Genomic DNA, 72,089 nt, shown 5'->3' with positions numbered 1-72,089 from the left:
TATGGATTCAAATGATTTTTCTTCAGTGATAGATACTTCGGCCGACCACCTGGGCGGGTCAGCCGAATTTTCAACCAGTGACGGACTCGGCAAGAGTTTCTTATATCCAATAGGGAGCCTTAACGGTAAAACCGGACGGTCGTCCAAAACTCTTTTAGCCTCGTCTAAGAAGGGACAACAGTGGACGGCGTGATCGCCTTCACACAGTTTACAGGGAAATTTGCATTTTCCTTTTTGTCCAAGGGCTTCACTTTCACTAGTTGACGGTGTATTTTCAACATGATCATCAGAGGTTGACGACACCGGGTTGTGCAAACGAGGAGACCAGTCCCTTAAGATCCGAGGGATGCAAGGACAATCTCTATGAAAGTGGTCTCCTTTGCAAATGACACATGGTGATTTAGGCCTGGTTGGTGCAGTGTGTGGATTTTCGCTAGACGATGCTTGGTTACCCCTTTTCGCCTTTGGCTCCTTCTTCTTCTTCTCTTTCTTCTTCTTTTCCTTCTTCTTCTCAGGTACTTGATTTTTGGCTTTACCAGCCCCATCAAGCGAAGAGGAAGGAGGAGAGGAAGAATTGGACGAAGTAGAGGGTTGGGGGGTAACTCTGGAATTGTCTAGTTGCTGACTCGATTGTTCAGGAATCGCGGTGTTCTGAACGACGGAGGTTGAGAAAAGCCATATGGGCAAGCCGATTGTCAATCCTGGAAGCGACAATGTGGCCATATGGGGTGCACCAACATCTCCCAAAGAGGAGAAGGGACTAGGATTTCCTCCAAGGGGAACTCCTAAGTGGATGGACTCCATTTTCCTCAACCTAAGACCAACGTAGGAAAGGTGATGATTATTCCGTTTAAAATAAATTTTAGACTCTTTGACACAACTTGTTTTTTCTATTTTAAAGAGTCGAGAAAAAACAAAAGATGACTCTAGTCACCTTCGATTTTTAATGAGCCTGAAGTGACAAGTGCTCAGATGGACCTTTTCCGTTAAGGATTCTAAAAAGGAACGAAAGGGACTGCTATGGAAATATAGGCAGAGGGATTACCAAACCAATCGCAAAACTGCAGAATACTTTTTACGGTACGACAATCAATCTTCCTAAATGCTGTGTTCAGTGCATTGCAATCGATAGGGCGGTAGACATGGATTCCTATGGATAAAGGATTAAGCCTATTGTGGTCTCCCAAAATATACTCGACGGTACGTGGGAGCACAAGTCCGTATTGGCACTTATCATCTCAAAGTGGAGGAATCACCCAACCAACAGTGAGAACAACAGTTACCAGGCTTTACAACGCCGGAATACGTCTCTAGTCTAGACTTCTAGATGTTGTGCGTTAGGTTCCAAAGCGTTGTTAGATTCATTAAATTTATTTTATAGTTGATCTTGCTTAAGAAATTTGCCTTTCAGGTTCACCACGTGATGTAGATGTACAATTCCTAAAATGAAATCTAAGATGATAAACAGTCGTTTTATCTTCTTTGTGCAATGAAAATCCTAGCTACTAAGGAAAGAGAAATGGTGTTCTTTCAGCAAAGAGCATAGAGCACACACTATATGCACTGTCCTAAATCAAACCAATCAAACAGTCTAAATGCAAATGCACATGCATGTATTTGTTTTCAGCCTTCTTAATACGTGAATGATAAAAAGAAAGCTAATGCGCAAATCTGAATTAGTTTTCAAAGCGACAATTACTAACAAGTTTCTTTTCAAAATCAAAATGAAGACAATGACAACACTTTGTGATTTGGAAATGAAAACTTGCTTTCGACACTAGAAAAACTACCAATTCAGATCGAATACAACAGTAACAGGGTAATCGACTATCAAGAACAATCAGATTCTCTTCTATGAATGAAAACGACACTTGCGACACTTTCAAATCAAGAAACGACAGTACAATTACGTTACTTATTTGTAAAGGAGAACTGAAAATGACTCAAAAAATACATAAAAACATTTACAGTTCTTTACACAATGGAGGCGGAATAACAGCAAGGAAAGGGGTTTCAAACAGAGGTGTACTGACTACAGGCAGCAAAACTCTTGAATAGATCTAAAAAGAGTGAACATAGAAATCAAAATTTAGGAACAATGCCTAGTCTGATTAGCGCACCTGTAACACAATGAAACTGAAATGCAACGCACCTACTACACTCGGGAAGTGCCCTGAATTTGAGATTCACAGAACAAACAGTGCGTTGGGCCAGGGACGAGACTTTGATTGGGTTCCGAGTCACAGTTTGCAATTCAGTTCAGGGATTTTGGCCGAGCAAGTGGTAATCTGTAAATCAATCACAGGGGTAGATCTAAGGAGGTTACTAGAGCCACCACGAGGGCAATTAGAAAGCTTGTAAATTAATTGTTTAATTCATAAACAAAACCCGGAGATTGACTGAAGCAGCGTTGATCTACTTTGCACTTGCATAACAAATGCAGTTCGAAGGCTAGTTGGCTTGACTTCAGGCTTCGTCTGTAGGTTTATAAAGTAAACAAATGTAGATAAAAAATCAATCTATTCGTTCCCCAGTGGAGTCGCCATTTTGTTACCGGGAATAGTGTCTATGCAGAACTGTTAATCCCACTAAGGCTGGTAGCTACCTTAGAAACAAACAAAGTAAAACTACTTTCGTTTTCCTTTATGAAAGATAGATGAGAGAAGAATAAAGGAGACCAACCTCTATCTTGCGCTTGGTTCCTTGATCGATTCCTCTCTCTTCTGATAGTCCTTTGCTACTTGCTTTCTCGTATACCCAGCTTCACAGAGTACCTGTAGAATCAAAGCAACATAACACTATATGAGAACATAGATCTATTATCATAAACGATCTAGGATCAGATGTAAATTGACCATACAAATGCATAAAACATAAATCACACAAGAGTATGGAGGAAAACTTGAATAGCTTTATTGATAATCAAGAAAGAGCCAAGAGAGTTACAACCAATCGTTCTAACCCAGCATCATCCTCTCAGCAAGTGAGCCCTTCTTCACCTCATGAAAAGCTTAGATCACCCAACATTATGATGTTGCCTCAAGAAACCAACAGCAATCCCTTACAAGATGCAAAATTCCAGCCTCTGGATCTCTGGGGTGAGGGATCCATATATAGATGTCTGCAAGGGAGATGAGTCAGCTTGTGATTTGATTAGTGTCTTCCCTTTGATATTTCTTGCTTCCACTTGGAGATTGATGATCTCTTACTCATCCCTGGTCGAATTCAGAGAGGCAAGTGTCACAGGAGAAGTTTCTGGAAGATTCCATGCTTCTCCACCTCGCGGATTGACACTGCCATTTGTCCCTTCTCACCCATCGCACCCCATAGAAGGGATTATTGAAATGCAACGCACCTACTGTGTGTATTTAGGTGAGATGCAACGCACTTTGCCTATGGAGCAGGTGAAATGGTCCAATTTTGACTAGTTCTGAGCAGTTTTTCATGGAGAACTTCTGGGAGAAGCTGTAATCAGATGACCTTGTTCTTTTAGGGGTTGGAACAACACTTTTAGGGACTTAGGAACCCTTAGTTTATGGACATTTATGCTTGGGGTTGCAGTGCCCAAAAATTTCTATAACCCCTGTACTAAGATAGTTTAACTACTTTGGTTATTTTAGTACTTACATTGTTGAAGATGTGTTGTATTTCTTATCACCGTTGTCTCATCCCTGTGGACTACTCCGCGGGATACTAGACAGACCACCTTTGTGTATTGGCTATCACCATTGTCACATCCTTATGGACTACTCCATGGGATACTCGAGATACCATATTTGTTTTTTGGTTATAATGATTGTGACATCCGCTGGACTACTCCACTGGGTGGTGTACGTGTTGTCCCCTTCATCTCAGTTTTAACGACTTCCACATCTGTTGTGGACTATTCTGTTGGGTACAGGACAAACCTTTCTAGTTTAAGTGTGTCTCTTTCTGGGTGGTACTACTAACTCTCATTTAGAGGCTCACTTTACTCTTCGCCTTTGTAGTAAGAGAACCTTGACATAGTTACATTACGCACTCACCACACACACGTACCTTGTTGTTTGAAGATACCAGCATAACAGTATCATGTGTTTATAGCTAGATCCAAGGCAGATCTCTAAGTATATGGCAACTAGGCCTTCATACTGGATGGGACTCCGACACCAAACAGTGTGAGGTCTAGTTGGGACTTCACATTGGGGAGATCCCCTTTGTTGGCATGTCTAGCACCATCAACAAAATGGAAGCAGGGTTAGACGACAGGCTATGCCCGTAGAGTCTGGTTTTAATCTCTTATTTAAAAATGGCTCTTCTTGACATCATAATCCCAGGATGTCTTTTTACAAAGTTTGAATTTGCCATCCCCATGGAAGTTATCCATGACTTGTCCAAGTTAAAGTTCAGTGGTGAGGGTAAACCATCTCCTTGTGTGCATGTGCACCAAGTTATAAACTTTTGCCTACGCCACAAGATAGATTATGAAGATGTCTGGATTGTATTAATCACCCTCACATTCAAAGGTCGTGCTCAACTTTGGTGTTACACATTACCCTTTGCCTCTATTGATTAATTTGGTTAGCTTGCAGAAATGATGATTAAAATGTTCAATGAGTATAGCCACTGGGATTTTCTGTGAAAAAATATGTCATTTAATTATGGATCTTGATGAATCAATTGAGGGTTGTGTTGATCACATCCTTCACCTTTGTTACAAAATTCCTGAATAACTTGTGAACTTTGACTTCTTGAGAGAAGAGTTTAAAGGCTTGGTTCATAGTTCTAAATACGATGAACCTCTTGATTTCCCTTCCTCCAAACTCTTCCTCATCATGAGGCACCTCAGATTGTAGAGGAGGAGCCCAACACCCCATTTGTTGCTTGACCTCCTCCTTTTCTTGTCCCAATGTGGGTGCCCTCTTGCGGTGATTGCAAGCTAAGAAAACTGGGCAACATGTCCCCAACTCATCTTCTCATTTGTCTCCCACTACCATGGAGGAAGTTCTAGAATGGCTCAAGAAGCCTATAGTGAAGACTCACTCCTCCATTCTACAAGAGGATGTCACCATTCATAACTCAAGTCTTGAATTTGATCTGCATCTCTGCCATCCTCCATCATCTACAAGCCATGACTCCTTGTACCATGACTCGCTTGATCAATCCACTTCACTAGCCAATTGTTCGCATTCTCTTTATTCTCAAGTTTTTGGCTCAAATTTCGATTAGGCGCAAGGCAGTCACATTACACAGGTAGAGGAGCAGAAAGGTGAGGACATTATCAATATTCCCACTCTGTTTAAAAATTATGTGCATTAAATTAATGAGCTTCCATTCTTGAACGATTCTCAATCTGCTAATCTCGGTGAAACATCCTGTACAATTAATTCTTTCGATCAACCCCCAGTCTTGGGCAGTCATCACTCCCATGCTTCCATATGTCATGATGAACGCCCAAGCACATCATGTGATCTTCTGTTTTCTCATGAAGACTCTAACTTAGATCTAGAATGTTATTCGGTCAAAGAAGACGTTCATATCGAAACTTCCTCTTCACCTCACTTTCCCATGTGTCCTACCATTCACAACGCATCCACATGCATCGAAGATACTCCACGTTCTCTTGTTTCTTCATCCGATGAGTTATCTCCTCGATTGACACAAGGCAGTGAGGTTGTCCATGATAAAGTTGAAAACAATCTAATCATAGAGTGTTCTTCCCATTCCCCTTCATCTCTTCTTTTGCATGAAGACAGGTCTTCAAACCAAATTGCTGAAGCTAAAAAATATGCTAAAGCCTGTGATAGAAATGGATGCCATCCTAAGAGTAATGTTGAAATCAGCAAAGCTATGCATGATCAAGTTCATGCTTCAAAACACGATTCTACAATTCTGGAAGTTTCTGATACCTGCCAAGGATCTGAGGCACTTCAACGTCGCTTGATGGTTATGTCAGGACCTCGCGACTCTGGTAAGTCCTCTGAATCCAATCAAATATGGTTTCTCATGCACAATCCATCTATTTGCATGGTTTCATTCAGTGTGGATCCTTGTGTAAAAATTATTTGGTATTCAAGGTGTGATCTTTCAAATTTTCAAAATTTTACTTCTGACTAAATCCACAAATCTGTTATAGTGCATCCATATTCATGCAAATATCTCACGTCAAACTCAGATTGGGAATGTTCATCTATCATGAAATCATGGGATTGTGAAGTTGATAATCTCAAAGACTCTCTTTGCCCACTGTCATACTTATCGAATTTCCCTCTTCATGTTCAGCTCCTTGACCTTCTTGCGAACCTTGCATTGCAAATTTGTCTGGCATATCTAGCTCACAACGAACTTGATTCAATTGTGCAAAGTGTTCGCAAGATTGTTCAAATTTCAAATTCGGAATCTAACGTCTCAACCAACTCATCTGATCATCTCTCTATCTTGGGTGATTTTCGTTCATCTTTGTTAAGAAATCTACCGTATAACATAAATAATTACCGATAGGAATATATATAAGAAAATAACAAGCAACAACCATAAACACATAAACACAAATGTTTATCCGCGAAAACCCCAAATCTGGGGAAAAACCCAACCATAATGAAATTTCATTATCCTTGGCCAAAACCCTAGCCAACCTGACCAAGTGAGCCTTCACCGCTCACCTCCAGGTCTTGCATTACAATGAAGTCCTTCAAGCCTTTTATAAGCTCCATTACATATAATACCACGGGCAGGATACTATGGGTGCACAATACCATGTGCCCCAAAACCATCACTGTTTAACCTGGTCAAATTTGACTCTATCCTAAGTCAAGTTTACCTAACAATTCCCCCCTTAAACTTGGCTTGGGGTTCCTTGACTTTTTCCAGCCAAACCTGCTAAGTGAGACAATCTCGCTCACTCTAGCCCTTACCCCCGTCAAAGTTTTTACCCGGGTATTGTTAACTCAACATCCCCCTATCACCTAGGTCTAACCCAGACTTTACCGGTGATCACCAAGGGGTACACATGCCTTACCAGGTCTTACAGTAGTATGCCCATTTACATGCAATAATTTTGACTTCATTAATTTTTTTTTTGTTTATTGCTGCTACGATTCTGATCCATCCTCTCTCAATTTGATTTGCTCAAAAGCTTCTATCAAATCGCTCCAACTGCGAGCCCGACGAGAACCTCGTAGATTCCAGCACTGGTGGTCTCATGTAGCAGAAAATGAACAATTTTCGAAGCCGCATGAAAAATTTTCTTCTGCTGACCAAAGGTGTCTCTCAACCTTCTTTAAATAGCCACATGAATCCCGAACAATTCATCAGCATGTTCCAAACCGGTAAATATCGCAAATGCATTGTGATCCCTGATCCTTGGTAGTTACAGCACTATCTTCCGCACATTCTCCTCAAGGTTCTTACATGTACAATTGTTCCACCATTATTTTCCAGACCCAGATCTGCTGCATTGATCTCATCAGGCACTATAAACCCCTGGCATCAAAGAATCCCTTTGAAGCCAATATCTGGCTCTGATTCCAGTTGTTAAGAAATTTACTGTATAGCATAAATAATTACCGAGAGGAATATATATAAGAAAATAACAAGCAACAACCATAAACACATAAACACAAATGTTTATCCGCGAAAACCCCAAATCTGGGGAAAAACCCAACCATAATGAAATTTCATTATCCTTGGCCAAAACCCTGGCCAACCTGACCAAGTGAGCCTTCACCGCTCACCTCCAGGTCTTGCATTACAATGAAGTCCTTCGAGCCTTTATAAGCTCCATTACATATAATACCATGGGCAGAATACTATGGGTGCACAATACCATGTGCCCCAAAACCATCACTGTTTAACCTGGTCAACTTTGACTCTATCCTAAGTCAAGTTTACCTAACAGTCTTATCATTTTACCATCAACACATACGATGATAGTTGCTTCATGATCTCAAGCAGATGAGGCACTTCAGCCTACACTGATGGTTATGGCAAGTCCTCATTGTCTTGGCATGACTGTTGAGAATGATAAGATTTATTTTTCCTTACAATATTCCCATCGTGATCCCATCCGTGAAATCGAGAATTCATCCTCTCAAAGATCATGATGCTTTCAATACAGCCATTTTGAATTTTACGATCCAATCATTGAATGGCTAGAAAAATCTTACTTGGCAAGCTTCATTTCAGGTAACAAGCTTGAATCCCTCCTTGTGCTTGCTAAGAAGCTCAATGCAGACATGGATGCGTCCACAAAATTCTTCTGACGTTTGTTCAAAAGTGATATCCATCAAAGAGGTAAGCATGTGTATTGGGTGGTTGTGACACATCTTTCTGCCTACAGGCAAGACCTTCTTTGTCGTGTGCAACTTGTTCAACTTTTTGTATTTTCTGTTGCACACAAATTTTTATTTGTTTTAATCATCTGTATCTTTGTGGGTGCAGGTCAGGAGTGACTGTGTTGGCTTCATTGGAAATTTCATTTCACGTAACCCTGAACTTTTAGCTATTAGGATACGAGTAGGATTAGTTGCATCTTAGTTTTCCCTTCCTTGCACTTATCTTGCACTCGTAGTTCGTCATGGTTTTCTCATTTTACATATCATTGTTTTAGTCATTTTCCTTTCTTGTCTTTTGGTTTTGTTTCCTTGTTGTGCACACCTTTCCTTTCGTCTTTTTTTTTACTTTCATGTTGAGTTTTCCGTTTGTTTGCACTACATGAATAAGTGTTGTGCTTGCAATGTGTTCTAGTTTCTGAATGGGTATGTGGTTGAAGTTCAAAGAGTCTTGTGACACTGCAGTACTTGGCAAGTCCCGTGTTCGTCTTCTTTTTGCTTGGTTGTAACTTCTGGCCGATGAAGTCTTGATGGAAAATACAATCCTTTTGTAAGGAGAGTTTTGGTCGAACCATGAACCCATGTTCAGTCTGGGAAACTTCATGCCTATACTCAGTTTTCTAATGTCATGTGTTCAAGCTTATCCAACTAGTAGAAACAGAGAAGGGGAAAATCTAAACGAGAAAACCTGAATCAAAGGTATTTATATGCTTCTATGAAGGAACAACCTCTCTTACTCTCAATAGGTCAGGATCCCTCTTCCACTCCACACATATAAAGACACCAAGATTGGTCTAAGACCAGGGAAAAACCCACTATGGGGAAAACCCTTGCAAATCTTCTTCTTCTTAGATCATCATCAAATGATGCAGCAAAAGAGAGTACAATGATCCATAAATTTGTCTATGTAGCAAAACAATAATGATATAAATGAAACAGTTCTAATCATGTTAGGAATTAGAACCCTCATACCGATGGTTGTAATGTGATGTAACAAACTAATGTCAACTGTTGTATACTATTGTCACTGTGTCGAACACTATTGAGCACTGTTATCACTGTTAATGAGCCAAATACATATGTTTGCAACGGAAACTAACAAATCAGATCTATAGATTTGTACAACAGTAGAGAGAAACCCAAATCTATAAGATCATTGAAGTCAACTGAAGCCAAGATTTCAAACCCTAGATCTGAACTCAGGTCACTCTCATCTAAACTATTTGTGTGTGACCGAAACCTTGGGTCTCTCTCTCGGATATTGTATGCAAGTGATTGTGACTATAGAGTCACTCTCAAGAAGCCTTCAGACATGCGACTATGGCATAATACTGCTAAAACCCATAGTCGTTCCCTTGTTGTTGTTGTGCGAGCGACCCTGATGTCCTGCTCCCTCCCAGGACTACTCTGTGCAAGCGATTGGGAACCAGAACCTTATGATCTGCCTCTAAACCCAAAGTCGCTCCCATAAGCCTTTATTCCAACATCCAAGGGTTTATAGTCGTTCTCATAGGCTTATGTTCCCATGATCAGGGACCAAAATTCCATGTTTTGTGCCACCGATTGAGATCCAGAAGACCCTAACCAAGAGTGAACCTTTCGCCTGTGATTTCAGACCCTTGAGCGAACTCCTTCTGTTGAACCTGTGTGAACCAAGACAAAAGAGAAGAGAAGATGTATCCAAATGATCTTGAGGTCTCTTTTATTTATAGGCTTTCCTGAGGGATCACTTGGGGTTAAGACTGACCCAAGTAGTTACTCATGTGGTTAGGGCTGACCCATTCCATAATGTATGTATGAATAAAATCGTTCATAACTCAACTTCTGCTTAACCAAATTGCGTGATATTTAGGTCAATTTTGGTCCTCTTGAAAAAATAAATCCAATGCAATCATTATCTCGGTCATTTGAGCTGTCCAAGGTGGAATTTTACGCAGTTTCCAAAATTAACATAGTATACAACCCTCATATTCCCATGGAAAGAACATCTTTTCTGACGGACATTAAATAATCATATTCTTCCATTAAGACGAGCTTTCGATTGTTGGCAAGTATTTTAATCTTATTAGACCCTTATAGGAGAAGGGGGGGATCAGGTTACTCAACCCATAGGTACAACAACTCTCTATCCTTCTTCAACAACTCCAACTGGTTGATTTGAATACTATCAATGGGGTCTATACTAGGAATAATTGCAAGGGAGGAAGGCACCAAGTAGCTAGTAGAGTAGATCAATTTATAGTATCTAATGCCTTTCTTGGACATGATATTTTACTGAATTCGTTATTCTTCCAAGCATTGGCTCATACTACTGGATAATCTACTTAGACTTAGACTTGAAATTGGCCCCCATAATTGACCCTTCAGATTTGAAGGCTTCTAGTTACTGAATCATGACTTCCTATCCAAAGCCAAAAGCTAGTGGAAAAACTGCAGGTCCAAGGATGAAATTGCGTGCATACCTTACAAATTAAGCTTAAATAATTTATATTCAAACTCAAAGAATGGAATAGAAAGGATTTCAGTCATATTTCCAAAGAAAAGCAGGTCCTAGAGGTTCACATGCAACAGGTGCAACAATAAATTTATTCTATATGGACACACAAGGGATTTGATAATGGAAGAAGGAAAGATGATTAACAAAATAGAGTAGCAACAAAAGTAGGAGGAGACTCTTTGGAAACATAAATCTCACATGCAATGGTTGAAGGAAGGAGAGAGGAAATCAAAAAAATTCCATAAGGCTATGTTAAAACATCGTCACAACCGTAAGATATTCTCACTTTATTCTAACAACAGACAATTCGTAGTAAAACATGTGGAGTTGGAACATGAACTTGTTTCATACTATCATTCCTTGCTTATAAATCCCACACCCAATAGATCAGTAGTTATCCAAAAAATTACATCACATATTCCTAACCTTATTCATCTTGCCAAAATGAGGCCCTCATGAGAGAAGTCTCGTTTACATAAGTAGAAGAAGTGGTGATGACGATGCTAAAACTAAAGCTCCAAGACTCAAAATCTTCATAGTGGAATTCTTTCAGGCTTGTTGGCACTTTATGAGATTTGAAGTGTGTGAAATGGTCAAACAATCTCGTCACTTCCAAAAGGTATGCCCAAGTCTTAATTCCCAATTATGGCATAATAGATATCCTAAGTGGTTTTTGACTAATTTCTCTTTGTAATGTTGTTTATAAGATTATATCATCAATCACTGTGAATGACCTTAAACCTATATGAATAGTATCATTTCTCCATAACATACATGTTGTTTTGAAGGTTTCCAAATCCTTGACAGGATCATGGCAGCTCATGAGGTTATCCACTCTTTAAATAAATCCAAGAGGGTTGGAATGCTTATAAAATTGTACCTCTCCAAATATTATGATTGCTTAAATTGGGATTACCTCCTCCAAACTCTACAAGCATTTGGGTTCTCATCTCAGTGGATCACTTGGATCAAGTCCCTTATCTCTACTCCCTTATTCTCCCTCCTTTTGAATGGTTCTCCAACCACAACCTTTAATCCCTCTAGAGGTTTATGCCAAGGTAACCTCATCTATCCCTTCTTATTTATATTTGCTACAGAAGATTGGGGAAGATATCTTAAAGTGGTTGGGCGTTATGAGATTATCAATGGACTTCATCTTTATGATAATTATTTACCTATCACCCATCAATAATTTGCTGATGATATTATGTTATTTGGCATTCTCACTATGGAAGAGACTAAGGATTTGAAAACCATCCTCAATGACTTCATGGAGGCTTCAAGTACAATGATAATTGTGGACAAATCAACTATATATTTCTTTAACACTAATGTGATTGTCCAACAACATTTATCTCACCTCGTGGATTCCAAATAGGAAAACTTCCTGCTAAATACTTGGAATCTCCAATGGTAGAGAACTATTTGAGATCAACCTGTTGGTAAGGAATAATTCAAAATATCTCTAATAAGCTAGAAAGTTGTGTGTTTTGATCTCTTAATTTGGTGGGTATATTGGTCCTTCTTAAGTCTATTCTCCAAGCTCTTCCAATTCACCAATTGTCTATCTTAGCTACTCCCAAAGTCATCTTCAAATCCATCACTACCTTCTATAGATATTTTCTCTGGAGAGGAGCAAAGAAAGAAAAAAATGGTCATTGTTTGCCTAGGAAAAGCTTTGCATACCCAAGTTGGCCGGAGTTTTGGATCTGAGAAATCTAGAGGTCCTGAATAAGGAATTGGGAGCTAAAATATGGTGGAGATGGATTTAGGGAGGAAATGAACTTTGGAAACAAATTTGGGACAGGAAATATTGCCACACCTCTTCTTAGTTGGAAAAGTTAAGAGTTACAGAGCATCCCTTAGGCTCCTCTATATGGAATTTGGCATACACCAATCGAGTCTAATCCAAAATTACACCTTCTGGAATGGACACACTACCCTCTTCTAGAAATATGCTTGGCAACAAATGCCATGGTTGGGGGACCATGAGTAACTCAAAGGGTTAGAGGCATTTACTTCAGAGTCGGTGATTGGAACACATAATCTCTCACATTCAAATTTTTCATTCTATTTCTTATGTTAGGGCTTCCTATTTCCAATGAATGGGAAACAAAGTAGCTAACTTCTTGGCTAACTTGGAGTGTCAATATCAAGACATTTGTCTATCATAAACATGTTTTGAAGAGGTTTTGTCTAGCTAGAGGGAACCTCTTCAACTCATACTAGATGTAGACAAAAGGCCCCTGATTGGAGTGTTGGAAGAAGGGATGCACAGGGGATTCACTCAGTAAACCTCTGACATATCACGTGCATTCGTGGCATATTAAAAAATACCCTTAATTTGACTACATATTGGAAATTCCCTCTAAAAATCACATTATTTAACCCCCTAAATATGAACCCAATACATCTTACCAATTTTAAAAAACCCTACTTTCATTAGATATTGTAGGTATCCATTTTTTCATTAACATTTTTTATACCCCTTTATATTTTTTCATTAACTTTAAGCTCCATTTTTTACATTTGCCAATATAAAAACCCTTTACCCCCTATATATCGCCCAATATATTAAGTCATTTTTTCCTGAATATATATCCCCCAATATGAACCCACGTGGTATGATATTGCTCCCACAGTGAAGCCCCGTGAAGGGATGTTAGAGTTCGAAGGGGGAGCTCGCCACCCCACCACCTCCCACAACATTTTAAGATATGGGGTGACATGGCAAACCCTCCTCATGCAACACACATGCAAACTGCATGCACTACTCTTCACTCAATTGTTGGTACATACTACACCCAACTATTCTAGGAGGAGACACCTTACTCTATGACTTTTCTTGTATTTCTAGGCTTCTCCCCCACTGAAATTGGGATTATTCACTTGGGTGTATGATAGAGGAATGTCTGCATTCAATGGTAAATTTGCAAAACTATGGTGTAGTTTGTGGGATTTTTACCAAGTTTGAAAGTTGGCTTATTGTTTTTGCTATGAATTATCAAGTGCCTTCCTTTTAGGTGACATGGTTTCTAGGTTCAAATGTCCTCGACATAGGCACTTGTAGCTAAGAAATGGTTATGGGATAGGCTTTGGGCATGTAGGGGTTGCACATCTCAAGACACCATTCACAATATTGGAGCTTGACGTTGTAGGAGACAGTGGCACTAGTCTTTCTTCAGGTTATATGACCTCATCAATTCAAGTTCAAAAGGTTGGTCTTCATGATATGGTGTTGTTTTATTCTTCTTGTTTAGAAACTTCATTCCCTATTTTCAAGTTTAGCTGGTAAATGTTTGTCTATTGTATTTTGAGCTCAAGTGGGTCATGTAAATGTTATGTTCCTATACCAATAGGTGTCATAATTTATGATTGACTTAGTTTATCTCTGTAATATGTACATACCTTTGCTTTCTACAAATGTTTTCCATATTCAAAAATTCAAAAAAAATAAAAAATGTAAAGAGGGTATACCCTAAAAGAAAATCAAAGGATAAAAAGAATAAAAGAAAAGGTCAAAAAAAATGAAAAATGAACCCTTAAAAAAAGAAAAAGACCATGAAAGTGTGCAAGTCAAAATGCCACTACCATTTACTTTGGTGAAAAATAAAAAGATTGTGTGTAGCTTGTCACTTATGCCACAATCCATGGTAGTCAAATAGTTTAAACTTGACTATTTCATGTTTTAAATTTTTATGTCTATAGATAGAGAATAAAATCTGACCAAACTGTATAATCTTGGTAGATAAGTAGATAGGTAGAGTAAATAAAAGGAGCTCAACAGTTTAATCTGAGCCCATGGATGTAATAAGGATAGACTTAGATAGATTTCCATTGTAAAAGAAAAGAAAAGTTTGATAAGGGTTTGCCAGTTTAAGTGCACCCTAATAAAAGAAGTAAAAATGGTAGGATGTGTAGGTGGGTAAGTAGATGATTGGTTGCAGAATTATGTATGATGAATGGTTAAGTTAAAAGCTCAAATCATTTGCTTTCATCATTACATTACTTTGGCAAAGCATGGATGACAAAGGCACATTTACAAGGTTGCATGATTAATTTCCTCATTCATTTTACCCCTTATTATAATTAATTTCCCACAAGTAAAAGTTCCAAAAAACCTTAAGTTAAAGGGGCTCAGAGCATTTCTCTGACTTCTGGAGGGACCAGACCCTCGGCCCAATAACTTATAAGGTCAAAGGTGCTAAAAACCCCTCATCAACATTCACCCCTTCATCATTTATTCACTTCTTCTAAAACCCCTTTTCCCTAAGCAAATTCACTATTTGCTAAGGAAAAGGAATTACCCCACAAAATCCCTTTAGCTTAAGTTATAATGTTTTAATATGAAAAAAAAATTAATGTTAGACACATTATACTTAACGCACTTTTATTTTCCTCTCATATTAACATCTGACTTTACTTATGTATTAAATCCCAAAAATCATCCTTTTCTCGTATATTTTATTGTTAAAAACCCCATATATTAATAATCCCATCCCCGAGGTTTGAAACATAAACCTTAATAATGAAACAATTAAAATAAGGGATTAATTAATCGACTTGCGATTAATTAATAACCTAAGACTCCCGCCAAATAACAGAGATTAATTAACCAATCTGTGGTTAATTAATAATCTATCCTCGCCCAATCACATCACCCCCGATGTTATTAATTTCCCTAAATCTGCAATTAGTTCCCATCGGGCCCCTCCATTAACTCCCGATCAAATCCGCACCCCGATCACCGTACGATCTAACCCTTTCAAATCTGACGGTCAATGCTCATATTGGGCGGCCTCTGATACCAAACTTTACCCGCCCGATGTGAGCGGTTTCACTATTTGCCCACCGCTACATGTCGCCCGATGAATGGCATTGGGCGGACCTCTCCCAATACCGCCTAGCGCTCAAAAGTTGTGCAATGAAAACCATTACCACTTCCACTTACCACCATCGCTAAACGACAAAATGTCCCATCCATTGACTGGCACCATCTGTCCCTTTCACCACACCCGCCAAACATTTTGACTTTGTGAATAAAACGAAAACACTCATTATTTTTGTTTTACCGAAACAATAGAACCTCCTGTTCTCCATGCACACAGAAGCATGTTCATGCTATCACCTTGCGTGCAAACCATCAACTCCAAAAAGCCGCCAAACTCCCAATCGCCACTGCAGACCAGCACGCCCCATCCAGACTACACACCAATGCCATTCTGTTTCCCGTACCACCATAACCAGGTATTTACCCACTTCTACTGGAAAACCCTATGTTTATATCAAACCAAGACTGAATTGCTTTAGAAATTGAGTGTTTTTATCAAAATTTAAATGGTCCAATACTCTGAATACTCCCTAGAACAACCTGGTTCTCCATAAGATCCTTGAATTTCCCTCCCGACGTCCTTGAATACACAAGAACCAAGGATGGAAGCTCTCGTCGCCCTAAATGTCATGCCACTTACTTCTCCCCACAGGGATTTGGACCACCTTCCCTTGGTTGACAGAGATTTTCAAATAAAGGACCTTACTTTTGATGAAACCCCCTTGAAGTTATATTGTAAGTATCGGGACAATTATCTAAACCATGATGATAAAATAGGTCTTTGGGAATCAAACCTACCTAAGTATCAATTCCCCACTGTCCATATTTTCCCAGATATTATCCACCAATGCCATGCAAACTACGACCCTAATATGAGAGCTGTAATGTCCCCAGACCAAAAAATCCTATTCACCATTACAGCCAAATCCATAAATGAGATGTTACAGTTGTAGCCTAGTCAGGACCTCACTCCCCTTTCCATTGTCGATTTACTTAAAAAATCTTCAAATCTATCTAGTTCCGAAATTACCCAAATCTGTCATACTTTCATTGAAGAAAAATACAAGCCAAATGACCCCCCACCTTACATGTCATGCTTCTTTACTAGTCTGGGCAGAGATATCATCACCATGATTGCTTGCATTTTGGGTTTTACTACTAATGAGTATGTAGATGAGATGGCCTTAGCCTACATGTCTATTTTTACCCTTGGTCAACCTCCTGCGGCCAAATTTGACTATGCTACATTCATTACTGATAAGATGCATGACCAATTCATGAGATTAGAGCACGAGAGAGTATTTAAATATTCTTCAGTCTTGTATCATCTTTTTCTCTACTACCAAACTGATAAATTCCCTTTCTATTTCTGAAAGCTTGATACCAAAGGGAATCCTAGGCCTGTTATCTTTTGGACCTCAATTTTCCACTATTCTAGCTCTTCTCCTCATCCTTACACAGATTTCATTGACTTATTTGTACATCCAGTAACTACTATGTTATTGGGAAATCCTCCTCCCAGGATTAGTGCAGACATTAAAAGAGTTCTTCAGTTATCCAAGCAGTACAAGGTTGGGGATTGGTACTTGTACCAGAACCATACTGAGATCAGAATTTATGGGTGTGAGCTGCCTCCCTATAAACTGCCCAAATATCTCCCCATGCGATTATTTGCTCTAGAGTACTACAGGAAAATGATCAATTCTGATGAAATCCACTTTGTAAAGACTAAGAAGAAAGCTCAGCTAAGGATAAAGGATCACCTAGGCCCCTTTATTTACAACAACAAAAGAGCAGGGCAAGAGGCATAGGAAATCCTTGAGAGATTGAGATTAAAAAAGAGCTTCATCTGGTCGTATGACCCTTATAGCTTCATCTATGACAGAAGGCAAAAGCATAAGCTATCCCCCTACATCCACCATAGGATCCCAAAGATTGAGCAATATGCAAATCAATCTGAATGGGTGGAAGGAACTCTAATAGACCGGGATAGCACACAAGTTGAAGTTGACAATGTATGGGTAGATTTGGAAAGAAAGATTGATGAAAATTCCTTTGTATAGGTGCCAGGAGAGACTTCATCACCAAAACAGTCACAAGAACCCAACACTCAACCATCAGAGCATCAAGATACATCAGACCAAGCAGGAACTTCAGGACAACAAGAAGAGTCAGAGCATCCCGAAATTTCAGAGGAGTTAGCTCAACCTCAGCAAATCATGAGCAACCCTCCAGTTTTACAAACTCCTCTCAATGAGGAAAGGAATCCTAAAAGAGACTGGGAAGAGGCCACTCCTTCCAGCAGGCCTACTGATCAAACCTTTGCTAAAAGGCAAAGGTTGAATCCCTATGCAGAAGAAGAGTTCATTGAGGAGACCACAGGCAACACAGTGGTAGAAAGAACAGAGAGCAGGAAAACTATCCCAACAGGTGGGACCCCATCTACTTCACATATGCAAGTATTGGAAAGACAGCAGAGCATTGAGGTGTCATCCTTCAGGGCTTCCTCTGAATAGAGCCTGGATATCAAGGGTAAGTATAAAGAAATAAAAGCGAGGAATGAGACATTGAAAGCACAAACTTATGCCCATTACCTCAAAATGGCCCCAACCAACCATACCAGACTTATGTCAGCTTTTGACATAAAGGAAGGGAAAATGCAGATGAGTTTCCTCAGGTCCACTATACAGCAACCAAAATCCATGGAAGATTATATTCATCCTATTGTCCAAATAGAACTACATAAGCAGACCGGGGAAATGGTTTATTCTACTTTAACTAGCAAATCCATTGCAGCCCATCAACTGCAAAATTCATTGCATAACACTTCTGCACAACTGCAATTAGAAAAAGCTTCCTCTCAAGCTAAGGACACCAGAATAAAAGCTTTAGAAGATCTGACAATAGAATTGGGACATGATCCCAAAGATGTGAAGGCAGTTGAACAGTTAATTGTAAAGAAGAATGATGACCTTACTGCCTTGAAAAAGTAGCTTAAGATCCCTCCACTCCATCATCCCCAAACTGCAGAAATTATAGAAATGAAAAAGGAGGAAGAACTTATGGACCTAGTCCTAAGACTAAATGACCAGCTAAAGGAAACTGAGGACGAACTGGAAAAATCAATACAGTCCAAGCAAAGTGAGTCGACCACTTCTCAGACTGTTATTCCCATAGTTTCTATAGCTGTGCCTTCTACTCTGGCAACTGCCTTGTGTAGAGTCGTTAATATGCCATTATTATTGTCACTTGTGAACGTTTATTCCACCCATTTCTACCATTTTTCATCATGTCATTTATTATAATTTATCATTTAAATCCATTTTATTAATTATTTATGCTCTCATGAATAAATATTATTTATTCTCCTTTATTTCTAATAAATTGATTATTATGCATTATTTTACCAATGATAGTGCTAATAAGTTGGTTATAACATATTCACCATTTCTAGCCTCCAAGGTAACTTCCAGATTGAAGATTTGATTTTTAAATCTGCCAACTCAGAAATTCGTTGGTTTAAGGAGTGACAGTTTTGCGGTTGAGATTCTGAGCAAATGAAGACGAATTTGGAAAATCCGGAACATGGGTTTTGTCCAGAACGGGCCCAATTATCTTCATAATGAACAGTTTGCCCAAATTCGGCTTGTACAGGGAGAAACACAGGGTTCTTTGAGCACGATTTTCTCAGATTTGCAGTTGCGGCCGCCCTCCAAATCTCAACTGTAAACCCAAATTCGTCTTGCTTTTGTTGAAGAGATGAGAGGGAATATATTTTCTTGTTGATCATCTGGTTAGAATCAACCTAAATTTGTAAAACAAATCATGTTGTAATTATCTATGCTCTCTGATCTTTCTCTATTTAAATGAGAGCAAAGATCAGAGAGGGAGAGACTTCGGAGGATTTGAGAGAGACGTGATGATGGATTCGGGGAATGAGAAATGATGGAAAACAATGGTGGATTATTCATGTTGTAATTCTTAAGCTTTGCTATTGTAATGATTCCACAATTGGCTGATTAATAAATGATTTGGGAGTGTTGTTCAATTTTCTCATTCTGAAGTGACCCCGCAGCATCCGCTGGCAGCTAAGGGCCCAGCCTCTGGCGGAGTACGTTGCTGCTGCTGTATATTATCTTTTTGGTTTATGCGTGGTTTGTATTATCAGCTTGAATTGGTAATCTGGTGTGATTTATTATCTTATATTGCAGTTCTGTTATATTTCATATATTGCTCTCTGCAACAAGAAAGTCGTAATGTGTATTCTGATCTTATAACGTATTGCTATCTCTTTAGAGTCGTTAATGTAACATTGATGTTCTCTACAGAATGATTTAATTGCGGAGTAATCAAGCTGCAACCTTCTTAAGCTGGTATTATTGTATTTGTCCATGGTTTATACTTCATACGATTGTTGTTCAATTAACATTGTGGTTCCATTATGAAATGCAATCGCTACCCTTTCTAACCAGGATTAATACTTGCATATCAGACTCAGATTACCATTTCTTAATATCGTTGTACGCTGTGTGCATTATTTATTTTAGCACCGTAGGCTGTTCCATATTTCATTTCCAATTAGTTGCCATTCTATTTCCGTTTGTTGTCTGATTTATTTGATTTGGCTTGGTTGTTGTTTGCTTCCATTAAAATAGAGTTTGCTGTTCAGATTCCTTTAATTCTAGTTTGTTGATTCCATTTACGGCCGTTTCATTTTAGACTTGCTGTTCCATTTATTTTCTGCTGTCCATTTACTTGTATTTATTGCTTTGGTGTGAGAGAAGGTCCAAGGCTGTCGTGAGCCTCAGCAAATGCTACCACGCTCCCTGATCCATGGTCCATGCTCTAATTCCTTTTGCATCAATTTCTAGACGAAAGAGTTATTGCTACTATATCCTCGATTGATGGTCGTTTGAATGAATGATTTAGTTTCGAACATTTCGGTTTCTTGCTGTTTCAATTAGATTTCTTTTTCAAGCATTTATTTACTTTTGGGTTTTAAGCACTATACTGCGAAACATTACTCTTAAGTAAATAGCCGCCTCAGACAAAGTACACTCTTGAAATAAAAAGTCGTCCCTGGGTTGATAATTAATGTGAGGTAATTAGGAGTTCACAAGACACCTTTTTATCGCTCCACATTTTGGCGCCGTTGCCGGGGAGAGTGTAGCCATTTCTAAAGAGTAGTGTGAATTTGATGACTGCCTGCTAGGGAAGAGTTGGATCTTAAAAACGGAAGGTAAGAACCTGCGTACGGAGCATGTAAAAGCCCTGCTCCCCCGTCCGCTTTCCAGCAGGACTGTTAAAGAACCTAGAGTAGAAATAGATGTTTGAATTTTTGTGTGAATTATTAGGAAAAATAGAAATTTTTTTTTTAAAAATGAATCACATGATTTCACTTAAGTGGTGATGTAAGCACCACCCATTCCACTAACCAATTGACAGGAACATTTGAAAAATGAGCCTTGAAGAAACACATGAAGAACATCTTAAACTATGGTAAGAAATGGCTCACATTTCTACTTTTGAATTTCCTATCAAAGATCTAGGAGGAGTGACACAAATGCACATAATTCCCCCATCTTTACCAAACTTTCATGGTTTAGCAGATGAAGATCCACATACATTTTTGTTTGAGTTTGAAATACTTTGTAGAGGATATGATTATTATACAAATGATCAAAGATTGAAAGTGTTTCCTCTTACTCTAAAAAGAGCAGCTCTCCGATGGTTCATGAGCCTAGGTGGGAATTGCATCCAATCATGGGAGGACATGAAGAACATATTCTTGAAAAAGTACCAAAACTATTGCAAAGCCAATGAAGATATTTTCTATATGATACAAGGGGAAGATGAAAGTTTGGAGGACTATGTAGATCGATTTCATTATAACCTTCAAAAATCAAAGCATAAGCATTTGGAAAAAGAGATCTTAAAAACACTCCTTCTTAAAGGAATCAAAGATGAATTTTTAGAACTTTTAAATTTGATAGGAAAAGGTGATGTTTTTCAGTTATCATATGATGATGTTTGTGAGTTGTGCATAAGGTATTCAAGAGGAATCTCCAAGGCTGGTAAGAATCCTAGAGATGTTTTTTCTTTGTTTTCCAAATCTGCTACAAGAACAGGAGACATAAGAGCTGAAATCAATGTGTTATTTGAAAATTTTAAAGTTGATTTTATTAGCTCTCTAAATGAAAAATTGGATGTTTTGCAGGTTCATAAAAATGAAGAATTTGATGAAATGTTTTGTTCTCATGACCGAAAGGAGCATCTCATAGATACTCATTCTTCCTTATCTACGATGGAAGTAGCATATCAAAGAGGTGAGGAAGATGCAACAAAGTCAAAACCATGGAAATCATGGCCTACAGGTATGGTTCAAAACAATTCCTCTTCATTCTCTTACTTGCATAATCCATCATGCAATACTAATGTGTTAGGGCAGCCATGTCAATTTCAATATAACCACCTATCTTGTTTACAAGTTGGGCATGGTTCATCTTATGATGGCATGACTACTCTCCCTCATCTTGTAGCACAAGCACATTCTCCATATTCTCCACCAGCTCTTTCACAACACCTTGCTTGCTCCTCAAAACCATTCACACAACCCAATCAGCCACATCATCAAAATGCTCCATACCATACACATTTTCCTGCTCAACTAATTCCACACCCTCACCATAATAAACCAGTACAACATGCTTACAATGTTGAACTGGCAAATTTACCCACCCTTCCCACCCATTCTATCTCACATGTGTTATTAGAGAAAACCTACAATGAGATTCAGAATGTTTCAAATGCAAAAATTGTAGAAGCTATGGAAGAAAATGAGGTTTCTTTTACTATGCATCAACAAGCTATTTTAAAAGCCCAAGAACTTCATGATATGATGGCTATGCAAGATCAAAAAAGTAAAGGATACATTGAAGATTGGTTTTACTCCATCATTTGTTTGCAACATCACTCCATGCTTCAACAATTTTTGATATCATTTTTTCAAGGGAAGATGGCTTCTTATACCCTAATTTTCATTAATATCCATTTTTCAAATTGGGGTATGTGTATACATGAAGCCTTATTTCGAAAATGGCTTCACTGGAAGTACTCATACACATAGTCATATTCATTTTTCAAATCAAAATAGGTTAGGGTAGAAAATAAAATAAATAAGGGAATAAATAAATGCATTTTGTTTTTCCATGTAAAACTAGGGTTTTTGTTGCAACATGCTATGCAAATCAACATCGGTGATAATTTTTTTTATAATTTGTGTATATAGATGAATCATAATGGAAATAATAAGTTCTACAAACACTCATTTTCATTTTTATCACCAATTTGAAAAAATGCTTCAATTTCATTTTTTTGGCTTGCGGGCTTGATGAACTTTCTGGGAAAACAGTCGGGACAATCATGTTTTAAGGGACCAAAAGTGAATATTTTTAAAACCTGTTTTTATCCTAGGTATCCCTTGATGTCTACTTTCTAACCCAATTTGAATCACTCAATTTGGATTTGAAATGAAAAAGTTAGAACCAAAACATTGACAGGGTGTCTAGCGGGCAGCTCAGGAACAGAGTTGGGACAGTCAGTTTTTGGAGGCCTAAATGACCATATTTTTAAAAACTGTTTCTATCCTAAGTAGCCCTTGATGTCTACTTTCCAATCCAATTTTAATCACTCAATTTGGATTTGAAAAGAAAAAGTTAGAGCCAAAACATTGACCGGATGTCTAGCGGGCAGCTCAGGAATAGAGTTGGGACAGTCAGTTTTTGGAGGCCTAAATGAATGAATTTTTAAAACCTGTTTCTATGGTAGATTCCCCTATGAATATAGTTTACAATGCAATTGGAATCACTCATTTTCGATATCGTATGGGGAAGTTATGATCAAAATACTGACTGCCTATCGTAAATCAGCACTCTTAAAACTATGTCTTTCCAGCTGTTCCTTAAAGTATTTGACCTATCAATTCTTCTTGTCTTCAAAACCTGTTTCTATTGGAGATCAATAAATGAATCTATTTTCATTTCCAATTTGAATCATTCGAATCCGACATCAAACGAAAAAGTTACGCTTGAAATATCAACTGTTGGTCTAAGCCGGGTAATCGAAAATGACTATGTTATGCAGGTTGTTCTAGCTAAAATTGACATATCATATCATTGAATCTTTAAAACCTGTTTCTACTGGAGATAAACCTTTGAATTAGCTCTCATTTGGCTTTGGAATCACTCAATTTCGACGAAAAACAAAGAAGTTGTGATTAAAACACTGCGGGCTAGCATGATTGGCCACTGCTCTCCCGCAAGTGACATATAAATTTTACTTTGTTATTTTCTCAATAAATTTGTTATACATAGTAACTACTTGTTGTTTTTTGCATAATTCTTGGATTAGGGGAGCCCGCGCACCTCTCTTTCTCCATGATTGAATGTTTTATTGCAGGTAGACACTCGTTTTTTTGCAGGTCCTGGGAAAATAAAGAAGGTCAACTTATGGACGAGTGATTTTTCAAAGAAATTTTTATAAAACAAAGGAATTTTATCCAAATCATTACCCAACGGATTCATAATAGAACAAATGAAGAATTGATTTCAATTTCAAGATTCATGTCTTGTTACTACTGCCAAAACATTTTTCAAAAAATCATTTTTTTTACATTATATCATAGCTGTTGTAACTTAATTTACATATTGTTTTTTAAATAAAATATTGTTTCTTTTCTAATTTCTTTTATATTTTGTGTTTCAGGGGTTGTTTCATTCAAACTGTGACCCATCTTCAGCTTCAATACAGTGAACAACTAATTCATTCTTTGCGTGTTTTTGCTATTTTTGTTGTTCCTTTTCGAAATGGAACAACATTTGTGTGATTTTGCTGTTCCTTTTCGAAATGGAATAGCACTTGCGTGTTTTTGGGAACAGCATTTGTGTGTTTTTGTTGTTCCTTTTGGAAAAGGAACAACATTTGCGTGTTTTTGTTGTTCCTTTTCGAATGGAACAGCATTCGTGTGTTTTTGTTGTTCCTTTTCGAAATGGAACAGCATTTGTGTGATTTTGCTGTTCCTTTTCGAAATGGAACAGCACTTGTGTGACTTTGCTGTTCCTTTTCAAAAAGGAACAACACTTGTGTGTTTTTGCCGTTCCTTTTCGAAATGGAACAGCATTTGTGTGATTTTGTTGTTCCTTTTCGAAATGGAACAGCACTTGCGTGTTTTTGCTGTTCCTTTTCGAAATGGAACAGCATTTGTGTGTTTTTGCTGTTCCTTTTCGAAATGGAACAACATTTGTGTGATTTTGCTGTTCATTTTCAAAAGGAACAACACTTGCGTGTTTTTGTTGTTCCTTTGCGAAAAAGGAACAGCACTTGTGTGTTTTTGCTGTTCCTTTTCGAAATGGAACAGCATTCGTGTGTTTTTGTTGTTCCTTTTTGAAATGGAACAGCATTCGTGTGTTTTTGTTGTTCCTTTTCGAAATGGAACAGCATTTGTGTGATTTTGCTGTTCCTTTTCGAAATGGAACAGCACTTGTGTGACTTTGCTGTTCCTTTTCAAAAAGGAACAGCACTTGCGTGTTTTTTGTTGTTCCTTTGCGAAAAGGAACAGCACGTGCATGTTTTTGTTGTTCCTTTGCGAAAAGGAACAACACTTGTGTGTTTTTGTTCATCCTTTGCGAAAAGGAACAACATTTGAGTGTCTTTGTTGTTCCTTTCTCAGAAGAAACAGCATTTGTGATTTTTCGAACGACATTTGCATTTTCACGTTTTTTGTATGTATTTTTGTTTTTTTGCTGTGCATTTTCTTTGATGTTCCTCACACGAAACACCGCTTTGTGAGTGTTTTTGCTGTTCATTCAAAAGAGCAACACTTTGAGAGTATTTTTGAGAGCAACCATTTCCTTTCTCTTGTGGGATTATTCATAGTCAGCTCAACCACATTCTCCTGATTCTCTTTCATGGCATGAAGTACACTATTTTTATGAGGACAAGAATTATGGATTCTTTTGAAGCAAGTATTATCATTTACGTTATGATCTTTAACAGGACAGCTCCTTGATGACAAATTTTTTTTCAAAAGAGACACAATTACTTATATACTACTTTACTGCATTGTTTTCTGTTGAACATGATATTAATTGATCATCTTAATACCATGCTGGTTCCACCCTTCCTCGTTATAATCTTCTCTGTCTGTAATAAATGAGATTATGGGTATATTTTTTTTATATTGACATGTTCAACTTCTTCCGCCATCCCTGCTCTTAAGGAGTACTGAGCCTCCCTCTTTTTATCATAAAAATGTGTAATAATAACAAAATTTTGTTTGCAGATGGAGGATAGGGGGTCTCATTACGAGCCAGCCTACCATGTTCATAAGGCTGTAACAAAGTGACATTCCCATTATGGCCACCACACCAGGGTTATGATCCATTGGATAGCCAAATTATCCTTGGAACAGGAGGTCTCATCACGAGCCGGCCTGATCACTTTTGCTACCTCCTAGTGAATGGCAGTGTGGTTATCTGGTTACCACGCCAGCACACTGATCTCTTCTGTAGAACAACACTAAAACTCTCCATTTATAAATTGAGGATCCTGGCTCATATGGGTTAAAAAGCAACCCTGCCGAGGCTATGGACACCTGCTGGCAGCAGCGACTCTGCTTATGGTATTGAAGTTATATCTTTTCGTCAATTATTATTATAATACCCTTTTCTTATTTTCTTTTTATCAGAGAAGTTATTTCCTTAACTTTTTCCCTGTTTGAACCTTTATGCATGAGAAATTGTTTTATGATCAATCACATCATTTTCAGCTAGAATACCGTGAGCAAAACATCTTTTTAGCATATTGTTGTCCTTTTTCGTTTTGCATAAACTATCATCACTCCAAAGCGTCCTATCTCTTATTCATAACTATCTTTACACACTTTGCTCTCAAAATAACCATAACTTTCACCGTCCTATCATTGATAAGTGTACTCTGCCTCCCTTACTGATATATTGTTCATTCCATTGCCTTGCCGTCAGCACCACCCCTTTCATATGCTTTATGGTTATGGAACCCATTTTCCAATTGGAGGGGGGAATGTATGCATTATGGGATTGCATGCGATATGATTACTGCACTTTGCCATACCTTGTTGATTTGAGTTTTTCTAATTGCAATTTTGCATGCATCTTATCTGTCGATATTCAAAGCTAACACTATGGATTCAAACACATTGTATGCAAAATAGTGCTTTGTTTACAAGAGCACAACAAGTATGGGAAAAATTCTATTCACAGCATGACCGCACTATTGCAACTAACAGACGCGGCTCGAGCAACTTGCGAACATGAACAACTCTTCAAACATTATGTGCTTACCTGGATTCCACCTTTTGCATCACTTTCAGCACCCACTCTGCCTACATCAGCTTCAACAACTGCCAGTATTTATATGTCATTCCACATTTTTTGGAGGTAAAACTTGAGGTAAAATTGCATAGTTTTCTAATTTATTATAAATTTAGGAGAATCTACTGAAAATCTATTTTGAGCATTATTTGTCATCCTTCATTCCACATCTTTACCACTTTCCCTTTTTCAGCAGCATATCATTTCTGAGTATGGGGGAGTGTTCCTTCATTTCTTTCTTATCACCACGCCATTCATATTCTTTATCATCCATTGCTCTTCTTATTCATTCTCAACACCTCCCTTATTTCATGTTGTTTTATACCAAGCGTACAATTCAACAGCTGGTAGCAACCACCTCTCTTTGTTTTCTAGCATCGCATGAGGACATGCTAATTTTTCAGAGAGGGGGAGGAATTGCTATGCATGATGGATATTTTCTACTTTCTTCCTTATTTAAGGCATACAATTTCATTTTTTGATTTCCACATATTTTTAAAACTATGAACCCAATTCTTGTAATTTTTGGAAAACACATACCTATCATTAATACAAACCCACACAATTTCAAGAAATATTGGTTCATAAAATTTCGGAAATCATGCACTCTCACCTACAGCCATTTTGTTTATATCTCATGATCCGTGCATCAAAACAATCTGATTTTTGGATCATAAAGACATTCATATATTATAAATTTACTTGCCAAATTTCAACAAAAGCTGGTTTGTAGTTTTTGAGAAAATGGTTCATGAAGTTTGCTGTTACATATATCATATTTTGTTGCAACTTCATATATACATATAATTGAATGTCAATGTAAAAATTGTTATGCCTTCATCAAGATTACTAAAATTGAATATTCATTAATTAAGGAAGCATTCATTTATTCTCAAATTTTTATTGCTTGGTTAACACATGGTTTTTGTCTTTGGGTTGCATGAGAACATGCAATATATTCAGTTTTCGTTGCATGAGGACATGCAACATATTGAGTGTGGGGGTGTGTAGAGTCGTTCATATGCCATTATTATTGTCACTTGTGAACGTTTATTCCACCCATTTCTACCATTTTTCATGATGCCATTTATTATAATTTATCATTTAAATCCATTTTATTAATTATTTATGCTCTCATGAATAAATATTATTTATTCTCCTTTATTTCTAATAAATTGATTATTATGCATTATTTTACCAATGATAGTGCTAATAAGTTGGTTATAACATTATTCACCATTTTTAGCCTCCAAGGTAACTTCCAGATTGAAGATTTGATTTTTAAATCTGCCAACTCAGAAATTCGCTGGTTTAAGGAGTGACAGTTTTACGGTTGAGATTCTGAGCAAATGAAGACGAATTTGGAAAATCCGGAACATGGGTTTTGTCCAGAACGGGCCCAATTATCTTCAAAAAGAACAGTTTGCCCAAATTCGGCTTGTACAGGGAGAAACGCAGGGTTCTTTGAGCACGATTTTCTCAGATTTGCAGTTGCGGCCGCCCTCCAAATCTCAGCTGTAAACCCAAATTCGTCTTGCTTTTGTTGAAGAGATGAGAGGGAATATATTTTCTTGTTGATCATCTGGTTAGAATCAACCTAAATTTGTAAAACAAATCATGTTGTAATTATCTATGCTCTCTGATCTTTCTCTATTTAAATGAGAGCAAAGATCAGAGAGGGAGAGACTTCGGAGGATTTGAGAGAGACGTGATGATGGATTCGGGGAATGAGAAATGATGGAAAACAATGGTGGATTATTCATGTTGTAATTCTTAAGCTTTGCTATTGTAATGATTCCACAATTGGCTGATTAATAAATGATTTGGGAGTGTTGTTCAATTTTCTCATTCTGAAGTGACCCCGCAGCATCCGCTGGCAGCTAAGGGCCCAGCCTCTGGCGGAGTACGTTGCTGTTGCTGTATATTATCTTTTTGGTTTATGCGTGGTTTGTATTATCAGCTTGAATTGGTAATCTGGTGTGATTTATTATCTTATATTGCAGTTCTGTTATATTTCATATATTGCTCTCTGCAACAAGAAAGTCGTAATGTGCATTCTGATCTTATAACGTATTGCTATCTCTTTAAAGTCGTTAATGTAACATTGATGTTCTCTACAGAATGATTTAATTGCGGAGTAATCAAGCTGCAACCTTCTTAAGCTGGTATTATTGTATTTGTCCATGGTTTATACTTCATACGATTGTTGTTCAATTAACATTGTGGTTCCATTATGAATTGCAATCGCTACCCTTTCTAACCAGGATTAATACTTGCGTATCAGACTCAGATTACCATTTCTTAATATCGTTGTACGCTGTGTGCATTATTTATTTTAGCACCGTAGGCTGTTCCATATTTCATTTCCAATTAGTTGCCATTCTATTTCCGTTTGTTGTCTGATTTATTTGATTTGGCTTGGTTGTTGTTTGCTTCCATTGAAATAGAGTTTGATGTTCAGATTCCTTTAATTCTAGTTTGCTGATTCCATTTACGGCCGTTTCATTTTAGACTTGCTGTTCCATTTATTTTATGCTGTCCATTTACTTGTATTTATTGCTTTGGTGTGAGAGAAGGTCCAAGGCTGTCGTGAGCCTCAGCAAATGCTACCACGCTCCCTGATCCATGGTCCATGCTCTAATTCCTTTTGCATCAATTTCTAGAGGAAAGAGTTATTGCTACTATATCCTCGATTGATGGTCGTTTGAATGAATGATTTAGTTTCGAACATTTCGGTTTCTTGTTGTTTCAATTAGATTTCTTTTTCAAGCATTTATTTACTTTTGGGTTTTAAGCACTATACTGCGAAACATTACTCTTAAGTAAATAGCCGCCTCAGACAGAGTACACTCTTGAAATAAAAAGTCGTCCCTGGGTTGATAATTAATGTGAGGTAATTAGGAGTTCACAAAACACCTTTTTATCGCTCCACACCTTGGCACCAACGCTACCACCAGTCACAGCACTACCAGTAATAGGGACCACTTCGACTATAGATACACCAGTCAGCATCAGAAAAGACAGATGGAATGATTAAAGCCATGGAACAAATGAGTATCCAGGCAACTGAGTTGAAGAGACTTAAAGAACAAATGTCAAGCTTAGAAACCAATTATGAGCTTGCACAAATTCAGAACAAAGAAGAAGAAAGGAAAAACAAAAGGATGGAAGAAAGAATCAAAGTCCTGGAAAAGGACTTAACATTAGAAAAACCTTTGAGAGATATTAAAGATATCTTATGGACCAATATCATTGATTCCATCAATGATATTTGGCCTTCCATCCAAATCATTTTTGAACAGACTGAGCTAGTTAAAATAGTTGTGGAGGCCATATAGAAAACCAGAGAAGAATTGGGAGAGAAACCTGAAGAGGCAACCCAATTGATTAACTTTTTGAATAGCAGAAACAGGCACCAACTGGAGCAATTGGAAATTGAGGATAGAACTGCCACCATCCTAGAAATTAAGAAAGTTCTTATTAAAAAGAACTTGATGCTTAATTTGGAAAAAAGATGTCAAAGTATTCAGGAGGACATAGATGATTTTATGTTAAAATATGGCATTCTAAGAGACAAAGGCCTTCCAAGCCCACTGGTCATAAATGACAAGTTAATGACTCATGACGATTACATTGAGAAACTGCACAAACAAGCCAGAAGTCAAGCCAGCTCTTCTACAACAAAAGCACTACCTACAGGAAAGGTGCTTTATGATGGTTTAGAAAATCTTTTTTATATTGAACATGAAGTGAAACACCTGTTCACGGTCTAGCCAAATTTTTCAAAGTACACTGAAGCTGACGAAGTGTACAGGAAATTGGTCAGAATGAAAATACCAAATGATGAATGGTGGACTAATATGACAGAGATACTATAAGTTACTGTAGTAAATCTGTAAAGTATAAAATATTTACTACGGTAAGGTCTAGTAACACAGGTAAAGAGTATCAGAACACAGGTAAAGAGTGTCATCAGATGAAAGTAAGAAGAAGATCCAGCACACAATTACAAAAGAAACTGCAAGAGGCAAATCCGAGTTCCAACATCCAGCTCGTTCATAAATAAAGGGACAACAACAATCTGTTTTCCATCTGTCTCTATCTTTATGTAAAAGATATTTTGTATTTCCTATAATAAATCTCATATGGTTATGAGATATTTTTGCATAATTTGTATAAATACTTCAGAAATTGAAGTCATTAGGGTGGATTTCGAAAACATTTTTGGTATACATTTCATATCAAGCTAGTGAGTTGTTGTAATCAAGTCTGGATTGGCTGCTGGATCATGAAATAAAGTTAAAGACATTTCACAGGATTCTTGTGCATGATGGAAACCAAATAAGTATTATCTCTTCATGTTATTATTGTTTTCTCATCATGTTATAAATATTCACATGTTTTCTTTATAAAATCTGAAATGTAAACAAAGAAAAATATTTCAAAATTAGCTTTAAGCTCTCTGTTTTGACATGTTTACATTCTCACTGCTTTCTACTGAATTACCTTGGTTTTGGAAATCTTAGTTTATCCCCTACTTCCTTAGTTTTTCCCTTAGGTCAAAAGTGAAAGATTCTTAATTTCCCTTTACCACTGACCTCCCTCTATTCTTCATCCTGATCTCAGTTTAAGGATTCTTCATTGCCCTTCTACCTTGACTAGGTTTACCTCATCCATTCCAACCCACAGATTTGCTTTCTGTTGTACTAGCTTGCCTTGTGAATTCCTCCTTTAGCAATTGATCTGATCCGATTAAGCTACTCTTTGTTTGACTCCATATCCCAATGGACTGAAGGTTTGCTCTACCCATCTGTTCCTAGAATTCCACCCCCCAATCAAAATCAAAACACCATTAAAATTTCATAATTGGCCTAATATCCCAACAAACAAAGCTAAATCATAAAGGGAGAGCCCTCTCTGGACTTAGGTTGGCTAGAACCCGAGTCTAAAAGATTGGTTTGTAGTTACCTTGGATCCTTTCCTTCTTTCCAATAACTTCTAAGGAAAATCTGGGTGATAATAGTAACGACCTAAATTATGGTGTCTCCAAGTGAGTATTAGACCCTACCAGGATTATTTCATCTATCTTTCCTTTTCCTACGACTTCCTTTGTTTATTGGCCTTATCTTCATTGGAATCCCAAAACCCCTTAGGTTTTGTTTTTATCTGGCTTTCTTAGTCTCAATCCTTTAAGCCCCTAGGTGTTGTGGGTAAGCCATATTTTCTTTCTCTTTTTCTTTTGGTGCAATATGCTTATATAGTGAATGCACAGTCGTGGGGCATTGGAATGGAGGCCCTCAGGGCAAGCCGCATGCCCAAGCTCAAGCTTAGGATGTTGCATCCATCTTCCATTTTGTCACTCCCCTGAAATTCGCAAGGAAATTTTCCAACTCAAAACCCTAACCAGCAATGATTGTTAAGCATACTTTGTTTCAAAAATCCAAGAAGAGGTAGAAAATTGGGTTCGTGAGGAGCTAATACATGAACTTCATCACCCTCCATTAATAGATAAAGACACTTCTAAGCAAGGTCTTGAAGGAGAAGCATGAATACCAAAATGTTATAATTTCGTCGTTGAATGAAATCAAGCGAGTGCAATGTTATCAAAACTCATGTCTTACTAGTTTGAATGCTTGGCTAGCTCACTTAGAAGTCATCTTCAGTGTGACTCAAAACCTCCTGCTCCAGTTGAAACAAGTGCTTAGGATATGATCCTTGTTACTTATTTAGACTCTTGATGTTATGCTTTGCCTCTTGGTAGTTGTTTTTTTTCTTTATGTTGTCTGATTTATGGTAGTTATCAATATTAGATACTTTATTTTGCATCACCTGAAATTTAGTCAACAATCAACATATCTCATTTCCCTAGAGGCATATTGAGACCGGACATTGCACAAACAATAATACTTTTGCTAATGTATGACAAAATATTGAGGCAATATAACTTCAAATCAGAAAGAAAAAAAAGAGAAGAAATTTTGGAGAAAATCCCAGTGGGCCCTTCATTTAGGAAAACAAGCCAAAGTTGAATCAAGATCAAGTCAACAAGTGTGGTCAAGGTTTGTTGGCCCATTTTTTTATGGATGGTACATAAGCACAAGCTTAGGAAATAGACAGATCAGAGTTCTGACACCAAGAATGAGGATAGTTAACAACAATAAAGGAGTATCAAACATTGCAGGAGATTAGAACCAAGATATCATGTGTGAGATCAATTGATTAAAGAGTAGAGTGATGGAAAATTAAAGACACTTTGCCAAAGTTGGAGAAGAGAAAAACTAGTTCATAAAGTAAGAATTGTGAGTAGGCTAACAAGTTTCAGGAGTTTAAATGAGTACTCTTACCTATAGTTGTGATTGTATAAGCATAAAAGACTTAGCCTATTTAAGGGTTGGAAATCAAATAGATGTGGGCTGGGAAGATATTGTAGAATATTATGTTGTGTTTTAGATACATCCTTTTGTTGTGGCTTGGTGAATGAAGGTTTGTCATTTAATGATGGATTGGTTTGTGCCGGAATTAAATGAAATGAGACCCCTTTTCAATATTTGTTCCATTATGTTGTACAGTCATGATATTCTTTATTTTAGTTCCTTATATGTTGTGTTGCATGAAAATATTCTATTTATTTAGATGTCATGTCCTCATGCTTGATAAACTATGAGCTAGATAATAGAGTTTTGTTGTTGAATAAGTAGAAGGAGGTTGTGGTCTGATGTTGAGAGATTTGTAATGTTATATATTTATTAAGTATGATTAATGGGATGGGAAATGATTGTATAATTCATATTGTTTGAAACCTTGCACAACCACTTATGTGTCAATATACTGCTATGGATGAGATCTTTTTCTTTATGGGGATTAAAAATGCCATTTCCTATACTACAACAAACTCCTTGTTGGACAGTGATGTATACCTAGGTCTCAAATTGAACCAATGCTTATGTTTAGTGAGTTTCTTGTTGTCACCATAAGCTATGTTTTCTTAATTCTTCGTATTTCCACGAACGATGTCATTTTCACCATGAGAGAACCATTAATAATAATCACAACAAAAAACCTATTTCAACATTGGACATTTCCAAAATTAGGTTTCTCTAAAATACCTCATGTGTTCCCTATGTATGTGTGATTTTATTAATAATGTGGAAAACATTCAAATTGAATGTAAAATTTCAACATAGATTCACACACTAGAACACTCTTAATAAAGCATGCATATCATCCCATACAATTAGATGATGTGTTGTCTAGTTAATCATTCAATCTAGCTTATCACACAAATTGGAGTATGACTATAGCAAACATTAATACCATTGTGATCACTGACCTTAGAATTTTTTGCGTACTAGAAGTAAAAAGCATATACATGAAATACCTTGATTTATTATCATCATTGCAACTTAAAAATTGTACATGCTTAACTAAACTAAATTTTTTTTGTGAGCTAAGTTTTTGCATTGAAAATATCAAATAATTACTGTTGAGGTATTTTTCTTACTATCTTCAACCTACCACATGAGAAACCAAACCAAAGACAAAAGAATAGAGAGTCTAAGGAAACACAATTGAAATTACATAGCTAAAAGTCTAGACCTGAAAGTTTACGTAAAATTGTTGCCCCACCATGGGCGAAACTAACCAAAAAAAAGGTGTCTTCTTTGAATGCCACAATGTTTGAGAAAACAAGCAAGAAAAACTAAACATAAACTTTAAAAATAAGGTGCCAACAACCCCAGTAAAAAGAGATAGAAACCCAAGAAATAAAACCATGAAAGGTAAGAAACCTGAGCATTGGGAGGACAATGAGTTGTCGAGCTTGATGAGTTGTTCCTTGATCTTGCATGGAAGAGGAATTAGTGAACTAGGTGGAGATCCTATCTCTAGTCTAGCCAACCATCCTTGCACATCCAACATGAGATCCTTGAGCTTGTCCATTTGATGCATGAGATTCTCCTAGGTTTGTCTTTTGTCCACAAGGATCTTGCCCAACAACAGCCTATTCTGCTAGTAAATGTCCACTATATGAAGATGTGATTTTATCTTCCTTAAGAGTTTTATGTATCAAGAACCCAAGGAGAAATACTTTCCATGACATCTAAGTCAAAAATATCTTGCCTTTCTTGCCATATTTTTGCTTCAAATAATTGAATTTGCTCCTGAATATCTGAAGGGGTTTGCTCATGAAAGCTATGAGTTGAATACTTTACATGTATTTGAGCTATGGAGCCACCCCAAGCTCCTCAACATCCTCCTCCATGACAACAATGAGCATGTTGGCGTGTCATGGTTACGTGAGGAAATAAGACTTCACTAAGGCTTGGATAGAGATGAGTGGGAAGTTGTAGCAAACAATGGTGAAATAACTTAAACAAGAGATCATGCCAAGAGGATTGCATCACCAACAGACTCGAGGCAAGTCCTTCTCCATTAGAAAAATCCTTCAAAGTTGGAGGGAACGCCAAAGGGGACGGAGAGGACCCCCATATGTGAGAAACCATGCAATAATCAAAAGTCATGGCAAACATAGGAAGTATCAGAAGGAGGTATCGAAGGAATAGAAGGAGGGTGAGTAGATTGCCAAGCAGGAGGAGCATGGTGTTGCTTGCATACCACATGATAGAGCCTAATGTTAAGATGTGCTAGAGAGCCTCTACTACCCTCCTAGGGAGGTAAGGGCTCATAAATGTGCTTGGGTGGTGAGGTGTGTAAGGGGGTGGGGTGGCAAGGGGGAGCTATCATATGAAGCCCTGCCTCCATTATAGTTGCAATAACACTGCCATTAGGACACAAATTTATCTTTGTTGATTAAATGAGTATAATACATAATTTGCACATGAGAATTTTTCACAATTTTTTGTGAGAATGACTAATATATCATGAACTTGAATGGTCTATTGAACATTCATTCCATCAATTGAACTAGATAAATGAATCATATATATGAATCATTAACACTTCACTTACACCTAACCTTCCCAAAACTTCATTATCTTTGAGACTTATACTAGGAAATAAAGACTCGCTCCTCAACTTTGGCAGAACATGCAAAAAAGACTAAACATCACATGTGCATTGAAGAGGCTCGGGTCATTGCTAGGATTGGTCATTTCCATCACCGCAAGTTTAGGGAGGCCATAGAAATTGAAAGGAGACGAAATATTCTCAATAAAGACGATGGGTGAAAAATTCGCAGTTGTTGGTGCCTGCCTTCTTAAAGTTTTTATTTTTATTCATTTTGTGTATATATATATATATATATATATATATATATATATATATATTTATAATTCCAAATTTAGATGGTTTAATTTTTATTATTAATTTTGGTATTGAACTTGATTTACTATTTTTTTAATTACTTGAATTTATTCCTTGATTCTTTAAGTTTGACCAAAAGATATTAATTACTTTAGTTTATTTTATTTTATTTTAAATATTTTTATTATTAGTTTTTGACTTATTATATTAAACTATCATTTCTTTATTCAAAAAAGAGTTTTATTTTAGCAACTAGATTTAACATTCTAAAATATTCTTTACTTTTTCCTAGGAAATGGCATAATTTTATTAATGAAAACAAAATTACATGTTGAACTGGCTAAAAAGCTGCATCATCAAGTCAGAGACCAAATGATAAAGAGAAACAACAAAAAAATTCAAGATAATATACATGATGGGAAAAAGCTAAGCTTTTCGCCCCTTCTTTTTCTCAACCCTTTGCCATTCCCCTTGGGATGGCACCGAAGAGACAAGAGCAAGATGATTCCCTGCATCCATTTTGGCATTGTCCTTGTTTGATTCTCAATTATCGGACGAGTGAATACGCTCATTCCGAGTGATGTCCCCATCGTCAGGAATCAAGTGAGCCTGCACCCTGTGATTTCTAAAATATTCTTTATTAATAAACAATATCTCTTTATTTAAAACTAGTTGTTATATTCTAACCCTTAAAGTTAATGGTCTCTACATTGCTCTATGTATTTAATTTGATGCCAAGATGACCATGAACCACACTAGATAGTTCGAAAGAGGTCGAGAAAATATTTCTGATGTGATTTTTGCCCATAAAAAAAGAAAGAAAAAAGACCTTTATAGCTTTCCTCAATCCTCAAAGACTAAGTCTTAATGGTTGAATCATTAACCATGAAACTTTACTTCTAAAGATCAATTTGTAAAATTTTGGAAAAATAGATAAAGTAGGGTGGATTTAGGTTGGTTTTATTATTAATTATAATGATTAATTATTAATTTTATATTTTATTTTATTCTTATTTTTAGTTTTATGTAATTTTACTAATTCAAAATGTTATATTTATTATTATTATTATTATTATTATTAACTAAGTCAAAAAGTTTAGACATTACAACTTCTTTACATATTTAGATTTTGAAATGAGTTAGGGTTTTTGGGCAAGTGGTATTGATAAGTCATGGTATTAGCCATATATAGATTTTGAAATGAGTTAGGGTTTTCGGGCAAGTGGTATTGATAAGCCATGGATTAGCCCATGATTTTGTAACAAAACCTATATACAACTTAATAACATCCCTGGTGTGGAAACAAAGCGCGCATAGGTATGGACCCTTGGAGCGGGTGTGGAGGTAGACACAGGCTTCCTCCAGACCTGATTGCCCTCCTAAACTCCCGAGGCATTAAGGTGCTTGCTCAGATCGCTGATACTGAGGGCTCTGACATATTACATCAGGCTTGGAAATCGGGCACCCAATTAGACATCCCTATCAGATGGCACGAACCTTGGAAAGCATACTGCGATGCCCTCTCTGAATCCCATATCAGAATTATGGAAGGGCCGGATGAACTCATCTGGCAGTTGGCTGACAGTGGGATATACTCTCCTCGAGAAGGATATAAAGTCATCATCTCCCACAGGAAGCCGGAAGTGCTTGATCGATGGTGGCACCAAATTTGGAAGCTAAATGCATCGCCCAGGTCAAAATTATTCTCTTGGTGTGTCCTTCGCAATCGCATTCCCACTGATGAACACCTAAAGCGCAGAGCTGTATCCGGTCCCTCGCGATGTGTACTATGCAAAACAGACTCAGAGACCACCGAACACTTATTCTTAAGATGCCCCATTGTTCTTCAATTATGGCATAACATCAAACTCCATATTCAGTTCTCTGGGGATTGGTCTGGTACAGACCTCATCGACGCTTGGATCGACTGGGGAAACAAACACAGTGGCTCGAAAGCTGTAAACCTTCCGATCATAGTTAACTGGACTATTTGGAAGGTCAGGAACCGAATGATCTTTGATGGGTGGGAGGCTAGGTGGCCTCTCGTTGAAGCAGGAATCATTACAGCTTTTAACGAATTACCAAATACTCCTATCTTAAAACAGCGACGATTGACCCCTCCTCCCACCATCGACACGAGCTCGCCATGGGCCTTCTTCGATGGGGCTGCAAACGAACATGGCTGCGGAGCGGGCATCATTATCCACAAATCCTCGAGGCACTTCTACCACATCAAAGTGGGATTGGGGGATGGCACAAACAATTACTCTGAGCTCATTTCTCTTCGTCATTTGCTACATTTTGCACTCAGTCACCAATGCACCAACATCTACATTTTGGGCGATTCACAGATTGTCGTTAACTGGGTCAATAGAGTTACCACATGTCACTCACACACCCTAAATGTACTGCTTGATGAAGTTTTTATACTAAAGGAAGCTTTTAATTTATTTCACATCTCTCATATATACAGAGAACATAACCAGACTGCTGACAAGCTTTCCAAGGAGGCCGCGGTGATGGAGCATGGATTATGGGAAATCACTGAATTTTTGGATCAGCAGGAGCAGAAGTTCTACCACCGGCCTTATATAGACCCGACATATCCTACTGCGGGTCAAGGGGCGATATAATAAAACAGTTTTATGTTTTTTGACTGCACATCATGATATATCATGCAATAGATTGCGGATTGCCAAAAATGGCACCTAACTTGCACAATTTTTGTAAATATAACAGACAGATATATAGCATTGAACTGCTATTATTGAGAAAAGGTACAGAACAGTTGGCATATGCTTTCAAAGCATCTACATATGTAATTTTTCATATTTATAATGAAATATTACGGATTTTTCCAGTGGAAAAAACATCCCTGGTAAATTGGGGTGAATATCCATAATTAAGAATCTTGTTATACTATATGTTTATTGTAAGTATTAAGTTTTAATTTAAAAAAGATTATAAAATTAAATTAAAATAAAATATTTATAATTTTATTTTTTAAATGAATTATGATTTTGAGTATATGATATTGATAAGCTATGGTATTGACCCATGGTATTTTAAGAAAGCTTATTTAAAAATTAGTATTATTCATAGTAAAATGGTGGAAAATATTATGATGTAAATATTAGTTATTTATAAATATAATTAGAAAATCATTATTTTAATTTATATAATAAAATAAATATTAACTTATAAATATTCTTTATATATACATCTATATTATAGTTATAGTGACTTATAAAACCTCCCCCTCCCCACAATAATAATATTAAATTAGAACATTCATGAAACTTAACCCTATTAATCTTCCAACATCATTGCCCATCATAAATCCAAGTATTCCATCCCAACCCTCTAACACCTTCACCCGGTAGAGCGCCCTTAAAATAAAGTCATGGGCTCACATGAAAAAGCTAAAAGACATTTTGCCGAAAAAAGAAAAAGCTAGAAGGAAGGAAGGATCAAAATGCAGAGTGTCAAGTCATTTGGCCGCACAGAGAAGGTGCATTAGTTTCCACCATTCAAGGACCATGTATATCCATTTATGTCTCATCAATGCATGCACAGTTTTCTCTATTTTGTCGCCACATATATCCAACCAGATTTTTCTGTAAGTATATCATGATCCGAATGAAATTTCATTCTGGCCTTTTGGACTTGACCCCACAGGTTCTCAACAGAATTGGGAAAGTTTTGTAAATATTGAAGATGGCTCAGTGCCATGAAATCATAGAAAGTCGTTGCAGAGACAGCCATGGCGCATCAGATCTGAAGCTGTTTGCCATGGCCGCGGTTCTGGTGACAAGCGCCGGAGGAGTATATTTGCCGGTTCTGATTGCCAGATATTCCCGAGGCCTCAAATTTTACGGCACTCTTCTGGTACTGGTGAAATGTTTCGCTGCCGGAGTGATTCTGTCCACAGGATTTGTCCACATCATGCCGGAAGCCTTCCGCGCTCTGGAAAGCGACTGCCTGCCGGATCGTCCATGGCACCAGTTCCCGTTCGCCGGACTCGTGGCCATGGCTGGGGCAATCCTCACTCTTCTGGTAGATATTTTGGCCGCCAAACACGGCGAATCCAGGCCATATGTGCCACTAAAGTCCTCGGAAGCAGCAGAGGACTCTGCTAAATGTAAAGACATTGAGATCGGCGGTCATGCTACAGTTTTTCCGGTGGATTGTGACAGTGTAATCGGCCAACACAGCGGTGCTGCTCGCGCTGGTTCCGACTTGGGGATCGAAAGTGGTAAGAGCGCGATGATCCCGGAGGAGAATTTGGAGGAATTGGAGAGTGAGGGGCAGAAATTAGTATCCAAGGTTTTGGAGATTGGGATTATTTTTCATTCAATTATTATTGGGATCACTTTGGGTATGTCCGAGAATCGCTGTACTATAAGGCCCCTTCTGGGGGCTCTCTCCTTCCACCAGTTCTTCGAAGGGATAGGACTTGGCGGTTGCCTCGCCCAAGTGAGTTCCTCTAACTTCCAACTCAATGAATTATTCACTATTATCTTTAGAAATCTGAATCGTTCTATTTTTCCCTGGTTGTTTTCTGATTTTCCAGTGAAAGATGTATCTTTTTTTCCTCGGTAAATAATGTAAAATTTAGGAAAAAAACATACTAATTATAAACACCACCTAATAAATACAAGATTGGGATAGAGATATGGCAATCAAACGGTTGTGAAGGAAGAAATTTATTGTCTCACTGCCAACAGTTGTCAGATTAGCTGCCTTACATGGATCACATTCAACATTTTACCAAACCCTTGTAATTTACATAAATGGTTGAGGTGCTGTTTCCAGATTATTCAATGCGCCTGTTTCCGTGGCACAATCAGGTGTAATTGAACCGCGGGGTTATCATTTTTTTAGTATTTTTTAATCTCAATAGATAGGTAGGACCGTAGGCGGTTGATGTGTTTTAACAAAGCCTTGTGTGTGACAAGGAAGCTGGAATTGCTATTTTGATTTTAAAGTAATTTATTATTTAAATTATATTTATGTTAATTGTATTGTGTTTTTAATTAAATTATTATTTATTTATATTTAGTTTAATTTTGGATTTACTAAGTGGGATTTGAATTTTATGAGATGGAAATTTTTTTAAGAGTGAAAAGGGATTTGATTTTTTTCAACATTTTGGTAAATCTAGACTTAGGCGGGTTTATTTATCAATTATAATTATAATAATAAATATAATTATTGTTTTTGTTTTTATTTTTATTTTATGTTGAGCCATCAAAATGTTAAACAGGACATTACAACATCTTTACCATATAACTAGTCTAGATCAATCTTAACTCTGAAACATATATGATCTCTCTCAATGCTTGGTAGTTCTGATAGACCCCGAATTAAGATGGATCTAGGTTGGTTTAATTTCCCACTTTAAATAGGGTATATTCCACATGAAAACCACTAGTTCTCATAAACTTGGAGTTAAAAACCACCTGTAACTTGACCTGGTCAACTTTACCTTAACTACTCAACCAAAAAAATAATAATAATGATGTAATTTTTATTTTTATTATTTTATTTTGAAGTTATTTTTATTCTAGTTGTCTTTAAGTGTGACTTTTTGAAAAAAAAATTGGTTTATTCTCGGATCTAATTTATCTAGAATATGAGAGGGATTCATTGAAATAACAAGTTTGATGGTTGAACTCTGCACAATCAAAGTGTCCAAAGGGTTTTTGAAGGTGTTGAATCCATACATGTAGTCAAAAAAACCACTTTAAACAACAAAAATCAAGTTTTCATCACAAAATTTTTGGCAGGCCCAAGGGAGATTTTGAAGGTGTTGAATCCATATATGTAGTCAAAAAACCACTTTAAACAACAAAAATCAAGATTTCATCTCAAAATTTTCGGTAGGATTTTGGACAAAAATCCAGGGGAAACTCCAAAAAAAAATAGCATTTAAAGACAACTCCATTTTTATTTTAACATAGGGTTATTTTTATTTTTATTTTATTTTGATTGAGTCAAAATGTATATAGCACATTACACAATCTCTACCACACTAGGCTAAAGACAACTCCATCTTTATTTTAACATAGGGTTATTTTTATTTTTATTTTATTTTGACCAAGTCAAAATGTATATAGCACATTACAGGATCTCTACCACACTAGGCTAGAGAGCCCCTCTTGGCCCAATTATTACTAAAAATTAATATTTTTTAAATTTAAATAGTTCAAATGGAAAGATTTTAAATTTTTAAACAAAATTGTATACATATTGTATATGTTGATAAATTTTTAAGTTAAATTTTAATAATAATAATAATAAGCCCACAATGCCTAGAATAGAGGGTCACAAGGTGTTTTATTAAGGCACTTTGTGGTATAAAGGTCATCGGTTTGAAACTATGTGGGTAAAAATCCAACCATGTTAATGGTTGGTGTAGCCTAGGCTGGTGCGATCCCCAAGTGATTTTGATGGCTTAGATGCCTTTGGTAGCGGCTACTCAAACCACAAGGTAGTCGTGCAGTCATCTTAGGACTCACATAAACTAGTAAACAAATAATAATAATAAATTTAAAAATCACCACCAAGCCAAAGGTTGAATTGATATATGAGACCCAATTGTTTGTGGACAAGAGACTTATGCCTATGTACAACTATGACTACCATGGTTATGTATGGCTTTTTATGAATGAAACTAAGGTGCAAACTACACTAGTAAGAATCTTGTAGTTGTTTATATTAATCTAGCTATAGTTAAGAAACTAGTTTAGTACCTCATATGCAAAATACTAATGGTGGAGAAACATAAAGAAAAACATCTAAAACATGAGTTAAGACTAAAAACCATCATGGAGAAACATAAAGAAAAACATCTAAAACATGAGTTAAGACTAAAATCCATAAGAACTAGAGGGAACTAGAGGGACCTAGTTGGCTAGGAGCCCTTGGCTCTTTGAGTTTTTATTCACCTTTTGCCCTAATTTATCTTTAATGGTAATGGGATTTGAATAGGTACCTTTTAAACTCGACATTCTATTTGCATCCATTAAATTCTCTCTTTTTTTTCTGGCTTTCATTCTAAAACTTTGAAGCATATCCTAAAGACAACTTTAGGCTTGGGCTCCAACAATTTTAGTCTAGCTAGAGTTTCTGGTTGCTAGTCCCCTTTGTCTTCCACTGTGTAGTGGGCCATGAGTACCTTAGTTAACCAATATAATCATGTCGTCTTAAACACTTTTGTGTCCCTGAATCTAGAAAAAAAGAACAAAATTGAAGAGGTGAGGACAAGACATGCCCTACCTAGGAAGATGAGACATGGTTTTCTTCCCCTCCTCCCCAACCTACCGTGACTTGTTCAAGGTAGTCCATGTCTCGTGAGTCTACTATAACCAAAAGAATGAAAAATACTTGGTAGATGGGAACCCTCACTAATTTAGTGTTAAAATTGGCAACTAGGGCTATTTCTACCCTTGTGAGGTGAGGACAAGACATGCCCTACCTAGGAAGATGAGACATGGTTTTCTTCCCCTCCTCCCCAACCTACCGCGACTTGTTCAAGGTAGTCCATGTCTCGTGAGTCTACCATAACCAAAAGAATGAAAAATACTTGGTAGATGGGAACCCTCACTAATTTAGTGTTAAAATTGGCAACTAGGGCCAAACTCCATGTGGGTCACCTTATTTATGGCTGCTGATATTTTTCCTAGATTCCTCTCGTCGAGAGGTGTAGGATTGATCTAAATATCATCCGATTCCGACGAGTATTTATGGAGATATGAATTTATTTCTAATTACTTGATAAATTGTCAAGGTCGCCATCAACTAAGTGTGTGGCACACATGCCCAACGTTTCATATAAATAGAAGAGAGGTTGAGTCATTTGCAACTCATCTCATCACTCATCTTCTCTCTCTCCTACACATTAGATGAGCCTCTCTCTCACACGTGTGGCTGAAAAAGGAAGACGCAGATTTCATATTAGGGTTGTGTTGACCATGTTTGAACTAGGCTGCAGGAAGGTACTTTGACCAACATGGACTCCTCTTTGACTGTGGATTAGGTGTGGCCACTTCTCCTTAGCAGGCCGCAAATTTTGGCACGCAAACCGAGGTGATCTGATCTCAGGTTTGACCAATGTTGAGTGTCAAAAGGTTGATTGCAGAATTGTCCAGCGTTGATTGAAGTTTGACTGTAATTTCGGACTGTTTTGGGTTGACTCTTCTTGCTGTTGGAAGCCGAGTTGACTAGGATATTGACCAAGATGATTAGAGGTCAAATCTGACTTGTTTGACCAGCTTTGACTTTGCTGGTTAGGGTTTTGCTACTGCTGTTATAAAATTTCATAATTCTGCATTGTACTATTTCTCTCTGCTGAACTATTGAAGATAAAAGAAGATTTGATCAAAGGGTTTCCCCGCATTGGGGTTTGTCCTTGGCTAGCCGCCACATCTTGTGTCTCTTGTCTTGGCTTGTTTTCTATCGATCGTTAAATGTTCTATCTACACTTTACTTTATGTTGTGATTGCTAATCAGTGGCTAATAAAAGGGAAAAGAATTACACTGCTCTAAGCATAGAGCATACCATAATTTAACATGGAATCAGAGCTGAGGTGAAGACAAAGCCCAAGCAAGAGCAAGAGAAATCACTGAAGGCTGTCAAAAGTTATCTTAAAGAAGTCATGGGGTCCTCAGCACACTTCCCCGCTTAAGACAAACTCTGTGAGAAGTCTGACTATCACGGATGGAAGATGTCTCTTGATCTAACATTAGAAGAGCAGGAAGTGTTGGACCATGTGAGAGGCAGGATTGTTGAGCCTCCATCAAATGCATCCGCTGTTGCTAGGAACAAATGGACCAAGGGAGAAGTCAAAGCAAGGAAGATCATTCGGACTCTATCAACAAGCGTCTGGTGGCCTATGTTTCTAAGCTGACCAGCTCCAAGGAAATCTACGATTAAAGTTAATGATGCAAATCAAGTTTTGTTCCTCAGAAATAAGTTGAAAGAAATTAAGAAGGGCAAAGATGAGAGTATGCAAACATATTTCCTAAGGATCATCAAGATCAAAAACGATCTCCTATCTATTGGGGAAGTAATTCTTAACAGGGAAATGACACTCACAACTCTTGGAGCACTGCCACCTGAATGGTATATATTCAGGACTACTCTTCTCAACAATAACGTAATTCCTGGATTTGAGGAATTGATGGCCAGATGCGTTCAAGAAGAAACAAGGATGGAAGAGCAAGAAATGCCCGTACTTAAAGGTCATCCCTCTGCCTTTTCTTCTCGTGCTAAAAGAAGAAACAATTCCGGGGCTAAATTCAAAGGAAAGGTTGGACCAAAGGGTTGAAGAAAAGGACGATGTTACAATTGCAATAAAACGGGCCACTATGCGAGGGAGTGCCCTGATAAAAGGGACGATGATCAAAATCACTCTCAAGGCAATCAAAGGAATGGCAGGTCAAATGGCAAAGGTAAAAGAAATGCCGAAAATCAAGGAAGAGGACAACCCTTCAAGAAGGCAAGAAACTCCAGGTATGAATCTAACGTTGTTAATAATGAGCAAGATGAATATTATCTACCAACGACTCTCTCTACTACTGCTCCCCCGAACTCGCTGGGAAATTGGCTTATTGATAGTGGTGCCTCAAGGCACTTCACTGGTTACAAAGAAGCTCTCTTTAATCTAGTAGAGAAGGAGACCAACCTGGAAACTGTTCTTGGGGACAATTCAAAATATCCCGTGAAAGGCGTAGGGAATGTCACTCTTCAATTGAATCAGGGAAATATAATCCATTTATAAGATGTATTATATGTACTTGATCTCAAAAAGAACCCGGTGTCCATTTCAGCAATGGAAGAAAAAGGCTATAAGGTGGCCTTCAGCGATGGCAAGGTACATGTATGGAAAAAGAACTTTAAAGATGCTTTCACTCTTGGGTTTTGAGTTGATTCATTATATCATGTTGGAGGAAGTTTGTTGGGTGTCATGTCTTGTGACACATCTCTTCAGTCGGAACTATGGCATCGGAGGTTTGCTCACTTTCATTATAAATCTCTACTCGATATGAGAAAAATCATGATCGGGATGCCCGAGTTCAGATTAGAGCAAAAAGGTGTATGTTCAGGATGTGAAGGAAAGCTCAAAAGGGGACCATTCCCCTCAAGCCAAAGCAAGACCTCTGATATATTGCAGTTGGTTCACTCAGACATATCCGGTATGATGCCTGTGAACTCCTTGGGAGGATACTTATATTACCTCACTTTTACAGATGATTATTCTCGCAAGACTTGGATATACTTCTTGAAAAAGAAGGATGAAGTGTTCTCCTGGTTTTGGCACTTCAAAGACTTGATCGAGAATCAGACCGAAAAGAAGATCAAGATCTTAAGGACTGATAATGGGACTGAATATGAATCCAATGAGTTTCATGACTTTTGCAAAGAGGCTAGCATTAAGAGGGAGACTACTACACCATATACTCCTGAGCAGAATGGTGTGGCGGAAAGGAAGAACCGTACAATTGTGGAAGTTGTTCGTGCTATGCTCCATGGTCAAAGACTTCTGAAGTTTCTATGGGCCGAAGCTGCAAATACCGTCGTATATGTACAAAACCGATGCCTTCATCAAGCATTGGGTTCCAAGACTCTCGAAGAGATGTTCACTGCTAAGAAACCTGACGTATCTCATTTTAGAATTTTTGGAAGTCCTGTATATTTTCATGTGCCGAAGGAGAAAATAAATAAATTGGGTGCATCTGGAAAGAAAGGAATCTTCGTGGGCTATAGAAAAATACTAAGGGCTATAGAATCTATGTGGCTGGTCAAAGGGAAGTCAAAATTAGCCATGACGTCACCTTTGATGAAGATATGGCTCTTAGAAAAATAGACAATATTCCTTCTCTAAGAGGATCTAAAGAAGCTGACCCCAGGGAACCGAAGGAAAAGGAAGATGAGACGATGCCCGATGTGGAAGAACCTATGGATCCTTTTGATCCTCCTCCGCAAGAGCCTTCCTCTTCTAGGAAGAGGCCTTCATGGTTTAGGGGGGACACTTGATGATGCTGAAGCACACATTGCAACTAGAGGAACCTTCCATGAAAGTAAGAAGCCGAACAAGTATCAGGGATACCTGACCATCATGAGCACAATCATCCAAAATGAGCCTTCGTCATTCACAGAAGTTGTCAAGCATCAAATATGGAAGGATGTTATGACCGAGGAAGATGAGTCCATCATGAAAAACGATGTTTGGGATGTGGTCCCCAAACCAACCCTAGGACAAAGCAGTTGTCACTTCGAAATGGCTTTACAAGATAAAGCATGCAGTTGATGGAAGTGCGGAAAAGTATAAGGCTCGTTTTGTCGTCATGGCTTCTCTCAGAAGGAAGGTATAGACTATGATGAGATATTTGCACCTATTCCCCGATATACCACCATCTGCTCGATCATAGCCCTTGCTGCTTCACAAGGATGGAACTTACAGCAGATGGATGTCAAGACTGCATTCTTGCATGGTTCGATCAAAGAGGAAGTCTATGTGGAGCAACCCAAAGGATTTGAGATTCATAATCGAGAATCTCATGTGTGCAGGTTGAAGAAGGCCCTTTATGGGCTGAAGCAAGCACCCCGAACGTGGTATGAAAGGATTGATAGCTACTTGATGAAGCTGGGATTCACTAGAAGTGAAGCCGATCATAAACTTTACTTTAAGGTTGATGATGACAATCCTCTCATACTGGTGTTGTACGTTGACGACCTCTTTCAAATAGGGGCAGACCCTCTCATTCACAAATGTAAGAGGGAGTTGGCTTCTGAGTTTGAGATGAAGGACCTAGGACTAATGCACTATTTCCTAGGACTAGAAGTCTAGCAGAATCCAGTGGATATTTTCCTATCTCAAGGAAAATATGTGGTGAACATATTGGAGAGATTCAACATGGTGGACTGCAAGCCCGTAACTACCCCGATGGAGCTTGACTTCAAGAAGTTAAGCGGTAGTGTTGCCCGACCTGTTTTACGAAATGCTACCGAGTATCGTCAACTTGTCGAAGCATTGATATTCTTGGTGAACTCCCCTCCGGATATATGCTTTGCAGCCAACATATGGTTGAGCCTCACCACTCACATTGGATTGGTGCCAAGAATCTGTTGAGATATCTTTGTGGCACGATCACTCATGGGTTGAGATACACTGCCGGAGATGTGAGACTACTTGGATATACCGATGTTGACTGGGCAGGTAGTGTGGTGGACTGAAAGAGCACTTCAGAGTGTTGTTTCTCTTTGGGATCTGTCTCGATATCCTGGATGAGCAGGAAGCATAAGTCGGTGGCTTTGAGCACCGCCGAGGCAGATTACATTGCTGCTAGTATGGCCTCTTGTGAGGCTGTTTGGTTGCGAAAGCTCTTCAACAAGCTGTTTGGATTTACATTGGATACCACCGTGATCCTGTGTGACAACCAGAGCGGGATTCGTTTATCAAAGAATCTCGTATTCCATGATCGCTCCAAGCATATCAAGATCAGGTACCACTATATTCAAGATATGGTGTAGCGGGGAGCAATAAGGCTCCAACATATCGGTACAGATGAACAGGTCGCCGACATTTTGACAAAGCCCCTGGGAAAGGTCAAATTCTTGACTTTCCGAGAACAACTTGGTGTCGTTCAAAGACCCTCTTATGAGAGTCGAGTATGATGTATTGAGCTCTTGGAGCTCCAGGGGGGCGCAGGGTACTTCTTGGAGCGACATGTGACCACAGGGCGGCTCACCATCCCCTGGTGGTGCACTATGTATAGGGTGAAAGGTTCAACCTTGCCCTGTGACACCCCGTGGCGACTGTGGAATAGGATGATTAATTCTCCTGTGGGCCAGGATGATTAGTTCTCCATGGCGACTGTGGAACAGGATGATGAGTTCTCTTGTGGGCTAGGATGATTAGTTCTCTGTGGCGATTGTGGAACAGGATGATTAGTTCTCTGTGGCGATTGGAGAACAGGATGATTAGTTATCTTGTGGGCTAGGATGATTAGTTCTCCATGGCATCTATTGGATAGGATGATTCGTTCTCCTATGGACAGGATGATTAGTTCTCTTGTCGAGGCATCCTACCCATGCAGTCTAGGACTCATGGGAAGTACCTCTCATCTTATCAATGAGCAGGGAAATGAGGTTAGGGACCATGATTGTACTATTGATGGACGCATCGTTGTATCTACCATACTCCCTATGCTAGGATGACCTCCATTGATTTGGGATCAATGATACTGATCAGTGAGAGTGTTATGGCACACCAGTGGAGGATGGTATGACACATCCTCGATCATTTCTTCTTCTTCATAGTTCAAGGAGAGCAGAGCAGAGTAGGACCCAGTCGTGCAAGGCAGTGCATTTGATGGTTGGGATAGTATCGTCGGTCAAACGGATTGCAGATGGAGTTCTCCCTAGTTGAGAGGGAGTGTTAAAATTGGAAACTAGGGCCAAACTCCATGTGGGCCACCTTATTTATGGTTGCTGATATTGGTGTAGGGTTGATCTAAATATCATTCGATTCGAATGAGTATTTATGGAGATATGAATTTATTTCTAATTACTTGACAAATTGTCAAGGTCGACCAGCAACTAAGTGTGTGCCACACATGCCCAGCGTTTCATATAAATAGAAGAGAGGTTGAGTCATTTGCAACTCATCTCATCACTCGTCTTCTCTCTCTCCTACACATTAGATGATCCTCTCTCTCTCACACGTATGACTGAAAAAGGAAGACGCGGATTTATGATTAGGGCTGCGTTGACCAAGTTTGACCTAGGCTGCAGGAAGGTACTTTGACCAGCATTGACCATCGTGGACTCCTCTTTGACTGTGGATTAGGTGTCGCTGCTTCTCCTTGGCAGGCCGCAAATTTTGGCACGCAAACTGAGGTGATCTTATCTTAGGTTTGACCAGCGTTGAGTGTCAAAAGGTTGACCGTAGATTTGTCCAGCATTCACTGAAGTTTGACTGTAATTTCATACTATTTTGGGTTGACTCCTCTTGTTGTTGGAAGCCGAGTTGACTAGGATATTGACCAAGATGATTGGAGGTCAAATCTGACTTGTTTGACCAACTTTGACTTTGTTGGTTAGGGTTTCGCTGCTGCTGTTATAAAATTTCAAAGTTCTGCATTGTACTATTTCTCTCTGCTGAACTATTGAAGATAAAAGAAGATTTGATCAAAGGGTTTCCCTGCATTGGGGTTTGTCCCGGCTAGCCGCCACATCTTGTGTCTCTTTTCTTGTCTTGTTTTCTGTTGATCGTTTAATGTTCTATCTGCACTTTACTTTATGTTGTGATTGCTAATCAGTGGCTAATAAAAGGGAAAAGAAATAAACTGCTCTAAGCATAAAACATACCATAATTTAGCATTTAGTCATTTAGAGCCATGAATAGACCAAAACCCATTAGCATTGAACACCTTAGGAACCCACCGCATGGTTGAACTAGAGAGGAGGAACCCTCAGATAGAATGGAGGAAATCAAAAAGTGTTCTTACACTACCCACAACACCCTAGATATCATACACTAAAGTCCTAGGATAAGATATAGGGAAAAGTAGAGATTCCCTGACGGCACCCAACACCCCCAACACTAGAATCTTAAACACCAAAGAATCCAATAAGAAGACCAACCCCGCACATTTTTCAGTCAAATTCAAAACATAACCAAATGCCACCAAGGAAGAAAAGAAATAAACCTCATTTATAGTTTGAAAGAGCCAAACCAAAAGGGGTCCTAGCCCTATGAGCTCAAGAGAAAATGAAAAACTTTATTTTCTCTTTGCAGCAAACCAACCTACATTGCGTCCTCGCATAAACAAAACTCAATCACCCACTTAGCTACCAGCCTAACTCCCTTGCAACATCACATTGCTATGAATGCCTAAATCATCATCCTTTAATCACCTATACAACCTTACATACTGGCCTCACCAACCCTCTTCACTTTCCATGTGTAGGTGTAATGGTGCCCAAGGTGATTGTACCCTCATAAATATTATTTCTCACCCATCTGATGATAATCAATATCATGATGTCGTAGTCTAACGAGGCCACAATTTGTCCCGGAAAATAATGAAAATTTTGGAAAGATCTTGAAAAAATATGACAGCAAATTTTGGAAATCTAGGTTACAGTTGTCAAGCTTCAAGATTTTGGGTGCCCCAGGGGTTCATGATGGTGTTGAATCCATTTCCACCATCAAAAATATGATTCAAACACTCCCAAGATTGGATTTCTTGAAAAAAATTCACCAGATTCTCATGAAAATTTTACCATATGAGCAAAAAGTGTAGTCTCAATATACAAGTCTATCATGATTACCTACATTATAACTTTGAAATTAAATTATCATTAGTTATAATGAAATATCTAGATTTTATTTATTTTAAAATAATTTATTGGTTTAACTAATTTTTATGTGAAAGAAAAACTAAATATTATATTATCGTAATCATTTAGATTGAATTTCTTTTGAGTTTATGTTATATTATTAATTAATTTAACTTGATATATTTTATAATTTTTTTAGTATAAGAAATTTCTTTTTTATTTTTTAGTGATTAGAGGAATCGGTGATGGATCGGTTTCGTATTTGTGTGACATGGGGTTGACTCTAACCACTACCACTGTAACCTCTAGGTGCCTACATATTCCTTTTACAAAAGTGGACAAGTAGAGTTTGAACCTCGAATCTCTTGATACATAATACTTCATCTTCATATCATTTCTTAATCTATTTATTTTAATAGATTTTTTTAGATATTATTTATATATATTTAATAATGAATAAAGTATTTATTAAAAATTCATTTTTAAATTTTAATATAATTTTAAATATAAAATTTCACATATGAGTAAGATTAAGTGAATATGTACATACTAAAATAATGATGATAATAATTTTGGTTTTCCTTTTTTAATAATGAAAATATTTTAATATCATAAAATATTATTACACAATCTTATAATAATGTAAAAATTTGAAAAAAAATGCCATAACTATGACTATATGTCTAGGAGGCTAATTAACTATATCATAAAAAGACTAGTGTTGACCTTTCTGAATAATCATATTACAAGCTATAGTAGCAAAGACATTGAATAACAAAACACTATTATCAGAAATAAAATAGACAAATAATTGGATCCATATTCCATTTCCTCTTTGTAGGATGCGCTATAAGTTTAATCGTCCTTTACTTGTAGTATCTCTTTCTTTGCGATGATTATAAAAATATGGCCTATTGCATGTTGATCCACTTGCAATGTTAAAAGGTATTTAAGTGCTTAATTTCTATTAGATAAATTTGACCCAGTGAAAGAGCTAAGTTTTTTAAGTCAATTGTGGTGGTTTCAAACACTTGGTTAGAGCTTTTTAAAAGGTGTGTGGATTCTTCACTGTAATGTGCTAGTGTTATGTGGAAGGTTCACTTGGTCAAGGTCAAGGTGGTTGGCTTGCTTGACTGCCTTTAAGCCAAGGATATTAACTTTTTTAAAGCCGTAAAATAATAGATTTATTATCGGTTGGTTCTCTTTAGTTGGGGTTTTCCAGGGTAAATCATGTGTGTTCTTGATACGTGTACCTTTGTCAGTAAAGTCTTGACATAGACGTAGGTGATAAGGGAGAGGAGCATGTGGGTTTAAAAGGGCGATCGTTAGGTAAACTTGACCCAATGAAGGAGTCAAGGTCAATAGTGGTGGTTTTGGGCACCTGATATTGGTGGCCCATGATATTACATGTAGTTAAAGTCTTTAGAAGGCATGGGGATTCTTCATTGTAATGTGTCAGAGTTGAGTGGAACGTTGACTTGGCCGAGGCCAGCATGTTTGGTTGGCTCTTTTAAGTGAAGAATATTGGTTATTTTTAAGCCATGGGATAATAGATATATTGTTTGGTTGGCTTGACTTCCTTTAAGTCAAAAATATTGATTCTTGTTAAGACATAAAATAATAGATCTATAGTTTGACTGGTTTTTCCTAGTTAGATTTTCCAAAATAAATCATGTATATTGTATAAAAATTTATTAAAATAATATATATTTTATATTTTAATATATAATTTATTATTAAATATAGAATGGTTAGATCAATAAAAAATTATTTTAATTATAAAAACTTTTTTATTTTCTTTTTGTTTGCATTATCTAAATCATCATGCAACTCTTTGTACCAGTATTCATAGTAAATAGTGCCGTTGTAAAGATTATTCGAGCTTATCTTAATTGCAAATTCCATGTATCCAATGGTCATGAACAAAATCAATCGTTGACTTTACTCCTTGCCCCACAGCTGACTTTGCATTCTTGCTCATGGGATGCACAAAATTGTCAAGGCTATGTCATAAGAGTAATGGAATTCGTGATTTTGCTACAGCGATATCATGAAGACAACTACAATTGGAAATATGCTTACTGCACTTGTTAGTTTTTTTTGGTATTTTATTGTATATTTGCAAATATAGGTGGAGGACTTGCATCTACCTTCTGTGACAAGACTTGCCTCGCAGTCTTTAATGTAATAGAAAAGGAGTTGTCTATGGAGGTGGAGGAATTGCCTAATTTGTTTGACAACTAATTTGTTTGGAACGTTGCGTCATGGCAGGCAGGTTTGGGGACTCGAGTAACAGCGGTGATGTGTTTGTTTTCAGTGACGACGCCCCTGGGAATCGCCACAGGTATGGCAATGAAGTCCATAATGGGGTTCAGCCACAGCAGGCCGGAGGCTGTTATCATTGTTGAAGGATTGCTAGGCTCTGCATCATCCGGAATACTTGTGTATATGGCACTCGTAGATCTCATTGCTGTTGAATTTCTCAACACCCAGAAGATGAAAGCCAATCCAAGGCTCATGGCTGCTGCCTATTCTTTGCTCATTCTTGGAGCAGGATCCATGGCTCTTCTTGCTGTGTGGGCTTAGATGCATATGAATTTATTAAAAATGGGTGATTTTTTTTAATGAGTCTTATAATTTTTGGTGAGATGAGATAATTATATTTGGTGAGACGAGTGAAACAATTGCAAATTTATTCCAAAACACCAAAATTCTAAGGGCCAGAAATGGTGATGAGACTTATTTTACCTATTTCCTCCTACACTATAAAAGTGAACGTGAGTAATTTTATTTTTAATTATTTGCATGTATTTGTAAAATATAAATAAATTCAAAATACTGAAAAATTCTATAACATTTTACTTATGTAAATTTAACCATTTTATTAATTTAATTTATTTCAGGAAAACACCACACTCCTACACAACACAATAATATCAAAACTGTAAAAGCAAGCGTTTACTATAAACAACATCTTGCCGGTTGATGAAACAGCTACCCACAGCTGCTATAAATAAGATTACACGCCAAAGAATTCACAACAGCGGGTTAGACTAGCAAGCCTTATCCTATGCCCACTCCCCCATTATTTCTCAGTAGAAATCAGCCACTTTGTTGGATAGATAATTTTTTTAATTTTATATTATAATTATAATATTATTTGATATTTTTTTCTCAATAGCTATACTCATGGAATGAAGTTTTATTTAACTTTGGGTTCCAATCTTATGCTGTTCTAATTTTGGGTTCCAATCTTGTGCTACCGTCCCCATAGTGAAGTGAATAATGGAAAAAAATAAAAATTATTTATCAAACTAAATTTACAAAGTATAGTTACTATTTAGTATTTTTTTTCTTAATTTTATGCTAAATTATAATTATTATTTATGTAAATTAATTTTCTTTTATTTAATATATTATTTTATATTATCTTTTATTTAATATAGTAATTTATTTAATTTTATATAAGATAATTTATATTTATTGGTAACAATTTTTATTTATTATTTATTTTTTTAAATCACATTTTATTTTTTACTTAATTATTTATTTATTATTTTCATGATAATTTAAATGTCACAAAAATGATTAATAATTTTAATAAATCTTATCTAATTATTCAAATTTTATAAATATACAAATAGAATGTATACACAACTTTAAATTGTATAAATGTACAATTCATTCTTTCTTTCTTTCTTCCTCCTCTTTTTTTTTTTTTTTAAATCATTCTTATCATTATTATCAATAACTTTCAACAAATTGCAACATGTTGACAAAATCAAATTTGCTTTATTTGGAGTGTTATGTTTCATAGCACCCTTAATCAAAATTGAAATTTCGAGCTGTGAAAGAGGAAACGTGGACAATCATTGCAAACCGGGGCAAATTATGTTAAAATAGAGCTGAATTAATGGAATTGATCTCTCTCTAGAAGGCTTAATTAAATGTAATTATCTGCCATGTATGCGTATAGAGAGATTTAGGGGTTTGATTGAGCGATTTGTGGGAGGAAATTATGGATCCTAGATGATCCACGCTTTTGTAATTTCCTATATAAAGAGAGTTTGTGTTGTGAAAGAGAGATAATGAGGATACAATGTAGCCGCAGGGGTAATTTGTGGTTCGGGCTGTGAGGCCCTAGTCTATAATCAAATTATTTATATAATGGGTGTTATTGTACATCTGCATGTTATCTGAGTTTTGTGTGTTTGTGTATGGTTTAAGTATTGTTCTTTACTGTAAGTTGTGAATTATGTGTGTGTGAATGTAAAGGACGAAGTTCCTATGAACTTCGCCTTAAACAAGTACGATAGACATAGATCTGTGGTATAACGTAATTCCATCGATAAGTGAACGAAGAAGAGTTTCAATCGAAACTGGAGTCAATTGAGTAATGCAGCAACATTGTCCGATCGTCTAGATCGACGGATAATACTGGCGGAACGAGAAAACCCTGACAAAGGTCATGAGAACTTGGAGGAACCATCATACCCGTCCGATCGAACAGACCCAACAAATCCAACAGATCTAACGATCATCGCGTGGTAACAAGCACTGAAGTTTAATTCTAAAAATGGACACGAGAATTTATAAAACTGAGTTAACAGCTCAGTTAATCATGACCGTCCGCTTGAAGGAGTTAGATCCGACGGTAATCGCGACGGAAAATGCACGGGACTTAATTCCAAAATCAAATGTGATAAGGTTTTATACAACGGGGTTAAAACCTCATTGAGTTTCGGTCATCCAGACCATTCGTCGGTTGATTGATCAGATGGTAATCGCGCGCGAACATGTGCGTGGGTTAACGAACCTGAGTGGACCCGATAGATTTATCAAAGAGAGTTTTAATTTATTTGGATTCTGGCCTTAAACGTTCAAAGAAGGACCAATGGTGATTGGTCGAGTTTGATGTGAAGTCTGCCTATTAGAAGGTTTCCGATGTATATGTACGTGGGCCCATAACCCGCAGGTCCACGCATAAATTATGTAAAGATGCAGCTTTGTTGTATCAAAGCAGCTTAGCTCTCATCAGTTTCTTAGACAATAGGATGTTTTATAGTGCCTTTACTTACACTTTTACCATTCTTAGCAAATTGTAACCCTTAATGTTGAACTCCTCTTTCATTCTTTCATCCAACTTATCAAATTCCTTTTCCAAGAATCATGATTCACAGAAAAACAACTAAAATTTAACCAATTAAAGTAAATGTTTGTTTTGATTTCATTTTCAAAAATAAGTCAACCAATGACGACACTGGCCTTCTTCACATTCACATTATAATCTTTTATTTTCGTAGGAAAACCTTGTGGGAAAACTCCTAGGCAATTTCTGGCATTCGTGGGTGCTACTTATTGCAAACCCATTGGCATTGGTTATAGTGCTTAACCCAATAAGGATATTGAGTGAGGTACACAACAAAGGTAATCATCCCAAGTAAAGGATCCAAAGACCTCTTGCATGAAGCTCAAAGCACTCAAGCGAGCCCATGAAGCTACATTCACGTTCTAATATATTACATTAACATTAACTTTCCACTTTAATATATATTTGTAATTTGACTAACCATTTAAAAGTAGCATCCCCCATGCTTTGTTTGCAATCAATAACATTGAATTCATACAATTTGGTACTAATTCCCGTTGGTTTACATACCCATTGATGGGTGGTATACTCACAATCTTCTTTAGGGAAACAATAACATGCTCCACCTTTCCAACAACTTCTAGATCAACCTCTTCTTCACCATCTCTAATTTGTTGTAAACACTTAATTCCATTCAGGGTATGCTCATAATCTTCAACTATTATCACATTTGTACTATTATATTTTGTATTTTGCAACATCATCTTCCCTTCCTTCCTTGGCACCTTTTCCCTTAGTAAATGAGCTCCATACAATCAACCTTATTCTCTACATATGTTGGAGCAACGTTAACCTCATCTTCTTTGGAATCTTATTCCCTTGAAACTGACATGCAACTTTGTCTTCTCCAAAAATACATCTCTACAGTTGTGTCATTTCATCAAAGTGTCCATCCTTTCTATGCGACAATCCCTCTGTACACTCAAAGTACACTATGGTGTCCTCTTTTAACTACATATGCGTCAAGCCTATTAAAATTTTGCCAATCCAAAATGGTTTCCCTCTATTTAATGATATTCTACCATATTCTCTTAATTTTTCATTTTATGAGCCCTATAATATATTGCATTCTCCTTAAATCGTACAAACATGCATTCATATGGAGGTCGATCTTATTTGCAGAAAAGGAGGTCGAATCAGTGGTGTGAGTTAGCCAATTAGCTAGTGCGAGTTGCAGAGAAGAGCTTGTTTCAGTGTGCCATGGCCAGATCTATTACCCAAAGGCAGAACGAGTGGATCAAGCAAAGTGTTGGAGGCAATTTTACTTGCAGGAAGTAATTTCTAGAGGTTGAACGAATGTCCCCGAAGAGCCAATGTGCATTTCCAGTTAGCAGTGTGAATTGTTAGGAGTGTGATTTGATTTGCAAAGGAGACTTTGTGTCTCTAGATTATTTTTCTAGTGGAGAAAATTGTATGTCGAAGCTTTGCCAGTGTCAGGCAAGTAGATCTATTTCTTAAATTTGCTACAGAATAATAATAAAACCCTCATATGTTGAACTAGTTTTCCCAACCTTGGGGTTTTTCCAAGGACTATTGTGTAAAAGTCATGGTGTCCAAAATTTTGTATGTGCGTTATTTTCTCAGTTACTAAATTTTTATTTGTGAAGATTGCAATAGTGAATTTAATCTTTATTTGTCATAATAATTTATGAAGACAAATAAACTGCGCAAGTTAGAAGATTAATTTCTGGTTGTAATTAAGAAAATTTCACATGGTATGAGAGAAGATCTAGGCGCAAAGGATTTGTAGTGGTAAATCAACGCAGGGCATAGGAAGAGAAGCACACATGGATTTTTACATAGTTCGATCTCTTAAGTTTGATTTCTCCAGTTTATTTGATTTCACAGATTTTCCAAAGATGGCCACAGTAGGATTGAAAGATCATGATAGGTTGGATGGAGCCTCCAACTTTAGCATTTGGAAGACCAGGGTGTCATTACTATTGGACGAGTATGGTTTGAAGGAGTTTGCAGAGAACGTTGTTGTCGTACTGACAAATCCACAACAATTGGTCGCCTATAAGAAGGAGAATTCCAAAGCAAAGAGGATGATTATTGATGGAGTCAAGTATCACATTGTTCAACATATCGCAGAAAACGGGAACAAAGGAAATGTGGGATGCCATCATAAAACTATACCAAGATCCTACAAAAAATAGGAAGATGATTCTCAAAGAAAGGTTGGGCACCATCAAGATGCATAAGGGCGAAGATGTTACTTCTTATCTCACCAGAGTTCGATTTGTCAGAGATGAACTAGCTGCAGTTGGAGATAAGTCGAGTGAAGATGAGCTAGTGTGTATAACACTCAAAGGGTTTACCAAGGAATGGCATATGTTCATCCAAGTGATTTCTAGGCAAGACAAACTTCCCTATTGTGATCGCCTATGGAGTTATTTCACTCAAGAGGAGTTGAGGCTAAGCTTAATCAATGGCACTAGTAGCAGCAACAAGGCACCAAAGGTGAAAGAGGAGCAAGAGAATGTAACCTTAAAAGGAAAGGGAAAAGCGAAAAAGGGTCCCAGTAAGGGACAAGGCTCAAAAGGAGAGAAGAAAAAGAAGGACCTATCAAAGGTCAAATGCTTTGGTTGCAATTAACATGGTCACTATGTCAGCCAATGTCCTAACCAAAAGAAGGACAAAAAGGGGCAGTAGACAAAAACTTCAACAAACATTGAGGACTTGTCTTCCGGATTGAAAGTTGAATTCACTCCCATATATTACCTCCCTAGCTCCATGTCCACAAGTGTCTGGTACATAGACAATGGAGTGTTAACACATATTTCGGGGGTTAGAGACTACTTCCCCAGCTACGAGGAGAAGTAGACGGACTTCCAGATTTAGATGGGGAACAAGACAAAGTGTACTCCAGTTGGGAGAGGTACTAGCAACATTTAGAGGGAGTCAAGCAAGAACACCAATGTTACAAATGTGTTGCATGTGACAAGTTTGGGCATGACCCAAATTTCAGTATCTACACTATAGGATAAGGGGTACAATGTCTACTTCATGAGGCGAAAGGTGTTCATTAAACACTAGAGCTAGAAGAAGGTCAAACAAATTGGGGTTCAAAGCAGCAAGCTATACAGGTTGCAGTTCAATTCTCCAAAGGCACTGGTAAGCAACAACAGTAGTAGTAGCAGAGAACTGGGAGAGTTATGGCATAGGAGGATGGGACACTTACACCATGGAGCACTCAGGTTGCTCATGGAGACTATAACAGGGGTTCCATAATTAAGCACGGGACATGATGACATGTGTAGAGGGTACATACTTGGGAAGTTCACAAATGCAACGTTCCCAAGAAGTGACAATAAAGCCAGTGGTGTGTTGTAGTTAATACACTCAGATATTTGTGGCCCGATGTCCACAAGATCTCTTAGAGGGTGCGAGTACTTTGTGACCTTCATAGATGCCTTCTCTAGCAAAACTTGGATTTATTTTATGAAGATAAGGGACGAGGCCTTTAGTCGCTTCCAAGAGTTTAAGGCAAGGTCCAAACTCCAACGTGTTATTAATTTGCCCAATGATTAGCTTAATTAAGGGTTACGCTAAGCTAATATGGGATCAATCTTAATCCTTGCCCTTGCAGCCTCGACTGGTTTTAAAGGTTGGCTAAATGAATGCGCCCATTGACTCATCACCGCAATGAGTAGACTGGCGGTAGGCACAAGCAACAGAGTGTGGTTTGTTGGCAAGGTTGGTTAAATGAATGCACCCAAGGATTGTGATGGATAAGTTGGGCAATCATAATAGGTGGGTAAGTGATTGGTTCATGTAAGTGACTGGGACAGGTGGAAGGACTGGATTTTTCTACGAGGTTGGTTAAATGAATTGGCCCGGAAAAGCTTAATTAAGTCTTAAGCTTCCATAATTAAGCATTAACCTTAATCCTTGGTCGTGCTGAAGTTTTCTTAATTAATGATTTGTCTTAATCCCTGGTTGCATGGCCCCAAGCGTATTTGTGAAATTCGATTACCAGAATGGGTTGGGGACCCGAGACTATGAGGACATGGCACATATGACGTGGCTAAGAAGGTGACGTGGTTGAGCAGATGATGTGGCACATTGTCAGTGTTACATGTGGCAGGTGGAATTCCCTTATTGGTGGCTAGGTGGCCATTTCTAGGTGACACATGTCACCAACCAAAGGAACCCACATAACAAGATGACATCATCAACAAAATCCCCTCAAATGGTTAAGGGAGTGGTCTTGTGGATTGGTCACATGGGGCAAAACTTATAATCCCTCGACAACCAAGTGGTTGGAATCAAACATGGTGGTTAAGCACACAATTTTGAAGGTGGTCTTATGGGCTAAAACAATAGCCCTTGAGGGCATCAACATCAACCTTGGGCAAACCGGTCTCATCCATGTTAACATTGGTCAAACCATAAAGTACATGATTAATCGATTTGTAATTGTTTACTGTGGTATATGTTTGATAGTTTCAGGGAAATCCAGATCCAATTTTTTTTCTTTTAAGAAATTGGTAAGGGTTTTGTATTAATAAGACTAGATTATGGGCCAAAATCCGTACAAGATCTTTTTGTTCTTAGACAGTGTAAATATTCACCACACCATATAAAATTAATGCGATCTCTGGGCTTGCATTTCTTCCTAATTATGGGTCTATATCTCCTTATAACTCTAAAAATGCTCCCAAGTATAAGAATATATTTACATTGCAACATGTATCAGCAAAAAGATTTCACAAAAAACACCAACAAAGCAGACTTAAATTCACCCATCAGCAATGACTAGCACCAGGATTGGTGTTCCTATGCGAGCAATGAGGCTTCTTCTGATAAGGAATTACACTAGAACTAGTACCTCCAAGAGCAAGTTGAGAGCCACTCATCATAGAATTCTCCAATGCAGTGATTCGAACGCCAAGAGAAATAACGTCCTCATGCAATTCATTCATATAAATTTACAGACTACTTAGGAGTTGGAGCAATTTGACTTCTAAGAGGAGTTGCAAAGACAATTGTTGTCTCTCGGCCATGTCATCCTATTGTTGTTTGGCCACCTGCCACGCCTCGTCCAAATCCAAAAAAAAATCAAACAACGTACCAACATCAGGGTTTTCTGAGAGAGAGGGAGGATCCACCATTTTAGAAGAGGACCTATGAATCCGACTTGCACTAGCACTTGCAATCCTAACCCACACCCGAAGACCAATAAGGCAAGGCTTCCCATGGAATTTCTAAAGAACCATAGAATCCACTATATATTCGAGACTGAAACATTGCCACGAGCTAAACTACGGAAAATTTCCCATATCCCACCTAAAATTCTTTGGAGGACATTGAATAGACTAATGATTGAAAGTGTACAACAACAAAATTAACTCTAGCCCACTGCTCGAAGAAAGAAGCATCCTAGTTGTAATGAAAAACAATTGCTCCCACTTGAGTTGAATTAAATGCTTATGCTTCATTGAAAAGTGAATAGGTAATATTTCAAGACACCTAATAAGTTGCATGGGACACTTGAAGGAAAATAATAAAGACTAATGCCAAGAAATAATAACTCCCTAGATCCCGATACCACGTAGCCTTATAACACGAGTTGGAGACCATTCTGAGTGAGAAGCAGTTGTACCATCCTCGTGTAAGAGCAGATTTTCGTATGTAAATTTTTTAAATGGAAATGCATGTCTTGAAACTCTCATCATGAGTAAGGAATATGGGTGATTTTGAAAGTTCCTTGATTCAAACCTAATCTGCTTTGTTCCATCATGGGGCCTTTTTTTTCTAAGGCATCAACCATAAAATTCAAATGTCTATAAACATGGAAAAATTCCAAATTCTCAAATTGAGAGGTGAGAAGGAGAATCCTTTGGAGAATGGGAGGGAGATCATAGCTTGATTCCATCCTGGCCTTGACCACCGGACACATTATAGTCATTGAATCGTTGAAGACTAGAATATTCTTGACATTTCTTGTCAAATAAGGTTCCAGTCCTTTCCACAGAGCAACAGACTCTTCTTGGTTGTTTGTCATATGGCCAAGGCCCCATGCAAATTGAACCATGATTTTTTTGTCGGCGCCGAATAGAGCCCCTCCCGCTCCAACCTCCCCCAAACCTAATCTGATTTGAACCATGGTAAACTATATATTTTTGACATGTGTGTGTGTTGGAAACTAGGAATATACTGAGAGCGGGGATGAATCAGTATTTTATGACTTTTAGAGACTTTTGGCCAATTTCTTTAATAATGAGGAGAAAAAACAAATTGTTCAACAATTAACCATGAAATCAATATAAAGCAATACTTTCAACAATATACGCATAAGTAGCACATATAAACACCATATATGCATGGCAATCCATGAAGGGAGAAAACCATTTTTTTTTATGTAAATGCAAGCACCAACTCCTTTTTACATCATTTTATGTAGGCACCAACCTACAAGAGGATCCAACCTCGTTTTCTTTGTAATAAACCACTTGGTGGAAGCAGGAACTCCCACGATTCATAGCCACCAACTTGTTGATTTTTCAAGTACCTACTTGAAGGAGACTCCTCTCCCCTAATAAATGATACTAATATTTTTTCTTGTTGGCTTAATTGATCTTCTCTTGGTTTTACCCTCTCATTCTTTGATCTATGCACTTTTCTGTACATCAACTTTAGCTTTCACCCAATCTCCACTTATAGCCTTTATTTTTCTTCTTTTTTTCTTTGTATGCTTCAGACCTTTGGCATTTAACAGGTATTTCACTATCTTCTCATATCAACTATCTCTTCCTTTGTCTCTTTCATTGTTCATTTTATTAGAACTAGTGCCAAAATCCTCTTTTGCAACTCAAAGCATCAACTTATATCCATCTTAGTTGTGTCTTTTCGTATTCATAAATCAAATCACTTCATTGGTTTCTTCATTTCATATTCAACCTAGATACAACACTAAATTTTAACCACCAAAATGAAACATCAAGAAAAAAGAAATGAACCGTCAAGCACCAAATTCACTTTCACACCAAACATCAAATACTTGTGGTAGAGGACCTCAACCATGAGCTTTAGCATCTGGACATTTAGATGTGCTTAAGGGTTGTGACCACACGCTTATCGCACCATTTCCATATATTTCTTGATTCTGGTCTTTTGTGGAGTGGTGACTTCTATTATATATCAGTATTCCTCCTGAGCTTTGTGCCATTAGCCAATATATAAACTTGGCATTTTTCAATGATTTAGGTTGAATTTCAAAATTTTCTATACTAGAAAAGACCGCCAATCCACCCCCTAACATAGATCCCAACACCTTGATAAATCATTTGCTGACGATAAACATTTCATTCGTTGGGGTCTATCAACTGTGGCTCACTCCTCATCTATGCCTTTCACTGGACCTATGTGGTGGGATGTGAATCTTTCATGTAACTTGATGGAGACTTCTCCATCTTGTGGGGGTTTCTAAAGATATGTCTTTGTTTGGAACTCTTAGGGAGGGACGTGAATATTGTTGTCAACGAGTGGATAGTTCTTCATCTCCCGGAGTCTGTTAATTATGGCAGTTATCCTCTGTGTGCCTTTTTACTTTGCTTCAGGGCACGATGACATGTCACATAGGCTATTTTTTGTGTTCCCGTCATGTGGTGTCATCCCTCTTGAGCTTTACACCACATCCCACTAACTTTGGCTCAGTTGGATATTTTCGACCAAATTTGAGAATTTATCTAACACTAGATATGACTAGAAAACATGTCCTAGCCAAGAACCCTAACAAGAATTCCAAGAAGCTACCACATCATATGTTGATGTCATCACTACCACATGGCGACCTATGAGTGGTCCATGTGTCACCTAGATATGGCCCACTTGACCACCTAAAAATGCCAAATCAGCATGGCGTGTGTCATTCTTATTAAGTGCAACATCATCACTATGTTGAAGTCACTGCCACTTTGGCTTCCACATCCTCCTCATCAATCAATAGGCTTGCGCCACATGTCTTTGTGCCAAATCACCTTGTACAAAAGAAGAGGCCCGAGGTTCCTTTGTTTCACAGTGATTTCCTTCATTATTTGAAAATAGTTGGGCCCAAAATTCATGTTATTTGTTGTGTCATGAATAATTTTATCCCCCGACTCTCGTTTCATGGCCTGCTCCATCAAAACTTAATTCACCAGCTAATGATCCCAGGGAAGGAAGTAAAACTTCACATTTGTCGATAGGGAATTCTCCATCCCCCTGCCTCTATCTTGTGGCTCGGCCCACTAACATGCTTAACTCTTCTTAAAACAACCAAGGTGTGATAACATCACTATTTAGAAGGTGATGGGAAAATGACGCCTCGTTGGTATGTCGACTGCAGGACCATTCCTCCATTGCAATTATGCTAGGATCCCGGGGCGTGATGACATGGCCTCTGGTGGAACGATGAGGCCCATGGAACCCTGCCTAAACTTCAACTGGTCATAACTCCATCCTTCGAAGTTTTTCATGCTACCATATATCATTTGAAAGTTATTTCAGAGGGCTATCTAACTGACCACTTCACATATGCTTCTGAACCCTTTACATATTGGCAAAATGCCTTTAAAGATAGGTTATAATACAAAACAAAATCCCCCTAAACGTGTGTTCTTGACATCAATGACAACACCTTGATCAAAAATATATGTCATTTGAATGGTCATTGGCAATAAACATTCTTGTTGAGTAGCATGGTGATATCTAATGTGAGGAGTGATTGATCGATTGCAGATCAAGAAAGAGATATAGGTTGAGTCTAATTTTGTTCAAATTCATTGTTGAAGGCCGATATTATTGTCTATTGCATAGGGGGGCAAAAGCTTAAGCAATAGATAATGTTATAGCATTAATTATGTGATCATGTATGTTAAAATGAAAAGTGAAGTTTGGATGTGTTGTTTATAATGTTGTTGTTCATAATGATGAGGTGTTGAGTATGATGAAGAAGTCAAAGATGTTGAAAATCAGAATTAGAGTATTTGATGTTCTAGAGGCGTGCAAAGTTGCAAAGATCAAATAAGCATTGTCATTGGAAGTAAGCATTCTCATTGAGTATCATGATGATACCTAATGCAAGGAGTGAGCTATCGATTGCAGGATTGGATAAGAGAAATAGGGCGAGTCTAAGTTTGTTTAAATTCACCGTGGAAGTGTGAGCTTCTTATGTATTCCACAAGGGGGCCAAAACCTTAATCATTTTACAATGTTGTAGTATTAATTATGTGATTAGTTATGTTAAAATGAAAAGAAGTTTGATTGTGTTGTTTATAATGGTGTTGTTCATAATGATGAGGTGTTGAGTACGATTAAGAAGTCAGTGTTACACTTGAAAATTAGAATTAGAGTATTGGTTGTTTCAGGGATGTGCTAAGTTTTAAAGATCAAATCATAGGGGTGAATGCTTCCTTTCTAAATTTTGATTTGAAGGCTTGTGGATCTAGTTCGAAATACTATGAAAATGAGGTCCATTGTGATTAAGGAGGTGGGTGCCTCCATCAAGTTTTTTCCCACAACAAGTGGGTGCTTATAAATTTCATAGGTTTGTGTCTCAATCAAGTTTAAGCCTATAGCAAGTTGGTGCTTGCAAAATTTAGAGGTTGGTGCCTTGATCAAGTTGTTGCATATACCAAGTTGGTGTTTGCATACTTCTGAGGTTGGTGCCTCAATCAAGTTGTAACCTAAGGCAAGTGGGTGGTTGCGAATTTCAGAGGTTGGTGCTTCAAATAGGTTGAAGCCTACAACAAGTTGGTGCTTACATATTTCTGAGGTTCGTGCCTCAATAAGGTTGTAGCCTAAAGCAGGTTGGTGCCTGCAAATTTATTAAACTTGATCAATGCCTCCTTCTAGTTGGTGCAAGTAAACTATTATAATCAAAGATTGAAGAAGAAGATAAAAAGATTTGTGGTTTTCTCCTGCGAGGGTTTACACATATATCTTGTGTCCTTGTGTATTCATGTGATGATTGATTCTGTTAATGTATTTTTATGTTTTTAGTTATGATGAATTGTTTAATTTGGATAAATTGGCCATTACACTGACTCAACCCCTTCCCTCTTAATGTAATGATAATTCCAACAAATGCATTCATGGGAAATGCTATAAGATCTTGTTCACCGGATGGTAAATTTAGAGAAATGTTTTGTTGGGCATAAAGGTTAGTATTTCATTTAAGAAATGCTCCTAAATGTTTCTATACTTGTTTATGAAACACATATGTTTGCAAAATTCAATGAGACTTATTATTCTATAGTTATTGTTAAAGAAAATCACATTTGCAAATATGGAAACATAAATCAAGTCATTGCATAGAATTCATGAGACATATTTGATCACTGGGTTGACAACATAATGTTTCTTAATACATATGATCCGAACTTATGCAATAATGCAACAAAATACATATATAAACATAAACACAAAGATGAAATAGAAATAAATCTTCATTTCATTAATATCAAATAATTGAAATATGCTTACAAGCATAATGGACATTAACTAGCTCGGACGATGGTAGCTTATCTCTGAGAAGAGATGTGGTAGCTACATGCCTCTCAACTGTGTTACAATGAGGCTTAAGGGCCTGTTTATTATCGAACAACAAAGGTAAACCCTAAACAACCAAAAACCTAACCCCGAAAGATGGAACGCCGAGAGTTTGTGGGCCTTGTTGGGGTTAGTTGGGCATCCAACTTCTTGGGGTTGTAACTTGGTCATATGATCTTTGTTTCATGTGTATGATATTTTGTTGGAAAGACCTCTCTGAGTACTACATGATTTGCAGAAATTACTTACCTCTGGCTAGAGACCTCAAAAAAATGCCATTTAGGGGGTTAAAACAACTTCAGAAGTTCAGGACCCAAAAAGCTGCTAAAAATAGTAAATATTGCTATAATCAAGGAAAGTGATGAAACCGACTGGAGATCTAGGTGGAATAGGCGGGTGGCCACTAATATCCACCTAGATCATTCCTCCACCCTTAGGAATCAATGGTCCCCATTGTGTGTAGAGCCTCCATGAGGTGAGGAAATTTATGTTGAACCTGGTCCCTGGTGAACCACTTGCTTTGGTGAAGGAATTGGCCTGCTTTGAAAACCCGATATAGCTGGATCCTCTGCTATCAAGTGTTCTTGATCTGTGTGTCCATTATCCTGTCAGTTGTGGCATGTTCGATGCAGCGTAGTTTGAGCTTTATTGGTCTCAGTTGCTCAACAACGTCAAATGTTTCCAACAATGGGAAAAGTATGGTCGCAATCGATCCACATTAAATATTGGGTGCAAGCCAAGGAACGATGGAATGTTGAGCTCAAAGGCATGGTCCCCTATAGCCTTGGAAATGGTGTACGACCCATATCGGAGCTAGTGAAGCTTGCGATGGGGCCCAACGAGGCACTCCTTCTGCAAATGTAACCAGACTTTGTCACCCACCTGGAACTTGTGTGGCACCCAATGTTGATCATGACGTCGCTTGTACTTATCATTGGCTATGTCCAATAATGTCATGGAACCGCTGGCGGATGTGTTGAATGTGCTCAATGAATTTGTTAGCCTTGTTAGCTTCGAACTGGACATGAGCTGAATCTGCCTAAGTAGCTGCAAATCGTATGGCCACATCAATGGGACATATTGGCTGGAATCCTGATCCCACCTAAAAGGGCATGTGGCAAATTGATCTATGGGGAGCTCTATTGTAGTTGTGTTGGACATAGGAGAGGCCTTCATCCCATGTGTGTGGATGCTTTGAGTTGTACATGCGCAAAATGTGCATGATCATCTTGTTGACGACCTTTGTTTGGCCATCAGTTTGGGGGTGGAAGGTCGTGGACTTAGTGAGCTTGGTATCCAACATCGACCAGAGGCTTGACCAAAATGTACTTAGAAACCTGCTATCCCGATCTGAGATAATGGACTGTGGGATCCCAAAGTGTACCCACACTCGTTCAAAGAAGACCTTAACAATGGCTTTTTTTGTGATACTCTTCTTACAGGTCGCCAGAATGGCCATCTGTCCTTGGTGAAGCCACTTGATGGTGCATGGTTGCAGGTTTGGTGTGGTCGGTAGGCCCAATCGCTTCATGACCTCTATTGAAATGAGATTATTTTGGCTTTCATTGTCGACAATGAATTGTAGCAGAGAACCCTTCACGCACATCTATGAGTGGAAGAGCCACTCCCCCTCCTCTGGATATTCAGGCTCAATCTTTTGGATCTTGGTGGTGGCAACAGTGGCACTAGGCTCCATACCAATAATCTGCTTCCCTTTTTCATTCCCCTTGTTGGGTTCTGACTCAGAGTCGGAACATGCATTTGATTCAAGAGCCTCAACTCGGCCACCAGTGATTGCTTAGCTCGATACTCACTTGTGTTGTGAGTGGGGCTCTTATGGAATTCACACCATTTCCCTGTTTCCTTCTTTGTCTTCGTGGTGTTGTTCTTTGCTTGCCGCTTTGGTGGGTTGCCCTAGGTTGCTCCACCTTGGCTTTGCCCTTTGTTCTACAGTTTGGGAGCGCATTTCCCTTGCTTCGGATTTGCAGATACAAAGTCTCACTTCTTCTATTTAAATTTGTGTTCGATCTTGACAACATATTGTAACAACCCTGAGTTAAAAATCCATGTTATAAAGTTAATAAAGGAAAAATAATAACCAAGGTCATGGGACACTTATTCCAAGTTGAATGTTGGGGAAAACATCCTAGTGTGGGTGTTCATTTGGTTTATTACGACTATGGAAATTGGCAAAGGCAATAACAAAGGCTTTTGAAAGGCAAGTGGCATTACTTTATGAAAATAAACGAAATTAGGAGAAAATGAAGGTGAAAGGTCATAGGTTACATGTGAGGAGGAAAATGAAGGAAAAATAATGGAAATTGAAGAAAATAGAGGTCTCAATGATAAAAAAAATATTTTGAGGATCAATTCACAACCTTTTGTCAGTTCAGTTTTGGAGCTCTCCGTCTCTCATACTCTTGCACACTTAGAGTATTCTTGGAGCACCCTAGCATTGGAGGAAGGCAAAGGAAGGACAAGAAATCAAAAGGAAGCAAAGATCAAGCAAGGAAGAGTAGGATCAAGCAGCTACAACTAGATTACTTGCAGGTATCGAGTTGCATGTGTGATTTCCTTTCTAGTTTTGGCATGCATGGTACATGCATGTGTGTATTTTGTTCTCTTGTTGTCATTGGCATGGCTCTTTCCAAGTGTGACAGTGGTTTTCATCCTTGCCTTGCCATTTTTGGATATCCATGGTGTGATGGGGTTTCTCTTACTTGGTTTAGTTGGATTTCTGGATGGTTTCAAAACTAAGTGGGGTGGTCTCAAGGAAAATCACAAAGCCTATGAATCCCTTGATTGGTAATGGCGGGATACACAGTAAAGCCTGGTTGTGAATACCCTAGTTGGGCCTAGGAATCTCTTGACTAGTAATGGCGGGATACACGGTAACTCCTAGAGGTGTATGCCCTCGTTGGCCCTAGCAATCGCTTGACTGGTAATGGCGGGATACATGGTAAATCCTAGAGGGTGGAGACGAACAAATTCCTCACATCTTAGGGGGAGAGATCGGGAGGCATCCATGCTTGTTTAGGGCCTATTGATCCATTCACTGGTACATGGTAGGATTATGGTAAAGCTTGTAATGTATGTTTATTGTTTGGGCCTAGGAATCCCTTAGTGGGATACATGGTAAATCCTGGTTGTGAATACCCTCATTGGGCCTAAGTATCCCTTGACCGGTAATGGCAAGATACACGATAAATCCTAGAGGTATATCCCCTCGTTGGGCCTAGGAATCCCTTGATCGTAATGGCGGGATACACAGTAAAGCCTAAAGGGTGGAGATAGACACATTCCTCGCGATTTAGGTGGAGAGATCCAGAGGCATCCATGCTTGTTTAGGGCCTAGTGATCCCTTGACTAGTACATGGTGGGATTGCGATAAAGCATGTAATGTATGTTTATTGTTTGGGCCTAGGAATCCCTTGGCGGGATACATGGTAAAGCCTGAGGAAGCCTTGATTGGTTATGTTGTGAGTCCCACATTCGTGCTTGGAATATGACATGGGGTTGATTGACTAAAAGAAATATTTGGTTTAGCCTAATCTATGGTCGGGTGGTACGTGGAAGGCCCTCGCTTGGTTGGCTTTTGCATATGTTAATAATAGCTCTTTTTTCTCTTGTGTTCCATATGTAAATGTACGTGTTAATATATGGTTTTAATGGTTGTCCTATCATTGTAAATGTACATGTTAATATGTGGTTTTAATGGTTATTCTATTAATATGTTGGTTATAAGCATGATTTATGACAAACTTGAGTTATGGCTCTCATCATGTTTTGATTAGTAAATGAATGAACAATGAACGTATGACCTAATAGATTATATAGCAACTATTATGAGAGGACATCACACCCTCTTGACGAATTTTAGATAAGTATGAAGTCCCTATGTTCAAATGTGTTTATATGACCTGTAGATTGTGTGTTCATGATGTGTTTGACAGAATGTTAGTCATGGCTAGGCCTTGTCAGGTCATGTCCTTGTTCAAGTTTTGCATTAGAGGCATTTTCATCTTGTTATTTTTCATTTATGGAAGTTTCATGAAGTTCTGGGCAGAGCTCTAAGTCCTAGCCCTGAAAAATTGGCTCAGAATCTGGGGTTGTTGGCATCTAACTTCCTAAAAAAGGCCACATTCGCATGGAGGCCTTGCTATGGGAGTGACTGGAGGTTCTCGGTCGCATGGAGGGCTTTTCATGGGAGCAACTGGGGGTATAGTACAAAAAAATCAAGTTCTCTCAGGGGTTGGACACCTAGAGGTGTTGGTTGGCTCTTGAAGGTTCTGTAGCTCCCAGGGAAGGTAAATTTAGTTTTGTTTAGTCCGTTCCACTTCATTAACTGTACTTTGGGAGTTGAATCATATCATAGTAACTCTTCGTCACGTGTTTACCCCAGTGGACCGATTAGCTTGGGTAAATGTGGGAGGAGGGTGTTACCCGTATCAATAGGTGGCACCAAGCGAGGAGATGTATAGGATCTCCATCTCATCCTGGATGTACTTGTGTAGATAGTCACAGTACTTGAGTACCAAATTTCACTCAGAATCTTTGGTACCCAACTTCGTGCAAAGCGTATGAAAAATATTTGTGAACTCTAACATGGATTGGTCTCTTCCCTACTGCAATGTGGTCCACTTTATGTATTTATCTTCATAGCTCTCAACACGGTAATATTGTTCCTTGATGGTGTTTCAGAAAGAATTTCAAGTGGGTGCGGCTGAAGAAAATTAGGGTTCTCTC

The 72,089-nt window shown here is 37.8% G+C and overlaps 2 protein-coding genes across 2 annotated transcripts; both read left to right on the top strand.

The window, feature by feature from the left end:
• Nucleotides 1-37,625: 37,625 nt before the first annotated feature.
• Nucleotides 37,626-38,939, top strand: LOC149163021 (uncharacterized). The gene has a single exon (XM_089435327.1). The coding sequence runs from the start codon at nt 37,626-37,628 to the stop codon at nt 38,937-38,939; it is 1,314 nt and encodes a 437-aa protein (XP_089291453.1).
• A 767-nt stretch (nt 38,940-39,706) lies between these two features.
• On the top strand, nt 39,707-54,283 carry LOC149163020 (zinc transporter 6, chloroplastic-like). Its single transcript, XM_089437501.1, has 2 exons — nt 39,707-40,782; nt 53,930-54,283. Exons 1-2 carry the CDS (start codon nt 40,024-40,026, stop codon nt 54,242-54,244), a joined length of 1,074 nt encoding a protein of 357 aa, XP_089293627.1. The 5' UTR covers nt 39,707-40,023; the 3' UTR covers nt 54,245-54,283.
• Nucleotides 54,284-72,089: the final 17,806 nt, after the last annotated feature.

This window comes from Pinus tabuliformis, chromosome 5_2 (genome assembly GCF_031772625.1).
Source record: "Pinus tabuliformis cultivar Carrire ecotype Pingquan chromosome 5_2, CPIR1, whole genome shotgun sequence".
NCBI lineage: Eukaryota > Viridiplantae > Streptophyta > Pinopsida > Pinales > Pinaceae > Pinus > Pinus tabuliformis.
This window is presented reverse-complemented; position numbering and strand designations above follow the sequence as displayed.

Excerpts from the sequence above, each read along its gene's own strand:
- LOC149163021 (XM_089435327.1), top strand. The coding sequence starts at position 37,626 with ATGGACCCTTGGAGCGGGTGTGGAGGTAGACACAGGCTTCCTCCAGAC.
- LOC149163020 (XM_089437501.1), top strand. The coding sequence starts at position 40,024 with ATGGCTCAGTGCCATGAAATCATAGAAAGTCGTTGCAGAGACAGCCAT. Across the intron at positions 40,783-53,929 it reads TTGGCGGTTGCCTCGCCCAA|GCAGGTTTGGGGACTCGAGT; the intron begins GTGAGTTCCTCT and ends GCGTCATGGCAG.